This window comes from Oreochromis aureus, linkage group 2 (assembly GCF_013358895.1).
Source record: "Oreochromis aureus strain Israel breed Guangdong linkage group 2, ZZ_aureus, whole genome shotgun sequence".
NCBI lineage: Eukaryota > Metazoa > Chordata > Actinopteri > Cichliformes > Cichlidae > Oreochromis > Oreochromis aureus.
In genome coordinates, this window is record NC_052943.1 from 27,974,186 (window position 1) to 28,046,274 (window position 72,089).

Sequence of the window (72,089 nt, forward strand, 5' to 3'; positions counted from 1 at the left end):
AGCTCATGACGTCACATGCAAAACCTCTATATCTATTATGTCGCTTAGTGCTGCTTTCCCTACGTTTCACCTCTCTCCATGCGATCCACACACAGAGGGATTTAGTAGCGTTAACGTAGCCTTCTCATCAGCAAACCATCATGGCAACGTCGCGCACCTCTGCTTCACCGATGCCTTTTAATCTGCTTGCACAGAGCTGCAGCCTACATCTTAGTTTCCCGACCCCCAACACACTTAATGGAAGCTACCTGGGTTCAAATTTGGACCCCGATCTATTCTTCCAAAGACAGTAGTGTTGCCACCCCACTGTCCAGCTACCCACATCTACACTTGAGGCTATTTGGATGTTAGGGTGCACTAACTAGCAGGTATCTGTATCTGTGTGATGTTCTCAGTTTACATAGTAGAATGCTGCTTGCTAACCAAGTTTGCTAATAACAAATATCCATCCATGCAACCATCCAACCCTTCCCACCACCGGGGTCCACCAGCGGATCTGCAGGTTGCCAGCGCAACAAAAGACCAAATTATGAAATAAAAGAATAAAGCTATGAGATAAAAGTGTATTAAAAGGTGGCGACAGTGACCGCAGTGAATGGGAGGAGGATGAACAGAGCTGTAATAAAGTGCAGAACAGAACAGTGTGGCAGGAGACAAACTCTCAGCGATCCCAGTGATTTTAAAAGGTGAGCTGATCAGCACACTTTAATAATCCACCGGCATCAGAGTGCATCTTATTATTATCTGCAAAAGTGCCATCTTTAAAGAATTACAAGCGTCACATAACTGTAGAAAACACGCTGAATAGAAACAAGCCCACATCTTTCAGCTTCTCAGGGCTGAATCACGTATACACATAAAACAAACATTTACACCCAAAGGTTTAGCGAGTGCACATCCTGCAACAAAAGCAGTGGATAAACATCTTTTGATAAACACCTTCAGATAAAAAGAAACATAATATTTGAAAAGAACAGACAGTCTTCAAAGTATTTTTCCTCAGATTCCTCCATGTGAAAAACCTGCCCATGCACAAAAATAAGGACATCAAGGACAGAAAGAAAGCTCATCATCATCATACCAGTGATATACTGGTGGCAAATGGATGGTGATGGTATCTAAAGAGAAAATGTGGGTCTGTGCAGAGCCAGAGGAGAAAAAAAAATCTAATTCAAAGTTTTATTGCACATTGCAGAAGTTAACTGCAGTTCTTCAAACATCCACCAGAGGCTCCAGCGAGCCACCCTGTAGAGTCGTGTTAACGTCTTCAGCTGCTTTCAGGGCACTTTTTCTACACCATTCCCGGGTGTGTAGAGGAGGGTGGGTAAGCCCAGAGGCTCTTCACTGACGCAGCCTTCATCCACCTTACCATCATCATCCTCATCATCCCCGCTGAGGTCTTGTACCTCGACCTCACCAGCGGGATGGCATTTCCCTTAGGATTTGAGGACTACGCAAGCTTCTTCAGCAAATAGCAGCACATTGAAGGACCTCAGGATAAAAAGGGTAAAATAGAAAATGTCTGATTTTTCTGCTGACCTTCAAATTAATAGTTCACGGGGTGATTAAAGCTCTCTGTCCTTTTAAAGCAAACAGGATAAGGACAGAATAGAAAAATCTGATAACTGATGACAGTATGTGCAGTGAAAATATAAATGAGGTGATTTTGGAGGGTGATGTAAGAGGGATCTCTTCCTCAGAGCCACTGCCAGGATGCACCTTTATTTCAGGTAAAATCGCTGAACATTCCTGCTGTTTGTGGAGTCATTTCCTCATTTTGTTCTTAATTGTTTGAAATGCCACATTTTTTTTTATCCTATTATGGCCACAAATAGATGAAATCTATGAATTTTCCCCTCCTGACTGAAGCAGTAATGAGTCGGTGTATGCTAAAGGATCACATCTTGTACTCTGTATTTCTTCCTATTATCAGTGCATCGCTAAAGCAGGACATGTGGTATGTTGGTGAGTGATGGTGTTAACATCCATCATCTAGTGTGGTTTACATTATACACGTCGTTATTGTGCAGTGTGACATATACATATACAGTATGGCATGATGAGTATCAGTAACACAGGGGGAAAATTATGAGACCGAAGAGGTTGGAAGAAAGAAAAAGGTGCGAACTCACCATGACGCTTTTACCTGACTAACGCCACAGAGGTGTTTTACTGTGAAAGACCTTTTTCACGAAGTTAGACTAAGGTGCTTTGGGTAACCATAGTTACTGGAAGTGACCTTTACAAGGATAATGGGTTTAGTGTTCTTTGTCATTAAGAAAACAAAGCAGAGTATATTCAGATAAATAACCTGTCATTATGCAACACTTTTCTTAGGCACACCTGTTCAACTGCTTGTTAATGCAAATATCTAATCAGCCAAATAGCAGCAACTTAGTTCATTTAGAGATGGTGATGATGAAGTTCAAACTGAGCATCAGAATCGGGGGGAAAAAGGTGTTTGAAGTGACTTTGAAGGTGGCATGGTTGTTGGTCTGTGTGTCTCAGAAACTGCTGATCTGCTGGGATTTTCCCACAAAAATCTGAGAGTTTAAAGAGAAGGATCCAAAACTGAGAAAATATCCTGTTTCCTTCTTGTTGATGCCAGATTGCAACAGTAACCGTTACTACCAAAGTATGCAGAAGAGCATCGCTAAAGCGTGAAGCAGATGGGCTACAGCAGCAGATGACCACACCGGATACCACTCCTCTCAACGAGGCCACAATTCACACAGGCTCTCCTAAAGCATAATAATCATAATAATTTGGACCAAAATCTCTGAGGAATGTTTTCAGCACCTTGTTGAATCTGATGTCGTGTTCCACGTACTTTGGAACTTGGATGTTAGAAGTCGGGAATGATGCCACACCCAAGTTAGTGCTTTCCTGAGAAGGCCAATAAAAACTGCATTTGTTTAGATTCTTAGTAATAAATCATAATGTTAAATTGTTTGCGCTTAAAAACATTGATGGATAGAGCCTGATCCCTGCTCTACGTCTGGAATGTTTAATGAGTCAAAACCCACAACAGTTGCAGTAAAGATTAAAAGTTTATAATTTTACTATTGTTTATGTCCAAAGCCGCAATCTTTGCTAACTCGGGGTATGTTGGTCTGCGCCGACTTTCTGAGTGGGAAATCTGAGGGGGCCTTAGAAAAAAAATTTCCCACTGGGAATTTGGATTTTTTTACTTATTGAGGAATGTCACATGAGGCATGAAGAATTCAACTCTAAACTAAAAAGGGGTCAAACACACTACTAGCTATCTGTACCTAATAAAGTGGGCAGTGACCATATACATTCATGCATTGGGATCTTCAGGTTGTATTTGTGACACCGGTTGCAAGTGTCACAGCTGAATACTCTCTGGATTTCCATATGTTGAGACCCTGATGAGAAAAGAACTGATCCGATCCATCTGGTAAACAAATGAATCTGAGTCACATTTCCAAGAAGAAGAAAAAAGCCCGGCCTTTCCACCCGCACCACGAGCGTGTTCCTTGGCTTCAAAATCGCACTCTGAGTTTGGGTTTGTTTGTTTTTTATCCGAATGCTCGGGGTGAGAAAAGCCTCAGAGTTAGTTTGAAGTGGTGTTACCTGCAGAAAGAGGCTCCTGTTACCTTTCAGACAGCCAGATAATGAGAAAGCATCATTTCATTAAAGGTGACGCACGTCTCACTTCCTGCTCCCCTCGCGCCCATCCTCAGCGCCACAAACACTCGCCCTGGGCTCCTACAACCATTTCCTCTGTTTAAAGCCCTGTCCCCCCCCCCCTCTTACCGCCCACCCACCTCTGACATTTGGATTGAGATTACTTTTATTATTGTGGTAAATTCGATGCATTCTGGGTAAATATTGCAGGTTAAGGTCGCAGAGGGAGCAGCTTGTTTTACAAAGTGAAGCCCGAGGCTGCTGCCGCCGCTTACTGAACACACTATACCTGTAAAAAAGAAGCTTTTCAAACTTTAAAAGGCAGCAGCTCAAACACTGATAAATTACTTATAATGTGTGATGGTGTTTTGTGCGTGTGCTACGTGTGTGTGGTGTGTTTACGCTTGTAAGTGTAAAAAGCCTCTCAAACTTTTAAAAACCCTGACAATAAATTGGCAATGTGATATAATAATTTCCACAGCACTCTGATGGAGTGTGTGGGCAAGGACTCCAGTTTGGCTTCAGAGAAAAGCTGCTTGGAGGTCACTGCACAGAGCTGAAGATATGGAGGACTAAAGCTGCTGGAATTTTAAAAAGTACAAAAAATATATTTAATGCATCTCAATTAATTTATGACAGAAATTGACGCCCCCACCTTTTTGTTGTAATACACCTGTTTTTTAATATTTAAATGTATTACTATATTATGTCAGCGCATCCACATAGAACTCAATGAGGGGGTGTAAAGTTGACCTTATGACTCCCTTTTAATGTAGTAAAATTAACATATAATTTAATAATATTACCTGGAAAAAATTAACTAAATTATTAAGGAGGATGAATATGGGGAAAAAAACAGCAAGCTGTATGCCCCTTTAAAAAAACAATTATTTAAATGATATGTTTTACATGTTTTTAGTTGTTTAACATTTGTATTCAGTGTTTAAAGGGATGGTTTCTTTGGTTAAATATAGCTTTCAGACTTTCTTAGTTTCCTCTAACACTCTGTGGGCTAATTTCCTGCAAAAATCCAAAAGATGTGACGCTTATGCTCAACCTCAACTGCCACTTTCTCAGCATCAGCTGTGAGAAACACCTGACTGCTTTTCTGAGTGGAAATGCTAGTTAGCTAGCTTTCCAAGTGATTTCTGAGCCTAATGTGATCCATGATGCTAACTTAACATTATAGCCATCAGTAAATCACATAACAGCACAGAGTGAAGATAGCCAGGATGCGATTTGTGGGCCTGTAAATTTGAAAGCATTTATTACTGTACTGATGTCCATGTAAAGTTTGTGACGTTCAGAATAACTTCAACTAAACAAGTTCAGTTTATGGCTTTAAATTAAATTTTTTTTAAATAAAATCATTGTAACTTTTTAAAGTTAAATTAATACGTGCAATATTCTCACTACTTTCAGTGTTTTCCAATAACATGGTTTTAGTGAACACGATTGAACATGTCAGATTTAGATCTTCCAGTCAGCACTAATATGTAATATGAAATTATCTCCGATTTTAAGAGGAGAACATGCTGCCAGATTAAAAGATAATAGATAAATATTCTGCTATTGTCGATTACTACATGCGAGACTTTGATGATGGACTTTTTTGCATCTTTTCCTCACAGAGGAAATTACTCTGTTACATTTACTGAGATCAGAAACAGACTTTTGGGGTTTGAGGCAATGTGACTGGGCTCTGTAGAGTTTTACAGCATCACAAACACAGTCAGGTTAGAGCAGCCGCAATCCCGAGTGTGGCTGCTTCTCTCTATCAGCCAATCACAGCAGCTACACCATCACCGTACAGCTAACGTGAGAGACACCCTTCATAACTATGGGATGTTGTAGCCCTGGAGACGTTTAATGGCAGTTTAACAAGTTCAGACAAAAAGCTGGAGAGTTTACTTTTTAAAAGTATTCTGGTGTCAGTGATCAAGTGTGCAGCTGATTATAAGACTTTCTGAGAGTTTCCCCATACTCTGAATCTGGTTCATTTCTTTTTTATTTAGTTTATTGTAGTTTTCACGCAGCAGTGTTTAGTGTTTAGCACAGAGCCTCGCCCAGGTTAAGTTAGCCTGGGGTCATGATCTGTGCTTAGTGTTCTTCTAGTTTATATTTAACCCAGTCTGGTATCAAATCCAAAACTGCCTGTGATTCAAAACAACGCAAAGTCAGGAGTCCAGTATGCACCATGACGTGGTTAAAATGCATTTAAAGAGATGTTGTTTCTGAAGTATTCGCTCCACCTCGAAGCTTTCTCGGTCTACATAAACACACACCTGGAAAGCAGTGAATCCAACCTTATTATGAACATGATTTCCTTGAAAATGGTGTTTTATTGAAGCCAATGTAAATGTGATTAATGCGGTGCAGCGTGGTGAATATGATCCCACATCGTTTATCTTCGAGTGTGACTAATTTCCACCCATTAATTCTGCAGGAATGAGAAAACAATCACTGAGCGAGGAATGCGATCGGAGAGTGGGGGGGTTGTGGGAAATAACACAGGAGCCAAAATGGTTCAATTAGGCTGTCAGTTTATGTCTTGAATCAGAATCAATTTTTCATAATGCGAATAGATTATCAGGGTTAAATGCCTCTGCAGATGCAGTGTAACGTGGAGGGGAAGTTGCAGCGTGAAGCAGAGAGGTGGCAGACAGCGAGAAACAGACGATTACTTCATGTTTGAGCCATGAAAACTGTGTGTTTACAGCCTGGTGAAAAGAAACCATTTAAGGCTCTCTGCTAATTTCACCCTCCATAACTTATCCATTTGGATGCCGTTAAGGTTTAAAATTAGGGCTCCAAAAAAAATCAACATTACGGCAGTCAGATTTCTAACACTGAGGCTTAAAATGAGGCGTCATTAACCAAATAGTGACGTTGTGGAGGCTTCATCAATCTTTTACAAGCTGAGTTATTATAGTATTGTACTTTCACTTAGTTTAAATTAATGACAACCAGAAGTGCTCAGTATAACTCCATTCAATTTTATTTATAAAGCGCCAAATCCCAACAAGGTAAAGCCCCAACAATCAAATGACCCTTCAAGAACAAGCACTTGGTGACAGTGGGAAAGAAAAACTCCCTTTTAAAAGGAAGAAACCTCCAGCAGAACCAGGCTCAGGGAGGGCAGCCATCTGCTACGACCCATTGGAGGTTTAGAGGAGAAAGACAGGACAAAACATACAGAATATAAGCATAAGATAAAGAAGGCTTATTTTCAGTGGTGAATCATGCAAAGGTACTCGAGTAGAGCCCAAGAATAGGAATATGGAGCTTGGAAGTATCAGATTATGTCAATGAATCAAAGAAGTTGTTAAAAAACAGAAAATTGGAGCTTCATTAAGATCAAAATAACAGTTGAGTAAAAATGATGAAACCTCCAAATTAACATCCGTAAAAATGAGAAACGAGGTAAAACGGTCATGAGGACAAGAACTAGATGAATTAGACCATTGGTTTTGGTTTGGTTTAAACTCTGACGATGTTGGATCACCATTCATCTTTGAACTTGGCTTTATTTTGATCTCGGCTGCAAGCTTGTAAAGTTTCCTGCAGGGTTGTCTGTCCACTGACAGCCTTATATAAAAAACAAACAAAGTGCTGCTTCAAAATAAACCCCACCACAAAGCTTTTTATTGAAGTAGCAGGTAAGCACGTCCGCGGCCTTCACTATAATTATTATTCCAGCTAACACTGCCACCACCGCTGCGTCCCCAGAGGAAAGTACTCCAGTGTTTTGTTTTTCCGCCTACACAGTGAGCTCGGAGCTCAGAGGTCGGGAGCGCTGTGCTGGTGGGAATCTCTGCGTTGCTCAAGGACACTTTAGTGAGTGGCAGGATGGTTGGTGTCAGTGCATTATCTCCTCCCATCAGGGTGACAAACCCAGTGAGTCTGCGGCTGCTGTTTCCGAACAAACTGCGGCGACACACAGCCTCGCTCTTTGATGAATCATTGGGAACAAAAAGGCCAAATCTGATCTCCTTTCATCTCTCCGCCTCCCTCTTCTTCTCTCTTTCCATCTTTCCACAAGTGTTTTCCCAACACGAAATAATTGGCACAGCTCAGCATCCCGTGGGAACAAGCTCATTTATATTCTCCCACATAAACACACAATCACACTGGGCGTCCCCACTCAGTACCCAAAAAAGCCTTCCCCTTCTTCGTCTTCTCTGTCTTCTTCTTCTTTTCCCAGAGAAACTTCCTTTCGACCTTGCCGTCAGCAGCTGGCCACCAACCCTCAGAGCACTGGAAAAATATCTGAACATTTTTTCCCATAATTCTCTTCTCCCAAGAGCATTCTGGGATCATTCCCAGCAGGTTGCAGCTCCTGGAGGTCCCATTGCTCATCATGGATCTCTTTTGTTCTTCATGCTAAAAAAGAAACGCCTCCCAGATGGCCTCTTGTAAAGGAAGTGTACTGGCAGCGCAGAGCCACATGTCTGCTTCTACACTGCAAAAATAAAAAGGCAGAAAAGTTTAATCTTCTCTGGAACATTCACTGTAGCTGCACAATAACCCATCGTGAGGCTGGGACTGATTTCACAGTATAAAAGGTGGGATTTTAACAGTTCATGATGGTCATGAAAAATACATTTGTTCCTGTTGTGGATTCCTTTCAGAGTTTGTAAATCCTACCTCAGACCATCATCCAGGGCTCAAAAAAAGAGCGATGAAGTGCCAAAGAATCCAGCTGTCACTCTTTAGCACAGGTGGCTGTAGCAGCTAGCTGTTGAAGTCACTCACTGGGGGAACAAATCAAAGATGTTTGAGGTACGTTTTAGAGGAAGCAGACATGGTCCCATACAGGGCTGTTTTGTTGTGGGTGTAGCTGCTGAAGAGCTCTTCATTCTAACACTCACTGCCTCAGCTCATTCCTCTGGGCCTCCAGATCTCACCAGCCTGTAAGACTTAATCCAGGGTGGATTCCCTCAGTGGAGGCTGCCTGTACGCGACTTTGTTTCACATGGAGAAATCAAGGTCAAGAACCAAGTGGTATGGAGGCTACTTTGAGGTCTTGTTTGGAAACCTTAGTACAATGGGTAACCTACCAGATCTTGGGATCTCAAGGCCATGCAAGCTTCTCCACAAAACAAGGCGACAATCCACAGAGAAGATGAAATGATATTCAGCTACTGTGTGAGGACTGGAGGTGGCTGTTGATTTTATGTCTATCCTCAGCTAAACACTCTATCCCGCTCTCTTGGTGGCCACAGCACCAGGATGCCACAGCATCCTCAGGATGAGAAGGAGACAGATGTTAATGTCGAGTCCAAAATCAATGGATGACATCACCATGGCCACATGTGGGATACAGTAGGCTGTGAAGCCTGAAGCTCAGCATCTTTTGACATTTCACCATCTTTGCTGTTCAAAACTAGATGAGTGTGCGTCGGATGTGACTGTGGAACCGAGAGACATCCACCCAGCATACTCTGCTTTATCAGACTATAATTTCCAAAGTGAACACTCAGGTTATATTCAGTGTGTACTGAGCTCATAGCTCAGTGAACTGTAGGATTTGTTTACAACCAGAGGAGTCGCCCTCCTGGGCTTACAAAAAAGATGAAGTTTCCATATCGGCTTCATTAGAACCTACTTCCATCCTTTATATGCAGTCTATTGGAGGCACCTGCAGGTCTGAGGTGATGAAATGATTTTTGATTCAAGTAATCATAAATCACACAATTCCAACAGGGAACATTTGTGAGCTGCTTTTTCTTCTCTTTTCAATTTTCCAGGTTTTTCTTGTGATGGCAGAAAGAAGCAGCGGTCGGCTGCAGAGACAGATGATCAGCTCCGTTCGTCCTGTCTGAGGCTCCTGAACGCCTCATGGGAATGAATGCCTCATTCATGAACTGCGAGCAGGAAAGCCCAGGTGGTGATATCGAAAAATAAAAACAACTGTGACTAACGAAGGAAACTTTTCACCTGTGTCGACGGGCCTCCTGAGCGCCGAGCGCCATCCATCCAGAGCGGGACGTTACCGGGACAAATAAGACGGAGAGGCATGCTTCAGCTGCTGCGTGACAAGCATGGCTCAGGACGGACGAGTGGACGCTCTGCACATCCAGATTCTCATTTTTACCCCTGACAAACACAACCTGCTCTCCTCTGTTTCTGCAGCGGCGGCGGATGTAATTCATTGGAAAACATTACAAAAAGTTGCTGAGGAAAGTTGTCAGAGTGTGAAGCGCCGCAGGAATTACTCTTCTACCTTTTTGCGCACAGGGTTTTTTGAGCTGCCAGTCGAGACAGAGCTGCAGGTGTTTGGTTTGTATCCAGCACAAACAACAACACCTCTCCATACATCCAAGTGCGTCTCTGGGGAAACGGAGCTGGGTGCCGGAGCCCTTCGGCCCCATGAAGAAACAAACGCTGAATCAACATTCGCAGGACACACAAAACCAGATTTGAGACTCTCTGAAGTCCCCGTGTGCCTCCCCCTGCAGGTGTTTACATCCTGGATCACAGGCTGTGGTTGTGGGTATAAGGAAGCTGCATTGAGCTGTTTTCTTACCTGCAGACGTCTGTCTTTACATCAGTGTGTGCACCAACTGTTTCTCTATGAGTCAATCATGGAAACAAGTTGCTTTGCTCGTCTTTTTTTAAGATCTTATTTTCCTGCTTTCACACTATAGAAAACAACAACAGCAGCTGCCACCGTAGGATTTAACAAACAGCAAGTTTTTACCGTTACTCTGAGAGTTTCTGTGGAAACAAATGTTTTTCCTTTCACATCTACACATCCAACAGATCAGCAGCAGCTCGTCTACAGTCAGGCTGCCGGTGCTCCAGCAGTGGATGTGCTTTAATAAACATGAAGTTTAAAATAATCAGCTCGGTGTTCGTAAATATCTCCATCAGCTTTAGATATTCCACCATTTCATCACACTCAAACATACATTCACAGCCAAAAGCTTCTCCTTGTTCACCTGCTCTTGACCTCAGAGTTTTGGTTGGATTGAGATGGGCGAGTTTGCTGGCCATGGATCCAAATGTTACTTTGGTCATCCTCAAGCTACAAAATGTTTCATGGTGCGCCATCATAATGGGAAATGTACAGACTATCACCAAACTGCTCCTGGATTGTTGGAAAGAGTTGGTCTTTAACATTTCAGTTCTTAAAAAGCAAACGACAAATAGAAGTCCACAAACTGATCAAGTTGGATAGCGGGGAATGATCGCCATCCATCAGGATTTAGAAGCTGCAAATACCAACTGGTTTATTTGCTAGTAAAAGTATTTGAAACTTATTCTGATGATTGTTCTTCACTATATCACAGAAACATTTAAAATTATCTGCACAAATTACAAAAACTTTTAGCCACAATATAAACAAGCTAAACTCATACAGATTAGCGTTCGGGTTTGGGTGAAAATACAGCACAAATTACTTTAAGTCTGTTAAAGCCTTGCTACCTTTGTTGCCATGGTGAGACCTACCCATATTCTCTGGACGAGAACATCTGCTGCAGACACGGAATAAACTTCTTGTTGTGCTAAAAAATACATTATACTTAATATTATATAATACATTACTTGTAAATTCATCCCCTGACACAAAAACACTTGACAGTTTGTGTCCATGAACATGAAAACATGGACTGTTTATCGTGACTATTTCACTGCTGTGAGACTGGGCTGTGTCTTTAGTGCTCTCATGTACATTACCTTGTCATGAGTTTCGCCACAGCTTCGTACATGACCGTGTACTGTCTACTTGCTTTGACTTTTTGCAGTGAGAATCTCCTTTTCATTAAAATATACAGCACTGCAGTACTGAACTATTTGTAACTTTTTTATTTCTCATTGTGTGTATGTTACTCCATGTGAGCCTCTGGACACTCAGATCCACACAGAACCATTAGTGTTAAGTCTTTAGATTGAGCACATTTATTGTCTCAAATAAACATTTTTCTAGCTCCTATCCTGCTCTCGAAGGATAAGAGTCCATGATCACTTTTTATGTCTGTAATAGACGTAAATGAGTCTGATTCTATGGGAAATACTGTAGTTATATATGCTAAAAGTGAATCTATTCAATTCAATTCAATTCAATTTTATTTATATAGCGCCAAATCACAACAAAAGTTGCCTCAAGGCGCTATATATATATATATATATATATATATATATATATATATATATATATATATATATATATATATATATATATGTATATAATCTAGTTTAGTTTCTTTATTCCCTGCCATATATTTGATGATGTTCATGTTAAATATGACACAAGTTGCTAATATTGAGGCCAGCGTATGTTTAATGATTCTTTTGAGCCAAAAGCTCAGAATGCAGACTCATCAAAACCCTCAGTTTACCACAGTTTTTCCACTCTTGGATCTGTATGATGTCACAGAGAGAGGTCCAATATGGTCATGTTAGGCACAGAAGCGCCACCCACCTGCTTCTGTTTGAGAGGGAGAGCCAATCAGAAAAAAAGAAAGACAGCTTGCTTCATGCAGATGAAATGGGGGAGTGGACCAAAGCCGAGAACGAGCCAAAGAAGGATTATTGTGATGTGCAATTCATGCAAAGCTACTCTAGCAAAGTCCAGGAATATAAAAATACTTGGATCTAGAGCAGGGCGATATGACCAAAAATATTCATCACGATACACATTTTAAAATTTGCGATAACGATATAACTGACGATATAATTGACACTAGACAAAATACTTTACAACTCCACAACTTTATTAGTGCAAAAAACCCCATCAATGTATTTTCACTTAAACAAGCAGCTGTTTTTTATGTGCATTAAAGTTATATAAAAATTCAACAGTGCAAATTCCTTGCTGACAGTTTAACCAAAAGGCATTTCCAGTGGAAATTGGCCGACATATCCTCAGCATAACCAAGAGGTTATACACACACAATACGGTAATATTATGTTGAAGCACAGTACGTATCACTCCGCGAGGCTCCTGCCTACGATAGCCGTATTGCTCCGACAATCCATCAAGCGGTGCAGGTTCGTAGCTTAGCAAAGTCGTACTAAAACATTTGACAGATTTTCGAGCACCGTGTACATAAAATCGTTTCGAGGTCAGTAAACACAACCAGAATTCATACATAAGGCACACGGGATTATAAGGGGCACTGTCGATTTTCAGAAAAATCAAAGGATTGATTTTAAGTGTGCCGTATTTTCCAAACAACACGGTAATAACGACGGCCCGCTAGCATGCTCTACCAAAAATAGTGCTTTGTTGTGTATCTGAGGAACGAAAGCTAAACCAGTTCCACACCACTGAAGTTGCAGCATTTTTACAAACCAATTCTGGTTCATCCGTTTCATTTAATGATCCACTTTCGTCCTTCTCATTCTGCGTCGCTGCCATGTGCGTATGTAAACATAGGCACTGCGCATGCGCGTTTTACCCATATTCTATCGCGATATTTCATTTTCCTATCGTTGCCCAAAATTACACCAGTATTACCGTGAACGGTATGATATGGCCCAGCCCTACTTGGATCCCCTTTAACTAATCTCTGTCTCCACTTACCACAGCAACACCACTAACAACTCTCATTTCTATTTACAATAATGTACAGTATCACTTTTATTCCGAACTATATTTTTTTGACAAAGTTTTTACGCCGATTCTTTCTGTTGATTTCTCCAGGTTGAACTGCATTAGCTGTCCACCACCCAATCAGACTGTAGTTTATTTACTTATAGTCTTTTAGAATCCAGTAATGCTCCTGTACAATTCACCAAGTCCCAGGTGTGAGCCTTGAAACTTCACCACAGAAGCCTGCAGCTTAGAAACTCTTTTATTGATGGTCTGTTGTGTTTGAAGATGCAGTTGAGAACAATAAGTTTTATTTTTGCAGATGGCGCAAAAAGAAAGAAAGAAAACCTTCTCTCACACACACACACACACACACACACACACACACACACACACACACAGGTAAAGCAGAAAAGTGCTTGCTGCCATTGTTTCACCTTCAGCTTGTCACGGTCTCATCACGCCTCATTGTGTGGAAGACAAAACCATCGAGCCCATTGATCGGTAAATCAGATTTCTGTACCGCACGCCACAAACACAGATCCATTGTTTGTTGGAACAATATGGCAGTGAATGATGAGCTGTGTTACTGATAGCAACAGCACTGATAAACAACAGTCTGCATAACAATGGCCTCGCAGTCACAGCAGATTTAATAAAAAATAAAAGCTCCTCAGTCACATAACAAAAATGCTGGAAAGTTTCTGAGCAGAAATTAGCAGTCAGAGTGCAACATCATAATTAACTAAATACTCCGAGGCCATAAAAATTCCATTCTCAACCTCTGCAAAAATAATTGCGGTATTATTTTCAGCCTTAATTAAGTGGCTCAGGCTTCTTACAAGTGTAAAAATTTAATCCCTTTTCGAAATCCTATATAATTTAATGTGAGTGAAATCAAATAAATAAGAAGCTGCAGCTCTTCTGTGAGAGGGTTTGATATGGGTGATTAGGTGAGCGCGGCGTGAAGAAGCCCATTAGGATTGTATGGTGTCATCACAGCAGCTCCGGGCGGTGGCCCTAATCCACTCCTCAACCCACACCACCACCGCTGCCGCCGCAATGCCGTTGCTGCTGCCACCGCTCGCCATTTTCTCTCCAACTGCAGCAGCAGCAGCAGCGCTGCAGAGACAAGCGCCCATTGATTGATTCTTATCCCGTTAAGGAGACGGGAGGCAGATAAATGGGGAGGTAATGAGAGGCAATTATGAGCCATGAAGAGCTTTATTATAGAGTGAAAGTGTCCTCATGTCAGGGACACGACAGTGAGAGCAGAAAAGCTGAGCGAGTTTTTGGGATAATGAGCGATCGTGGTGTGACTGTACAGGTCAGGCCTCATAAATATATTTACTGTTAAGAAACGCCGCTGCAGAGTGGGTGCACAGTGTTTCCAGCGTTAATGAACATTAGCACTGATGAAAGTTTCAGCTGGGGGGCAATGAGGCGAGTTTTTCTGTTGTTGGTAGCAGGCGGCGTCACAAGTATGCTTCGTTAACTTCTTACGTTCCTCGAATTCAGATAGTGACAGCTCCACAGCTGTGAAGCCAAAGATGGCAACCTTTAAGTGTGAGAGCGATAATCCCATGATCCTTATGGGAATTTTTCATTTTAGCCTCAGTCGTTGTTCGAAAACTCAAACCAGTGGCGGTCCTAGACTGTTTGGCGCCCTGGGCGAACACGCCCTCTGCCCCCCCCCCCACACACACACACACACACAACACGCACACATATGAAGAGAGAGAGTATGCATAGTATGGAAACGGCTACTAAACACATAATTCGTCATACAATGAGAACAGGACAAATCAACAATTGACACTGACTAATTAATATTATATTATTGCATATATTGTTTGGAGTTTAGTCTGTTACTGTTACTATTTTTACCATTTCTTCTCGGAGCAACTGTAACCCACATAATTTCCTTAGGGATGAATAAAGTATTCTGATTCTTAATGTTTTAGGATACATGACCTGCCATTATCCAATGACACATCTGCTTACCTGTATCTTTTGCTCGTTTCTCCTTCTAGGAGCCATAATTAAATGTATTGAATTTTAATGATCACTGGGTTTTCATTTGTTTGGTTGCTATGGTGATGTGTAACGGGAGTCACGTGGGTGCTAGCGGTGACATTAAGAGGGCGTTGTCAGTCTGTCTTTCACTTGTTTGATTTTGACAGAGAGGAGGGCTGGTAGCCGTAGTTTTTGTTGACCTGATTAGAGCCTGTGATGTTTTAAGAGTTTGAATCGCGAGCCGATCACATTGCTCTGTAAACTTTTCAAGCACTTTAATAAACAAGCAAGCAATTCCACCTCTCGCATTATTGCGTAAAGTTGACAGCGCCTCAGGCAAATAGACAGGCTCAGTCCCCGGCCTCTAGCGACTGTGGAAGTCGCTACACTCCTCCTCTTCTTTTCTCTTTTTTTTTTAAACTTTAAAAACGGGTTGTGTGTGACACTTTAAATCAACAAAATATAAAATATACATTTTAAATTGTTATTGATCCCTTTACCCCGAGTCCTAAAGTGTATATTTATTTTTTTACTCTTAATATTTATTGTTCGTTTACTTGCACTGCTGTAACTGGAGCCTCGTCGTCTCGTCTCTCTATATACTGGACTGTATGTAGCGGAGATGACAAAGTTTACTTTGACTTCAGCAGCGAGGAGGCGCACCGAGGGCTCTCGCGCTCACTTTTCGTGTAAAGAAAAACATCGGTGCAAATTATAAGTCTGCATCATGATGTCTGGTGTTTTCGTGTTTGTTGGTTTGTTTTTATTTTGTTTTATTTTGCGAGTTGGTTATTAGATGCTGCTCCAGCCAGCCAGAGGATCCCCCGCCGCCCCGCCCTCTCCTACCTGCGCTGCAAGTAGCAGGCGCACCTCGCAAACGGAGGGCGCCCTTACTTCCAGCAAATGGGCGATAGAAAACCGATCGGTGCCTATGCCATCCCCAATATGCGCTGGCATGATGTCGGGGCAGCAATTTTTTTTTTTTTGCCGATGCCCGTGATGCCGCCCCCCACCACGATGCCGCCCCGGGCAACCGCCCGTGTCGCCCGTATCTAAAACCGCTACTGACTCAAACTGTCAGTTTGTGAAAGTGAAAATACCCACGAGGTGTCTGTCACTGTCGGTGTTGTAACCCGCCAGGTTTACGGCTATGTCTTTTAAATTTAGGACAGAGAGTGGACGAGAAGCAGACTTGAAGCCACACTCCTGCGGTTTTTGGCCCGTTGTTTACCTGTTTAACCAGGTGAGCTATCGCAGCTCCTCACATCAGATTTAAACACAGCTGCAGTTCCTTAAATGTCCACCGGAGGCCAGCTCTGCAAGTGAGTCAGGGATATTGGTTTGTAATATCGCTGCTTATTTGAAACTTTTTTGTTTGTAGTGAAGTTTGTCTTAGCTCCTCTTAGTTTTTATGTCTCACGTTTTCCAGAGTAGCTTTGCATGATTCAGAGTTTAAAATAATCTTTCTTTTTCTGATACTGGACCCTGATGCCACCTTTCAGTTCATCCTGAGAGACTGAAACAAGCTGTTTAACCCCTCCCCTTTAAGCCAACTTTCTTGTGATTGGCTGTGTCTGTGAGTACCGTAAAATAATATCCTCTTTCTATGATTTCATGCAGAGTGTGTGGATGTTTAGAGCAGCCTCAGCTGTGCATACACTGACCTCAGGAACAGCAGATATGTGACAGGAAATAAGGAAAAGTTTCGCTTCGCTTCAATTATAAAAAAAATTAGCCCAAAGAGCAAAAAAACCCAGAACAAAACCCTAAAAATACAAAAGCAAAGATGCTTTAATTTGCATCCTAAAAGTATAAGAATTTATATTTAAGTTTGACTTTTTTTTTTTTTTTCACAAAGAAGCTCATCTCAATTACTGGAAGGCCACAGTAAACATGAAGACTTGGAGCTCTGGTTTAAATGAGCTGGCAGCTTCAGCAGACCCCTGGTATTCACAACCTGAGGAGCACAGGAAATAAAAGCTGCTTAGTTCTGATCCTTAGATGACCCGAGGGGCCTGGATGCTTTGAAATGCACAAGAAAGCAGGGATTTGTTTCAGTCAGGACTTCTATAGTCAAAAGAAGATTGATAATTCCATCTGCAGTCACTTATATGTAGCTGCATACCTCCCAGCACCTTTTATAGTGACACGAAGAAGCCATTAGGTGGAAAGAGAGACAAATACGACATTGGGTCATAAAGAACCCTAAAAAGAGGAGATGGAGTGGAGGTGGGTTGTAAAGTGGCTTGCAGAGATGTAACTTTAGGAGACCAGAGGAGCTTAAATAGTGGAACCTGTATAAGAATGAAGCAGTTTAAACACAAAGTACAGTAACTACAGTAACTACAGTAACTATCAGCTCATGCTGGCTAGCTCTGTGAGAAGCTGCATCCATTGAGTGTACAGGTGCATCATAACACAGGAGGACAGAAATGCATAGACGTGGAGACAAACTCAGAAGACCTGAAAGTGAAAGTTTATTAAATGTTTAAAAAAGTCCAAAATGGGAAAATGGAAAACTACAGAACCAAAAAAGTGGAAAAACACACTGAGGCAAGAGGAAGACCCAAAGGTCTGATGGGAGAACAGAACTATATAAACCCACAGGAGGAAAATCAGGAAAGTGGAAACAGTTGGAGAGACACAGCTGAACTAAATCACAGATGATGAGACTCGGCATGCAAAACTAAAAGCAAAGCAAGGAACAACTAACTATCAAAATAATACAAAATAAGAGAGGAATCACTGCATTACTTTTAAGAAAAGCAACAAAAGTTTAATATATTACTTTGTTGAGTATGATGCGCCTTTGAAGCCTCAAGTGGATGTTAGAGGAACTGCAATTGTTGGTATTTTTGACATGGCTTTATTTTCTGGCCTGTGAGGTAGTTAAGAAGTGATTTTGTTCAATCAAATCTTTTAGTTTAAACTGTTTTATAACTGAAGAAGAACATGTTTGGTTGGGTTTTTATCTTAAAATCAGCTTTACACAGAATAAAATATCTAGAACACATTTTTTATGAGGGCGCTTCAACTTTATTTCTCAGCTTGTGCACGTTGGAGTTCTCCGCCTTTGCAGGGCAGCACTGATCTATGTATTCATTCAGGCCGGGTATTTCCACAGCACTCCCCACTGACGCTGTGTTTGTAAGCCTCGTCTCTGGAGCGGCTCACTCTTTGGACCGCCTGCAGCTGTGCACACAGACAGCAGTCGGTGCAGCTGCTGGGATGTACATACTGCTTTTACTGTTATCTGATTCCCTCGGGAGACAAGGCAGAAAAAAATAAAATCTTGAAAAGATTCCTTAGCGTGCGCGCGTCACGGCGCCGCCGAAATCTCTAAAGCACTTTTGATCAGACGGTTAAAAGTTTGATCAGACATCTGATGAGCCGGGGAAAGAGAGCAACAGAACATTTTGATCAAATGAAATAAAGGTGGGTGATAAATAAAGGAACTGCTTCTCTGTGCAGAATGAAAGAGGAATCTGAAGTTTAGGCTGGTTTTTTTTTTTATTTTTTTATGCAATAACTCCAGGTATTACCCTGGAATGTGAATAAATGAATAAATCAGGTTCCTCTTTGAGGTAGAACACATCTCAGACTAGACAGGAGGAGTGGAAATGGCAGCTTTAATTGGCACATCCCACTGTTTTTGTTCTGGATTGGCAGTCAAGCCTGATGGAGTAGAAACTGTCTGACATGATGATCAGTTGATGTGAAGGCAGCAGCAGTCAGACTGGGAGCTCGGTCCATTACTGCTGCAGCCTGCTCCGCTCAGTTTGGAGACAAACTGCTGCTGTCAGGTGAACAAAAAAACCTGCCCACATCAATCCCGTTCTCAGAAAGCTTCACCCAGTTCATGGTTTTGACTGCTGGTTTATAAAACTCCTAATGGGCTGACGGTGTTGTGTACATCTGAGGAGAAGTGTGTTTGGTCAGAGGCGACTCGTCTTCCTCACTTCAGTGCAGACGTTTGACTGGACGCTCACTTACCTTTAACTTTCCTTTGAGTTAGAAAACGTTGTTTTTTTCCACACTGGATTCTGCGTATCCACGCCTCATCTAACACATCATTTCACATAAAATTCTCTCACCTGCTTTCTTCGAGTCAAAACAGCAAACATAGGACTGCCTGTAATAACAGCAGTGTGGTGAGTTTACTGTCAGATGGAAAGCCCAGCGTCTGTGGATGGAGAGGAATGCAGAACTGGAAAAAAAAAATGAACTGGTTAACATGACAAACTCATAAAAAACAGACCAGAGCCTCCTCAGATTGCTTCCTGGATGAATCGGCAGCCTCTATGACGACACGCGGGGCCTCGGTTCGGTTCAGTTTTTTCATTTCTCTAGTTGAACGATAATGCTAACTTCAGGCTTCAGGTAGCTCTGAAAACTCAAGTGCCATCATCATCTTGGGCTAAAGTCCCTCTCTCATCGTTTTTGGTGTGACACTTTATTCTCATTGGCTAACGACTTCTCATATCCAGCAGAATCCTCACTGAATACTTAAAATGACCAAAATTTACAAAACTGACAAAATATTTTAACCAATATGACCTGAAATGAGCGACTGAGCCCATACACAGGTTTTTTTCAAGACTTCAGCTACAGGTAACTACGGTTATTACCCCCTGGTGGCTAATAAAAAAAATGCAGGTTTAATGCACTTTGTCTTGGTCTTATCTTCCAGGTCTGAAAAGTGAAGCCAATACCAAAAAGCTGAAAGTTTGCTCTCTGCAGCTCAGGGTGAAACATCTCAGTCCAGAGGTGCACAAGAAGACGATCTTGAAGGGAAGATCAGCCAAAATGAAAACACTTAAAAAATGCTTAGATCTTCTTAGTTTCCTGCTTATGCATTAAAACCACAACAAACTGTTATTTTTTTGTCTTTTTTGCATCATTACGGTTAAGACATTTTTGCAGGACATGCAAATAGGCTGAGACTGAAGGACACTCACACAGTAATATCTGTAACAAAACAATTCCTAATCTGTTTTATGAGCTATAAAAGGCATTAAGATAATAAAAGAGCATTTAAAAATGTAAAATATGACTCTTAACATAAGAAAAGAGCAAAAACAGTTACTTGCAGTTTAAAAATAATAAAGCAGAAAAATGCAGAATGAAAAGAAATAAAAGTAGTAGCAAACACTTCAGCTCCGCCCTGAAGGAGCTCCTTTTTTAACCTCTTTCTTTACCCAATACATAAATAAATATCTTGTTGTAGTCATGAAGACTTTAAACAAGCAACTGAGATCATAAACTCATCAGGACAGAGAACAGAAGGGTCGTTTTTTCCCCCAGACTCACAACCAGAGGAGTCGCCCCCTGCTGGACATAAGAAACACTGGGCGTCCCTCTTAGTTTTCGTTCATTAACTCTGTTCTATACATTTTGTGACTCTTTCACAAACTGAAACTGTGTTGTGTGAGAAAAACATAAATGACTTCAGGCAGCGTTCAGAGGAGCCGCTCTGAAGACGCAACGCCTTTTAACAAACTGATGAAACTACCGTCCACTCGGCGCGGTCTCATTTACTCCTTCTTCTTCCTGACATGTTTAAACTTTGTGTGTGTGTGTGTGTGTGTGTGTGTGTGTGCATAAACTCAGATATAAGGCACTTTGAAAATTTGTTCAAAATTGAACTTTACAAATAAACTTGAAATTGAACTCGAACACCTCATATCTGCAAAAGGACCCGCTCCTTTGTTGTTTTGCTGAGCCGAGGAACACAGCAGCTATTTTCTCTCATATGTATTTTGGAAGTGATACAGGGGCAAAATGATTGGGTGTCAAAAAAGTGATTCAACAGTGGAACAACAACAACCGAGCTTTTCACCGAGGAGAAAAGGAAAAAACTGAGACATGCAGGTGTGTGTGTGTTTGCTCTGTTTTGTTTTCCTGCTCTGATGCTTTATACGTTTTCATCCACCGCTGATCCAGACTCAAGGTGATAAACATGGAAATAAAGACCTGCCTTTGTATGTTTTCATTTCCTGTTTAGAAGCAGCGCAGGTCCTTCTCTGCGAGCGCTCGCACAGCTGAACACCAAGGGCACGTCGCACAATACTCCAGCAGCTGAAAGTCTATCTGACATCCTGCTAATGGCTAGAAAACATCCGTTATTCACTCAAATTTTAATAAACCTGTAATGGGAGGAGTTTGAAATGAGAAGAACCTTGAGAAGGTCTCACCTTGTTCTGCATTTTCATTTCAAACCGCTGCCTTCAAACTTCAAACTGAAAATTAAAAGTGCAATTAAAAGCAGCAGTTGAAAAGTTTGCAGATGCCGTTAAAGAGAAGCAACCTTTAGGATCTGCAGCCAGGCTGCTACTACTCAGTGTGTGTGAATGTGTGTGTGTGTGTGTGAGTGAACACACCTGTCTTACCTGTCGCATCCTTGACTGACGGCTCGACTGAGAGTCTCGCAAACTTTCACTCAAAGCGAAGCGAGTGATTTGATGCTTCCGACAGACAGAAACGGCTCAGGGATTCGACATCCTTCACTTTACTGCGCGTTACGCCGCAGTCCCAAAAGTATGTGGACACCTGAGCAGCACACCTGTGAAAGTGCTTTTAAATAAAAAGCAGAATCCCTGTGGAATAAAATAAGAGCCTGAAAAGCTGCCACAAAAATTCATATGGTAGGAATATTATTGTGACATCTGTGGAACAACTGAAGGAAAAAGTAAAAACAATAATGCTGTCAGTCAAATTAAACACAGCGTTGTTTACTTTGTGCTGTTTTTTCTTTTTGGTTACTTTGTCAGGATGAGCACGAAGACTGGACAGTGAAACACACACTGGTCATGTCCAAATTCATGGGCTGCATCCTCCTGAGGCCGCATTTGTAGACCGATTACGTCACAGCGACGTGACGAAGGCTGTCCAAATTCGTAGACTCCTCCGAATGCAGCCGACAAATGCGTCCTCCTTTTCCCCGATTTTGAAGGATGGGTCGGGTGTGTCCTTCGTGCCCCACCATATCCCAGAATTCATAGCACGGCCCAGCCAAACTCCAGTTTCCAACAATGGCAGCCGCTACTAAGTTTTAAAATTACTCTTACTAATCTTTCTGAGTCACAAAATAAACTTTTAACATATTTTCAGGTGAGAATGTAGCTGTGTAAACATAAAATATCTGCTCGGTTTATCAAGACATCACATATTTGCAAAAGTGCTTCGACCAGCTCGATAGTTACCCGGGAGCTCGAGGGTCACTGAAGCCGCCGAGAACGGTACAACTCCCGGCACATCATTTTCAGATTCGCTACTCAGGTTAAACGTAATATATAAGTCACTTAGACAACCTAAAAATGCTATTGTTTGGCTTTTTTCAGTGTTTTGTTTGTTCGTGAGTAAATCGGTTTGGCTGAGATTAAAGTTATTAGATTAGATTAGATAAAATAAAACTTTATTAATCCCCCGGTTGGTTTTCACACAGCTGAATAAACGTCAAACAGAAAACTGATTAAACAGAAGTGTGAGATGGTCGAGAATTTATGCCAGTGTCCTGTTATATTTTAGATAGCAAGGAGCAGACGGCCGAGTTTATTAAACTCCACCGAGACAGCGGTGACGCCAATCAGAAGGCTAGACCGTCCAATTCCACAGCCGTTTACTTCCGGCCTACCCGACCTCAGGAGGATGCAGCCCATGAATTTGGACACGACCACTGCTTCCAGGTCTGAGTGGCTTAAATCTGCGTTCTTTCTAATGGCCACCAGGGGGTGACTCCTCTGACAAATTTATGTTATCATATTTTAGATTATGGTATAACGTTAAGAGTCAGAAAGAATGATTTTCCACAGACACCTCTGTTCCTGTCATAGATTTAAAACAACACGAGTCGACTGAAAGTGCTAACACAAAATCTTAGAAAACACAAAATAAAGACACAAAACTCACATAAACATCATGATCACAATGAAAAGCAAAAGCAATAAAGTTATAAGGAAAATTTTATTAACAATTAAATGGAATAAATAATGACCAAACCAAATAAATAAATAAATAAACAATGTACAAATGGAAACAGCTGACTGAAAGAAAACGAGAAGGCAGCACAGTGTAGTGATCACGTTTAACAAACATACGCAGCAAAATTAGGCCCAAAATCTTTTAGTTTTTGCTATTTGCTGAATTTTAAAAACTTCTAACCTGGAAAAAAAACATGAAAAATCATCTCTCTTTTCTTAAAATGAATTTTTAATTTGATGACGTCAAACTGTGTCTGTTCTTTGCAAACAGATAAAGAGTCACTTGTAAATTATGAAACTTTTGATAAAAACCTCTCTATGGACGTGATCACAGTCGCGCATCACAGGCTAACATTAGCGTCACTGAGGCGTAAGCTTTGCTAGCTGACCGGTGCCAGAAAGAGATTCCTGAAGTTTGCGTGTTTTATGTGCAAAAGATTCATTGCAGGGTTTCATTTAAAGTGAAGAAATGGTTTGTTTTGCAAGCATCTGTAACTAATCCAGTAGCTTTTGGTAACTTAAAATATCTTTATTGAACTGTGATGTCGTGTTTGTTGCAATTTGCAAAAACTGACTGGAACTTCTACCTCATGACAGAAATCTTCCTTCTGGCTCATGTTTGACAGATCATAGACCCGTAGCTAAACAGGGTTCCGTTTACTGCACTTTACAGTATAAATGACATTTTTCAGAGAAGTGAAGTTAAGACAACAAACAGCGGAAAGCCCGGCTCTTTGTGTGTTGCTGCTTTTTAAGGTCCTGTTAAAAACTACCAACATTTCTTATGATAAAAAACACTGTAAGAGCGCACATACACGGTGTAGACGTGTGGCTGAGGTCATAAATGTCACGTAAAAGCACACCTTGAACCTGGGATGTAAAATAACAACCACATGAGCTTGCAGAGAAACGCAGTCACGACTCACAAAGTCTGTGAGCTGTGACTACTACAGTGCACTGAGGAGGAGAGACGTTTTCTTAAGGTGGATTAATGAATTCAACACCCACTGGAGTCACTAATTGGAGCTAATTAGAGTCACTGAACTGGACCTCTCCACTGTGTTTGTGCTCCAGTTTTCTGAGGAAAAATGGTATTTTATTAGTCACTGAGCACTAATTAGCAGGTATCTGTGTGATGCACCCCAGCAGTCTGTGGATGCAGTTGGATGGACGTGTGTAACCTGCACATTCAGACACATTCGATCACAAAACGATTCAAATCGCTGTGAATAAAATGCAGCTGTGCCTCCTCCTGATGCAGACACGAACGGTCCGTGGATGAACCTCAGCCTGATTCCTTCCCCACATCTTTCTAGTCGGGCTTTTCACGTGGCGGTGTAATGCAGTCGCCGCCCCGCAGTAACACACTGTATTAAATAAAAAAATAACACCCAGATGGAGAGATGGGCAGGCGGAGAGACAGCCGGTTCATTTCCAGCGTCCAGCTGAGCAGCAGCCGCTCTGTCTTCCAGCTCCTCTCACATTATTTTATGGCACTCGGCTCAGCGGGGAGCAGAAAGCCTCTGAGCCAAACTGTACCTACTGCTGGATGAATTTCCAGCTCTGAAAATATTACATTTCCTTTGTGCAGAGATGGAAATCAGTATTCTAACCCAAAGCAAAAATATGATTAATTGCTCCCTGCCTGAGTCCAGGCATGAGGGTAATAAGCCCGACTGAAGGAGTTTCGCTTTTCAATTCAGCACTGCTTGCGTATGTGCAAATACATTTTTTAATGCATGCAGTACATTAGAAATATCCACAGAAAATTGAATTTAGATAGTTACATGTGTAAGTACCAAACTCATTTCAGATGAGGCTAAATGAGATCAGAAAGAAAAGGGGAAAGAGTGTGCAGCTCTTTGATACAGCAAACAAATAGCAGCGCTGAAAGATCCCATTTTTCTTTGACTTTTTTACACGCAGGCTCAAATGCCGAAGTCAGGGAATCTTTTCATTAGCTTTGGCCTGAGACGCACGCCGAAATAAATGCACCTTTTTCTCTTTTTTCACTGTAATGTGTGTTAAATATTTCAGAGATTTCCAGATCCTTTCACAGAGCGCGAGAGAGGAGGGTGGCGGTGGAGGAATGAGGAGCGGCGCGTCAAACAAGAAAAGAAAATGCTGAGGCGAGAGGTTGATGTGCTCCACTGAATATTTTTCTCATTGTGTTATCAGAAAGCAGATAATGTGTCGGTGTGTTTGGCTGTCAGCGAAGCCACGGAGCTGCGTGTTCGGGCCTCCCGAAGGCAGATTACACTGAAGGAAACAGCGCTCTGACACCGGCAGCCGCTTTGGGTCAAAGGAAGGAAACATCTGATGACGCCGTTTGTGAGCTGGGACTTTGGAAGGTGAGTGAACTTGGCTGTTTTAAGCAGCAATGTCTGAGCCGGTCTCTGGGAGCAGCTTATTATTAAGCGGAGGAATTATCTTTGCGCTCAGGCAGGTTAAACTCTAAACCCGAATACTCAAAGTAGATAAACAGTAAACTTAAAATTCTTAAAAAAGTTCTCGGTAATCAAAAAATTTGAGCTCCTTTGACATTTTATTCCTGTCTGAGTTATTTAAACTTTAATTATTATGCAACTTAAGTAAAAACAATTTTTATTTTATTTATTTAACCTTTACTTAACCAGAAAAATCCCAATGAGATTAGAAAAACTTCTTTTTCAAGGGAGACCCTCAAGTGACTGAAATACCTTTTTAAACATATGTTTGTGTTTCTGACACCCAGTGTTGGGCAAGTTACTTTGAAAAAGTAATTCAATTATAGTTACTAGTTACTTCTTCAAAAAAGTAACTGAGTTAGTAACTGAGTTACAAGATTCTAAAAGTAATTAATTACTTGGAAAAGTAACTATTGCGTTACTTAAAAAAAAAAAAAAAGAACGTTTAACCCTCTGGGGTCCAGGGTATAATTGGCCATTTTTTTACTACTCTTGATTTTCCCTCCACATTTTACCTTTAAAAACTATTTGCTTTGTCTTGTTTGGTATCATTCTTTTTAGCACAACCTCACGTGCCTGAATTTACAGTCATGTTCTCATTTTGTCATACTGTATAACCAGAATTGATCTAAAATCAGACAAAAAACATAAAATCAGAGTAGAAAAAGTTATATTTTTACTGCAACAACCACAAACATGTTTAATGAATCATATTTCATAACTTCAAATGCAAATATTAATTGTCAATTTTAAAATCCTATGCACAAGTTTTGCAAACAACAAATTTATTGGCATTCATTTACTTTTTACCTTGATTTTTTAAACAACCATTTCAAACTATTTACAGAACAATCAGCTGTTCTTCAATAAGATGCCACACAAATTATTTGTGCCACTCCAAAAAAATATTTTGTGTCCACTATAAAGGAGAACATCACAGCCTGATACCTGCAGGTCTGACAGCAGCAGGTGTATCACTGCTGTTTCTACCTGGAGACAGCAGTCACCTCATTGTTCTGACACACAACACAAAACTATCCACAACACTACACACTAACTACACAAGACAACACATTAACTACACACTCCAAACACGCTAAACGTCACAAATCTCACATCTCAAAACTCGCTCTCTCTCTTTTTCTGCTCTCTCTCTCTCTCTCTCTCGCCGTCACTCCTAAAACTTCCCCTGTTTTGTTTTGTTTTTTGCTCATAAGCAGAGAGTGCTTGCTAGCGCTAACGTGGCGAAACTATTGAGGAAAAAACGCCGCGTATATCTTGTTTATCATGACTCTGGTTTTACGTGGCCTATCGACACAATTTAAAAACTGGTATATATCACCGTGTTGCTTTGTCTTTAAGTGGTCACGTGATTGACTTACCACGACTACTTTATTCTTCCTCAGTCAAACAGCAGCACTCGATTGTTTTGCCCCCTGAGCTCCAGGTGTTGTGCTAGACAGTGATCGTGATTACCATCCGCGGGAGCGCGCAGCTGCTTAAAGCTGTAGCGTCCAGATTACTTACGTAGTCAGCTACTTCCGTGCAACTGATATAAGATACGGTAAGCTGAACACAGTTTCAACCGTCTGTTTGTTGAAAAATAGTAACGGACCACGTTTCCTTGTTAGTAACTGTAACGGCGTTGTAACGATAGGAATAGTAATTAGTTAGATTACTCGTTACTGAAAAAAGTAACGCCGTTAGTAACGCCGTTACTTGTAACGCCGTTATTCCCATCACTGCTGACACCTATAATGATTCTTTCATATCGCCTTTAACATTTAATATCTTTTATAAATTCTTTATTTTAACATGCCTTGAACATTAATAGCACAGTGGGTTACTGGAAGATGCCAAGACAATACTGCTGAACCAAAGAAAAAATTTAAGGCCTTGATTTAGCAGAACTCAGTGTTACTGCGACTATTGGCTACTTTAGTTTTATCAAGTTTTACATTTCATGTTTTTGAGTTTTCCAAAGTCCTGATGTTTGATTTTTGTTTAACTAAGAATGATTAAGAAAGTGAAGAATAAAGCTGATGTTTAACCCTTTAAGACCTACCATAGAGCCAAGTCCGCCAGAGCTTATCTTTATATTTTTGCATGCTGTAGTGCCAAGTTGCTTAACATCAATACAACCATTATATCCAAAATTTTAATAATATGTATGCATTAAGTCCATAGTAACTACATAAATTGCAAAAAAGTGCAAAAAACTACAAAAAAATTGAAAATCATTTTAGTTTGTTTTACACTCAAAACTGTAAATGCAAAAAAGTCGCACAAAATAGTTTCCCATCACAGGAAATTTATTTTGAGTGTCTTCATAGTTTTATTTTTGAGATACACCAATTTTTATATACCGCCGGAAAACCGAAAATAAATATTATAATGCAAACTTGCAAAAAAAACCCCAAAAAACCAGCATGTGCATCAAAATAAACTATTTCCAGCAGTGCAATTTGAGTTCTAAGCCAGAAACTATACAGAAAAGCATGAAGTCAAACATGACTTTTAAAAACACCAGTATAGGCTTATAAGGCCCTGAAAGTAAAAAACTACATTTTCCGCAAAAATGACGTCACTTCCGGTTTCGGGCAGGTAATGGCGGACATACGATAGTTCGCGCTAATGTCTGTTCCAACGTAGGAAGTGTTATGAACAGCTGATCGGATTGGCAAAGCGTGTTTCTGGAATATTATGTTTTTGTCGCTGCAAATGCTTTTTACGAAATTTTTGCAAGGCCATATGTGGAAGGAAACCATGACTTAGGACAAGCTGATGGCATAAAATTGAAGTACAACTTCTCCAGTTTCATATGCAAAAAAATTTATTGCGCTAGCTTATGTGGTTGCAGTTCTACAGGGATTTAAAAATAGTTACGCAAAATGGAGCGTGCCTGCTCCAACCGGTCTTAAAGGGTTAAAGTTTCCAGTTTACTAAAACTCGGTACTTAAAGTTCATCAACATAAAAAAATTAAGGCAACCCGTTGCCTTAATTTTTTTATGTTTTACTAATGTCTTCAGGTTTACAGAGCAGGAAAAATAAAAAGTATATTGTTCTATTGCAATGAAGTCTTTTAGAGTCACCTTATGTATAAAGAACTTTTCCCGCCATGTTCATCATCACTTCGAATCAACACGCTCTCGCCAAAACATCGATTTGAACTTACATTGTTTTTTTTTCATTTTTCTATGAATATGTTTACATACAAAAGATTGTTTTTTTAGTGCACAATCCCACCAAAGACACCAAACAAGAAAAATTCTGACTTTAATTTGATTACATGTAATTTTGTTAAAATGTGACATTTAAGTATTTCGTAAGTGAAACTTACTTGATTGGTATACATTGAGTTTATACCAAACACATTTTCTTTGATCATTTATTATTTTAATTAAAAAAACCTTTGATCCTATATATTTTCATATATTTTACTGAAAAATTACTGCTTCATGTTCACTGGAGAATTATTTTTTCAGTGTGTTATCTACCTCAAAGCTTCTGTACCAGGAAGTGGAAAATTACTATTGATTAAATTAAAACATATAATGTGAAAAACACATACATACATAAATACATTCCACACAATTTTCAACTAAGAAACATTTTATGATTAAACCTTTGTTGTCGAGCTTCTCGTCATTTTGCATTTAAATCTTTGTTTTGATGCAACTACGTTGTTGTTCCTGGAGGAATTTCTGAAATGATGTTTTAAATCTATGAGTTTCTGCCTAGACTCTAAACGGAAGTAGTTATTTTGATTTTTTTTGTATGAAGATGACAACGGATCTACTATTTTCTGTGATTTATTAGTGTTAATCACCACTGGATTGCCAACAGATTGCATTATATTTACCAACTTGTCCCCAGCCAATCACAGACCGATAGCTGCCTCCTGTCTTATTGCTGTTTCATCACTGTCTTGATGCTGCAGTCGGTCCCCGACTTTGAAGCAACCATTTAAAAGGCAATGACACTGCAAGTTTTTTGTACACGTTTGCAATAATTTTGGATGTGCTGTGGTCTCCAGCTACTGTTTCCCTTCATGTGAGCACATGAGGGGAAATATTTTATGTGAGCACAAAACATTAGTCATTAGGTTTTGTCATGCCAAAGCATTCAGTGTTTATTGATAATTTTCTTAGGCTGTGGCTGTTTAACATGTTAGATCAACAGAGCTGTGACACCACGAGTGCAGTGAGTTGATGGCTGTTGTGTAAACATAAAGGTAACTTCAGACTGTCTCTGTTCTCAGACTGCCTCCTAGCAAATAATTGTTGTAATATAAGAGTAAAATAAGAGTGAAGTGTTTACTCAGAGTGATCCAATGTTTAAAATATGAAAACTAATGTGTGGCAAACTCGTTCCAACCATTTGTAAGATTTTATTTTTGTGCTTTGGGTTTGGTTTTATTTTTCATCCTGCAGACTGCCTACATATTTATAAATGGAAAACTTTTTTTTTCTCTGCATTTGAAAGAGAAGCTGGAAGCTCCTGGATATCAGCCATCAGGCCGGCTCTCGGTGCAGCGCTGGATTATTCACACATTCGACCTCCAACCCAGAACAACAACAAACAGCTCAGCACTCGGCGCTCACTCCGCCCGGCGCTCGGCAGATTGGACGATTACGGGTCATGACACTGAAGGTTCGGCAGCAACGTTCATCTCCCATCTCCTCTGAGGTCAGAAATAGACTCCTCCGTCTCAGTTATTCCTCCCATATCCAGAATATTTGACATTTCCCTCTCACACGTTCTCTCTCTTTCTTTAGAATTACTTTTTATCACATAGTAAAGAGCATGGAGTGACCTGAGTGCCTGAAAGCAGAGAAAAATAACACCTACGGGGTAAAACTGAAGGTTTCTTTATATTTACTGTGAAAGATTATGTGTCTTTTCATTCTGAATGTGAATGACTGAGAAACGTGGCCTGTATGTGTTGTATAAAAATGTTTCAGTGTATTAGTCTGAGCTCACGTAGCGAATCACTGTCTTCTAAAGAGGTCGCATAAAAGTAAGTTCCTCTATTACTTAATGACCAAAATGTCCAGTTTACAGGAGTTTAAAGGTTAAATGAGGAGTGGATAATGAAGAAAGGGGTGAAGAGGGGAAGTGGGTGCGTGTGCCGGTCGCCTGATTAGGTGGGTGGCGAAAAAGAGGAGACCATCTCACCTCATGTTTTTGCCACAGTTGAATTTGAAAAGTGTCTAAAAAGAAGGAAGAAAGGATGAGAAAGATATTATCTAGGTCCCCGTAATGCCGCCAAAATACCTCCACCTCATTGTCAGTCCTTCAGTCCCAGCTGGTCAAATATGCTGGTTCCACATAAGAGGGACCTGAAAGCTGAAGGCTCTGCCTCACATTCTATTTTGAAATACTCTATGAACAACAAGTAAGCCTGCAGTCTGATAGTGAAGTGCTCTAATGGGGCGATATGGTACATATGGTACATTAAGATAAGATGGGGCCTGATTACTGATCAAATACAATAATCTTGGTTTTTCTGAATTTAGAAGTAAATTACAAGTCAATCAGGCTTTACCACCTTTAAGGCATGCCTGGAGTTTAACTCCATCATCTCCCTTCATGGGTAAATAAAGCTGGGTGTCATCTGCATAGCAATGAAATGTATGCAATATTTTCTAATAATGTTAGCTAAGAGAAGCATGTATTAGTCCCAACACAGAGCCCTGTGGAACTCCATGACTGACTTTTGTGTGTGAGGAAGACTCCTCGTTCATATCGTAGTCAAAAAAGACCCCAAGGATCCTCACAGTGGTGCAGCGTCAGATCACTCAACTCGCCTCCCTACAAAAATCAGACCTACAGCTGGCAAACAGTTTCTGTTTAAACTGATTTGAAGATTTAAATGTGGCTTTGCTCAAAGAGGAAAAGCAGAGTTCGTTTACAGAGGAAGACACTGACTCTGCGGTTACTGAACCAACACGCCGCAGAAGCTGCAGCGTTTTAACACATGTGCAAATGTTTGCCGAACAGTTTAAACACTTTAAAACGTGCAGACAGAAAGACTAACCCCTGCTCCTGTAAAGAGCTGACGATGGTTTTTCCACACAGAAAAAGAGTGGGGGGATTTATGTGTGTAAAGTGGAGGTTAAGCAGGATTTTTGCAGCGTCTGTGAGCTCAAACTCTGCTCGCTGTGCACAAACACAAACTTCAACACGGCGAAGAAGAGACAGGATCAAAGCGACCGAGCGTTTCGACGGCGTCAACCGGGAAGTGCTCCAAGAACATCGACATCAAATGAAGAGCAGGAAAACATCTGAGGAGGGATGGGGGAGCACCTCAAAGTACATCCATCACCCAACACCTCCCCTCAACACACACACAGACACACACATACATGCGTTCTGTCTTGACTCTCACAGTGTTTGTGTGCAGTTCAGGTGTTCATCGTTTGAAAAACACCCAACTTCACAGTCAATAATTCAGTTTCTGAGCAGTAAAAAGGATTTTTTAAAAACTTATGTAATACAAGAAAATGACATGATGTTATGGTATCCCTGTGGTTTTCAATCATTTTTATGCAAGAAGAAGTAAAAACAACCATAAATGCATGAACTGGACATGTTGGATGTTTGATGACAGTTACAATGAAGTTATAAAAACATTGCTTTCAAACTGAGTTTGAACAAGAAAGTGTGCAATATTTCAAATATTTTCATCGTCACTTGGGGCTTAAAGTTTCTGCTTTAAGGTTGTCAAAGCTGTAAAGCTTCCTCAATGGTTCAACCTAAAAATCAAGTAAATACGAGTAAAAAATTACACAAAAAATCAAAATCTACAATACAGCTTACCCACCCAACTCTTGTAAAAAGTCATTTTAGAAGAAGTAAGTTCATCTCAGTAGAAAACAGGTAAGAGTAAATATATAATTTGGTTTCATTCACCAGATCAATTATACACTGTGTCCTGCATATGAGACAAACATATTACAACATAAGCACTTTGTATTCTTTGAAAATCGCCTCGTCACACAGTGTATTTTCACAGGATTTGAAAGTGAATCTCAGTAATACACAGCAGCCTTATGAAGACAGTTTAATCTCCTACATATGCCAAACCTACCACTCGCAACCCTCGCCATCTGAGAGATTTAAAACCAGCTGGGAAAACGAACTTGGCTTTCAAATACAAAAAGATGTGAGAAGAAAGTCTTAAACATACACAAACGTGTTCAAGCTAAGAAAGTGTACAGACTCCAAAGTAAAAATACACAGCATACTGTATATCCTGATGTTTCAGCTGCCTGTCATCGACACCACTCCTCAGAAAATAAACTTTTTTATCTTCTTTAACCTCACAAGAGCTGGAAAATATATGAATTATCATCAGAGTTTTGAGGCTTTAAGAAGAAACATTTTTCTGTTTGATTATAAAAGAACCAAAAAAACTACACTTCTTAACTCCAAAACAGGACTTCCTGATCCAACCAGTACTTTAACACTTGGAAAGGATAATAGCAAAGGTTCAGTATGACAAACTTGCATTAATGTCTAAAACTTTCATTATGATCATCGTTATTATTTATTTTTCTGGCACTGCTCTGAGTTGCTTATCGTTCAATAAATTCAGCTTTGGTGCTAAGTGTGTTTCACGTGAGGTTAAATGGTGACATATTGTTTTGGGAAATTGGAGTTTTGGAAGTCTTAGTCATGGCGAGTGTGCTCGGAGTGAAGCTTCTACTGGAGCTGCAGAGGAGTCTTCAGGGTTTCAGAGGTAAGTGGGGAGGTGAGAGGAGGAAACACAGCCCGAGTGTTCGATCAAAGTAAAACAGGAAGTTTAAAAAAAAAACCTGGACACAGAACTACTGAAGAAACCCAATGATTCAAAACTCAGAGAACAAATAAAACCATGACAAAATGTCTTGCTTTCATGTGCTAATTTTACTGTTCTCATTGTTCATCTGGTTATTGTGCCATCGAACAAGACTAGATGGACACTGACACTGTGGTTAAAGCAGTTAAATAATGGCAGCTATTTTCACCATCATTGTTTAACCAGATCACAAACACTGACTTTCTTTTAGATTTGATCTCCAATTTAAGCAAAAGGTTTGGTGGCTCGGTTTAGCCTGTCGTGGAGCTTCAGTGTCTGCATTAGGAGAATGGAGGGGTTGCAGTTATTTATCTTATTATTATTTACTTTTACTTGGTGATTTATTTTACGCACTTAAAACTACTTTGTTAGGTTCAGGAAAAGCTTGTGTTTTGGATTTTGAATGGTACTCCAAGACTTTAACACCTCGACAGTCATGTGCATGTGGTCATTTGGGAATGAAGGCTCCGTCTCTCTATGGGACCTATCCAGTGTGTGAGGCATGACAAAGACGGTGGCCTGAATATCGGTCTGCCAGCGGTGCGTCCGTGTGACCTGCTGAGGGAAGTCGTCGTCCTTGTTGTTTGAACCCGGTTTGAATGGACTCTCTGATTGGATTCCTCCATCGGGTGAAGCAGAGGTGACCTCCTAACCTGGATAACCTGGCCCAGCATCTGCAGCTGATTCAGCTCAGCTTCCACGAGGACAGAGACACATCATCTCATCCCACTGGGCCTGTACTGATGTGATTTTACTTATTAAGCTCCTCATACTAAAGGAGCCATGTTAAATAAAAAAAAGCTCAATAAATGAAGAGTAAGTATAATAGAATAAATATTTCTCTACGTTTCTGAGCTGTTTTGTTTTGTGATATTTGATTTATTTTATTGACCTAAGTTTTTCATGTTTTGACTGCTGCGGTGTGTTACCTTTTTGGGATAAATAAAATATCATCTTTTCTTCTCATTCTTCTGGTTATTGTGCTTCTCTTTGATGTTTCCTTTCTATAGGACACAATTTAATGTTATATTCTCTCTGTACGATTTGTGTATTCCGTCCTTCGGCTCAGTAAGTGGTTGGTAATCTATACGCAGATTTATCAGTTGTGGACATTTTATTTCAGTCATTTTAGTTCACATGTGATGCTGGAAATGATGAATACTCTCCGTAATCATACCCACCCACTTTGTGTTTCATTGTGTCTCCGTCCTCTCTCTCTCTGTGCCTTATCAGCTCTCCACCAGGTTATTAGTTCCCTTGCCATTGCCATGGCAACAAAGCGCTGCGCCTGCCTCACCACTATCCATTATGTTTGAGGAGAGAGAGAGGGTGAGCGAGGGTGAGACACATAGAAACGCAGAGAGAGAGAGTGATGTAGTGGAGTGGAGGATCAAAGCTGCTCGGTCACTGCAGCGACGGACGAGGATGAAACCAGCCGAGTCTCTTTCTACTCCAAACCATAGTGGACCCCCTCTGTGTGTGTGTGTGTGTGTGGGAGTGTGTGGGAGTGTGTGTGTGTGTGAGTGAGAGTCCATAAAAATGCGACTCAAACGTGTTGTTGTGTCTAAATCTTGTAGCAGTTGTGACTCATTAAGGCCTAAATTTACACATCAGCTGATTCAGATACAGACATGCTCTATAGTCAAAAGTATGTGGACACTGCTGTCCTGGCTGTCAGTGCTACAGCAGCAGTTCGTTTGGACTGTGATCTTCTCTGTTTTTACGTTACAGTCCTCGTTCCTGCTCCAAACCAAAAATTAGAAACACGATGGAGGGAAAAGCAGTTTACCATTACATGCTACAAAAGAAGGAAAAATTCACTTCACGTTCCCATTGGCAGGATCTGACACAGGTAACAAGTTACCAGCCAGTGAGCACACAGTGGATAAAAGCCTCCTTTTTGGCTCTGATAATGACCAGACTTCAGGAAATTAGCTTCACATTTTATTTAGTGTGACCTGAAACCATGAAGTCTTCAGGAAACTGTTTAACTGAGGTCACAAAGCCAAACTTCCCTCCATCTATTTATCCCGTTCATGGATGCGGTTGGACTGGAGCCTATCCCAGCAGCCACAGAACGAGAGGTCGGCCCAGTTCCTGGGCTAACACAGTGAGACAGGAAAAAAAAAAATCACATTTATGGCCAGTTTAGGATAACCAGTTACCCTAACCTCATCAAACCACCATGACCATTAAAAGAATGCAGATTATGGCACTTCCCAGCTGGATTGACTTATCAGACTTAGCTTTTAAATCTTTTACATTGTTGATGCTTTGGCCAGTCTGCGCACTTCAATCACTCATTCGAGCATTTATTTTGATGCTTTAGTTGATCAATTTCAACTTCAGTAGCCACTAGAACACGAAAACCGCACACGCAGAATAAAAAGACAGTTTTGTTTCATTCTCTGTACAGTGTTAAATCACACTGGACGTGTTTCAGAAGGATGCTTTGGGTCTTTTACTTTGAAATGTGATTATGTTGTCCCTGTTCCCTACTTCCTGTCATCCTCATCCTTCCCCTCTGTCTGTGGTCAGTTTCAAAATACACTAAAGCTATTCATTACCCTTAAAACATAAAGTTGACCAGATGCCATTGTTAGACTGCCTTTCTATCAGATGGCATTTCCAGTGTAAGCAAACCGTGTATTCTGCCTTGGTTTAGCCAGGTGTGGAGCTCCAGTGTTTGCATGAGAAGGGTGGAGGAGTTGCAGTTATTCATTTACTTTTAATATTTACTTTGACGTTTACTTGCTGGTTTGTTTTAGGCACTGGAAACTACATTGTTAGGTTCAGGAAAGCTTGTGGTTTGGATTAAAATGTCCCTTTATAATTTTAAACCTGCACATTGGGCAGACCAAATACAACACCGAGCGTCCAAACATCTCCATGAGGTCACTTTGGGATGAAGAATCCATCTTACTGTGGTTTATACCCAGCATGTAAGGCACAAATACAAAAAGACATCCGAGGGCGACCACGGCTTTGACAAAACAGCACGTTTTTGTGCGTGAGAGCGAGCTGACGTGTTTTCTGCAGCCGCTGAGACTTTTTATCATGTCCTGCGTGTGTCAGAGCTGATTTATCGCCACAAACATGAAAAAACAAGGGAAATAATAAGCACATTCTACGGAAAGCAATTTAATTAGGAAACTGAAAGGAGGACAAAACTATTACACTTCCACGTTTTTTGCTGCCCCGTCATATGGACCACTTTTAATGGAAGACTTAATGTTCAGTCATTATTCATTTCAATTAAATTAAGGACACGTAGTGTTTTATGTCAGAACTCTGGAGTGCCCATTTCAGATTGGTGATGTGTCTTGGCTGCACACTCCACTTCATATGTGCCATTAAAATGCTCAATAATCCACTTTTGTCTGCGTAAAAGTACAAAGAGCGAAACCACAAATCCAATTCACCCTCTCTTTGATGCAGATGCTGCTGCTGATGGTCTCGGCCTGCATGTGCCTGGCCTTTCCTATTATTTGCTCTTACTGCATATAGATTTTATGATGATGTGTGTGGGCTACTCACATCCTGTGAACTGCAGGATGTATTTTAATGCATCAACCAAAAGCTGCCTCCTCCTCCTCACCAGGCTGTGTAACATCCTGTGGAGCTCTGTGACACTTCATTTTCTGGACCACAATTTCCACAAAGTTATTATTTGAAAAGGATAAAATCAAGTTCCCATCGACAGAAACGAATCACAGAGCCAGGAAATGAAGCAGTGTTGTAGATATAACTAGAAAATCCACTCATGGTCATCGGATTTGACCCGGGCGATTGTCAAGTTCATGAATTGAGCTTGTTGTCAAAATGCTGTTACTCAGCTGAGTGTTCAAAGAGGGTTTCCAGGGCTGTGGTGGAGAGCTGCACCCGCTAATGTGCTAAAGCTGGATTCCTGCATTCGGTTTCTTTTGTAGATGATAGAATCGCTCATTTTCTGCTCATGTAAAAACTGCTGGAACCCATTTCAGAGGAGTGAATCAGATATTATGTGAAACTGCATGCAGTGCGTCGCATAAAAGTTACAAAGACACAGAGCTACGGGAACAACAAAGCTGATAAAAAAAGATTTTTGGTCTGAAGTGCATTGCAGATATACAGCTAATGATTATAAATCCCTATTTTTATCCCCTCCCAGCTGTTTTGGTCACACTTGTCTGAGAGCACAAAAATATAAAAACTTTAAATTGATTAGATTGGCTAATCTAAGGGGAAGTAATGTATCTACTCAGTTGAGTATTAACTAACTGTAGTTTTAATTGTATCACTGATTTTTGCAAGATTTTTATAAAAAAAAACTTGTTTTGATTAGCCTTTTTAAATAGCTAGCTACATCACATTGTTGCTTTAAATATATCTAGCTCAGTAAGACGTGGTGTTTTTAAAGTAATAGCTAATATAAAGATACAGCTAGGTTAGCAGGAGGAGATTTGCAAATAAAGTAGCCCTACATTAGTTAGTTAGTAAACTTACAGCCCAGTTAAACTTTAAAGCCACTGATATGTGTTTTTGTCCTTGTCTCATCATGGCCATGCAAACGTTACCCTTTATTCTTAGTCTTTAAGATAAGCTAGGCTGGCTTAAGAGACTACTACTAACATGGTGTGGTGTCGGTCTTCCTATCCAAGTCACCAAAGTAACCCTGAAAGTAAACTGCACAGAAATTGTTGTAGTTAATCTATGATTGCCATAACTGGATATATGGAATGACTTAGCTGCTGCATAACATCAAGTTTTCCTGAAAGATGTGTTTTATTATTTGTCCTGTAACTGAATGTTGTGGAGACAGGATCCAAATCCAGACTAAAAATGTATTTTCAAAGCAAGAACATAAATAACATTATTTAAAAAACTAATAAACCAGTGGATCATCTAAGATGGGACAGCCTCATGGGCCGGTGACCTGCAGGTTTAAATGTGTCCTTGATACAACACAGCTGATTTAAATGGCTAAATTACCTCCTCAACATGTCCTCAAGGCCTGGTAATGAACTAATCATTTGTTTTAGGTGTGCTGACCCAGGGTGATATCTAAAACCTGCAGTACACCGGCCCTTGAGGCCTGGAGTTCCCCACACATGGTCTAAGACAACAAACACTAAAACTGGCTAACAGGTAAATAACAGAGAGGAAGGGCGGAAGGAGGAAAACAAACCATCTAACAGTGAAAACACAGTTGGATGATTATGTAACAAGACACAAGTGGTAACAAAGCACAGGCGGAGACAATCAGCAACAGCTGAAAGTGTCTAAGGAAAAACTAAAACAGGAAGTATAACCAAAATAAGACACATGAGAAAACAAATTTTCAAAATAAAACAGAAAATGACAAAAACACATTGGGCGTTTATCAATATACGTACTTGTGCGTACTTGCGTTCTCGTGTACTCGTGATACGTCATCAGTCGGAGACCAAGTACTGTTCCAATTCGGAGTACGCATCAAGCCGAGAATGCAAAAAAGTCCCAGATGTGTTCTCGATCCGCCCGTTTTATCGAGCATGCATCGGTGTGGACTTGGGACAGCTATATATCCCAGAATGCATTTCGCCCAAAACACAACAGCGGACTCCCAGCACATCGTTTTCAACCCCCCCCCCGCGCTCGCGGACTTCTCACTACTCAGGTTAAAGAAACCCCAGCAGCTGTCTATAGTATTGAGTGTCCACTAGAATAGAAATAAAAGCCTTCTAACATCTCACCTGCTTGTTTTTATTAAGGTATGTACACGTATGTACGTGTACACAATTTTTATTAATAGAGGTTTCACTACTGAGGTTAAAAAAGTCACTTAGATCACTTCTAAATGTTAATGTTTGGTTTATTTCAGTGTTTTATTTGTTCCTGAGTAAACCGGTTTGGCTGTGATTACAGTTAAGCTTCATAACATGTTACTCACAGTTAAATTAAGAGGGGACAGCAGTAAAAACTCCGGACCTGTGACATCATCACGTACGCAGGTGTTCCAATTGTACATATCGCGAGTCCGTGCTTTCGCGTTCTCGGGTGGTACGTACTCCCGTGCATTCTCGGCGAGTACGTACTCACCGAGAACGCGAGTACGTACTCGCGTACTTGGGCATTGATAAACGGCCACTAACTAACATGGAGACATGGAGGCTAACATCAGGGTCACCAGCTGACCACCTCAGGCTATATGACCCGTCAGATAAACTGATGTCTTTGTCTTCAAAGACATCAGTATCCACACGGTGTCTGTGACTCTTGGAGTGGACCTTGAAAATTTGCTTGTTTTTAATCAAAGCTTAAATATATTTTCCAGCATTAAAAATTCCATGTTTATATTTCCTGTAGTCATAGAGTTATGTCAGGTCAAAATTTTGGAAACACAACACCAATTGAAAGCATCAAATTTTAATCCACAATGTTTAACATGCTGCAAGGCTTCATTAAATGTACCAAAGTTACTGTGCCAAAAAAATACAGCAGCTGATTCTGAAGGGGGTCAGGCTGGAAGTTTTTCCAGATTTGGCTGATTTCATATGGATTAACCCACTAAACACGATTACAGAAGGCAGGGGAACAGAGAAGGCATGGGGAGAAAATAGCAGTGGAAGCAGCTGAAAACCGTGGGGAGCGTGACAGTCTCACTGTTGTGGCTCTGCAAAGGACAACCTTTAATCCAGTTTGTTGCCTAAAGGAAGCAGAGCCTACAAAATAAAAACCCCTGAATCTTGCTGATAAAACACATAAAACTAGCTGTGCTCTGGTACCAATTAAAGGTGAATTAGCAGAATTTTTAAACTGAAGAAGAATATTAATGAAGAAATCTCTTATGCATATAATGCAGCATTATCCACCCAAGTGTCTGGTAAAGCACTGGGAGCGAGGTGGGCCCCCGTCTGCCCTGCACCTCTGCGTGGCGTGAGATGATGACGCTGTAAATTGATGCGCTCTCTGAAGAGTTTTCAGCAAATTTCAGCGAGAGAACGAAACAGATCAGTAAGCAACATTAAAAAAATATATCAAGCATGTGAAACGTGTCAGTTAGGGAGGGAGTGGAGGGAGAAACCTGGAAAGCTACTCAGAGTGAAGCTGTGGCACTTAGGCCCAATTAGAATGCATATTTTAAGTGGAGTTAAACCCGCTGAAATATTCATGATGTGCCCCACTGCTGCTGCAAGAGGAGAAGAAAAAGGAGGAGGAGGTGGTGGCGGCGGTGACGAGGCGGCAGGACCGGCCTCTTGGGGGCGCCATGCTCACATGGAGTGGCTTAAAGAGGACATCACGGCCGTCCACGCAGAAGGAGCAGAGAGGAGGAGAGGATGGGGAGAAGAGACGGCAGGTATGATGGACAGACGGACGGACAGAGAGGGAGAGGAGGGACGGGGAGCTGATGCTCTCATCCTCGCTGATTTATTGTACAGAGCAGCAAAAGCGGCTTCGGCTCCTCCATCAACACACAGAGGCTCTGCTCGGTGTAGCGGCAGCACAGACACAGTCATCATGTCTGAAGCAGGTTTTGTTCAGGGCGACACAACAGGGGATGCTTGAGTGTCAGCTCCCATCAGCGACCCGAGCTGACGGAGCCAGACTACACTGAGCCACAGAGATGGGAATTATTACGCTCAAGCAGAAATCTGATTTTTAGTTATTTTAGCACAGTTACAGTAATTTCAGCCCAAACCTTGTGTTCATCCAATGTCCAGCCTGTTGTAATTTTGGCTTTACAGCAGATATAGCCTGCGGTGAAGGCTTGTATAAGGAATGCAGTTATATTTAGTCTTTATGCTAAAGACAATTACTCTATAATAGGTTGTGAATCACAAGGAAGTACCTTAGGAACAAACTGAGGCTGCACTAAAAGAAGACATTAAACTAAAGTGAACCAACAGTTTTGTCCAGATATATTCATTAAAAGGAGGCACCATAAATGTGACATCTCTTCTCCTGCTCTGCTCAGACTTTTCATGTGTGGCAGCTGATACAGACATATAAACCTATTGTGCTTTAGATCTCCTCCAGTGACCGATCTTCATATTACATACTGCCAAAGTTTCAAATAATGAGGTAAGCAGTAAACCCACAGGAAGCTAGACTGCCGTTAGCTCACTTGCATATCAACAACTACAACCTACATATACAAAGGCTATTTTAATTTTTCAACTATTTTACTGTAGCTTAGAGAAAACCTTGACAAATCATCAACAACCTGGAGCATCAGGAGGTCAGACCAGCTTTTCATGCTTGGACTAAATGCACATTAGGCTGTGTTTAAATTTTAGGTGATAATCACAGAGCCTTTGCTTTGTAAAAATAACTATCGGTGCTTTTATTAACCCTTGTATTATGTTGAAAAAAAATCACATTGATTATGTTGCGGGTCAAAATGACCCATACTGTGTAAATCCACTCAGAATTGTCAAAAAACTGCAATAAAACAATAGCAACTTTATTTTCCATTAGAAAAACATTTAGAACACAAACATACAACACAGTTTGAATTACCATAACTCTTTTTAAGAACAATTTAGTAAAAGTTTCCCCTTCTTTACAAACACATTTCTTTTTAACTTGCCCGATTTTCTCAGTTTTTCAGTGTTTTCAATGTTGTCCACATGATGGACAGAATGTAACTGTGTGCTTTCTGCAGATGTACTTTTTGCATTTCTCACAAATAGTGCTTGTTTTAATGTCTTCTCGTGAGGAACAGACCTGGCATCTTTTCCGTTTCTTTACACCTGGATCCACTGGATCCACTGCAGATTGGTTGGATGGTGCACACTTGACCTTTTCAATGACAGCTGCTGCTGCTGGGGATCAAGCTGGTCTGACTCGCATCTGGATCTTGGGAGTGACAAGACTTTTTCCCAGTTCTTCCAGGAAAAGGCGACGTCGGTACAATTTACCCGCATTCCAATGTTGGTTGATTTCAGTCCACAGGACATAGGCATTGTAAGCAGACACATCCAAAATGTTGTAGAAAATTACCAAGGGCCAATGAGCTGTCTTCCACTGGCAGCTTTATGTCGCTGTGACTTTGTCAAGATTGTCTACTCCTCCTTTAGTGGAGTTGTAGTCTAGGATCATTTGTGGTTTTTTGTCATCTCTTGTGCTCAGAGATGCATCTGTGTGCATTGCGCTCATGACAAGAACATTCTTGTTTTTCTTTGGGCAATATGAAACAACTGTTGCTTTCTCAGTGAAAACAAATAATGAGGAATGCAGAGATCTTCCCTGCATCTTCAGAATTTCACTGCGAAGTTCTGGCTTATTTCTTCTGATTGTTCCCAACATAGTCAGCTTTCTCTTCTGAAGTTCCTCTCCAAGCCAGTAGGAAGTAAAGAAATTGTCACAGGTGATGTTATGCCCTTGCAGCCCTTCACTCATCTGCAGCACCACACGCATCCCCTGATTCTTCTCAGATGCTCCTCCAGGTAGCTTTCCAGTGTACACTTGTATATTCCATGCATAGCTAGATTTTGCATCACAGGCTGCCCATATTTTGATGCCATACTTGGCTGGCTTGTTGGGCATATACTGTCAGAAAGGACAGCGACCCCTGAATGGGACAAGGCGCTTATCAACAGTAACGTGGGGACCAGGGTTGTACAACAAAGGTAGAATTTCCACCCATTTATCCCATACATCTCTGATTGCAGCAAGTTTGTCTCCTTCACGTCGACCAGCTCTGGTTTCACGGTTGTCAGATCTGATCACATGAGATATCTTGAGAAATGTCTCCAAAGACATTGTTGCTCGAAAGATTGGCCTTCCATTCTCTTCATTCCATAGACTTGCAGTTGCTTCTCCCTTGGACCTGTATACTCCAGCTAATATCAGAATTCCAATATAAGCATGCAAGTCAGTCTGATCCAGTGGCTTCCACTTCTCTGCAGAGTTGAAATGCTGATTGAATATCATCAACTCGTGTGACGGCTAATCTTGTAGGACCAGGAGTCATTTTGATGACATTAGAAGATGACAGCCTGCCTTGACTTCGGTGTGGTGATAATGACCATTTTATATTACCATCTTTAGATGTCCATGTCTCCTCTGTGGATGATGATTGCTGCATTCCTTGGTTTTCATTTGATGTAGAGATGGCGGCACACTCGCCCTCAGAATCCTCCTCCTCGTCTGAAAATTGATAGTCTGGATCATCAATAACATTGTCCTTGGCCTCTGAAAGAGCCTCAGTCTCTGAAACGTCTTCTTCTTCATCACTATCCCAGTTCAAAAGCAGTGATAAAGCTTCTTCAGTCGTCAACCTCCTGGAGCTCATTTTTGGTGTGTTGAAATTAGAGATGGCACGATACCACTTTTTTATGTCCGATACCGATACCGATATCATAAATTTGGATATCTGCCGATACCGATATTAATCCGATATATTGTGTTTTTTAATCAATAAAACTGTTTTTTTAATATCTTGCTGCATTTTGTATAACTTCATACTCAAGTTTAAATAAACAACAACACTAAAGCTATTCTGTTATACCTGTATGTAAAAAATACACTGCGCCCAAAATATTTCATAGTTCAGCAACACTGATCAGTCTAATAAACTTAATCCTCCCTATTCTGGTATTTTAAAGAGTAAGCAACCTAACTAATAGGGTTGCAAACTCCCAGCAAAAAAAAAAATAGGGAACCACCCCCCACCCTCCACCTCATGATGCTTAATCGACGTAATCAACTTTAATTTGATGCAGGGTGAAAAAAAATGCACAGAAATAAATTCTTTTTCAAGAATAATTAAATAGATTCAACATCTTTCTTCAACAGAATTGCAGAATTCACAGATGGTACCTTCCCAAAGGAAAAAGTACTATAGCTTACTAGGGTATATTAGACTTAACAGTTACTATATATAGTAATGGACTTCTGTACATTTTACATCAGATTAAAACTTTGGGTGTAAGATTCAGATAATTATTTATTAAAAGCTAGACATTTTAAATGAGAATAATAAAGAAAAGTATGTCTTTGTGCCCCCTTTTCCCTGTTCATGCCCTATCGGGCCCCCTGGCTAAACTTTGCTAGATCCGCCCCTGCACAGTTACCAGCCGTCAGCTACGTAGAAAAGGATCCTGGTCTAGAAAGTAATATTAAATAAATTCTAACAACAGCTTATCAAGCGTAAAGGTGCTGCTGTTGTTCCGCCGCTGGTTTCCTCTTTCTGGTGCAAAGTGGGCCAAAAACAAAGAAGAGAGACGGACTCGCGACAGAAAAGCCAATCAGCTGATCATTAAGCAGTTTCACGATTGAAGTAGCCGCAGGAAGGTGAGGGGGAGAGAGAGAGGCAGTCGCTCCATATATCGGTTGTTAAGCTTAACATGGGAACGCTTTACAAACATTCAGAGATGAACTTACACACTTGCTTTACTTCTCTCTGGGATAACTTCCTCGGAGATGAAATGCCGGATTGCTCGAGGCTACAAATACACACAGCCGCTCTATCACGTGAGGCATACTGCTCCGACGTGCTACGGTTATGAGCTGAGTTACACCATGTCGCAAGTTTTGTGAGGTGTCTTTCTGATATTTAATGGATCGGATTACATTTTTTATTTCTCGCCGATATCCGATCCAGTAATTTAGGTCAGTATCGGACCGATACCGATACGTAATATCGGATCGGTCCATCTCTAGTTGAAATGACACGAGAACAGTGACAAGAATAGGGGAGAGAAAGTTTCTTGCATACACACCTGGGTCTGAATGTATATTCAGAGTCAATCAAAACAAAGTACATCAAAGAGAAATGTTTATTTTGGATCTGAACAACTTTTTACTTACATAAAAGTGTCTGGGTCAAAATGACCCGCAACATCATCTTTGTATACAAACACTGCAGAGACATTCCAGGACACATCAAAGTGTCCATATTTTACACACCAGTTCATGACCCCAGATAAGGAAAAGTCATAAGGTTTCATGAAGAAAAAGAAAGGATGACCAGTACTTTGGTCAACACAAAAACTGGAATGGGTCAAATTGACCCTTAACATAATAAGAAGGTTAAGAATCTTAGGAATCTTTTTTTCTGAAAGGAAAGTACTGAGCTGCTGTTGTCATCAGATCACTGCTGGCTTTCATGGTGTTAATAACATGTGACACAGTGAGTGCTGGACCAGTGCACCAGTTGGAAATTCTGGACACTGTCCTGGTCTCGGCACAATCGAGCATTAATAAAGAGAGATCACCAGTGCCTCCACTTCTTGCATCACACTAGGAAAGCTCACTCCCTCCAACACATCCTCACCACTTTCTACATTAGGCATTATAGAGAGCTTAGTGCCCACATCCATGCGGTAAGACCCTTCAGAGATGTGTGAGGACAGTGAAGAGTATCACTGTGACTCCACTGCTGCATGCAGAACTTTGCACTAGAACGCTGTCTGACCACAGCAAACAAAACCTCCTGGGAAGAGCTTCTGCAGCTTCTGGAACAGCTTCACCCCTGGCCGTCATGTTGCTGAGTGCTCAATAAGACCCCCCCGCCCCCAACCCCATGCACACCGACACCAGCACTAACATAAATATAAACACACTCACAGTGGACTGCAGACAGCACAACTTCAGTCAAACTTCAGACTGCTGTAAACACTCAACTTATTACACTTTTTTCTACTCTTCAATCTGGATGACATCATGGAGAGGGGATATCCATATGTCCATCTGAGGCACAGAAGCTCCTCCTACCTGGGGCAAGGGGGCGGAGCCAAAACAGCTGGATTGTGAACTGAGAGGCTGTGCAGAGGGCCTGGATAAGATAAGGATTATTTTCAATCATAAATCATACAAAGCTGTTCTATTTAAGCTGAGAATCAGCATGTGTGATGAATGCTGGAAGATGCTGATTCTCGCATGCTTTCTCTTCAAGAGCAGCATCGCTTTAGCTGTGTATATTGAGCATTGTGCTCATGTATGCTCTTTGAACATATGGACACATCTAAAGACTTGAAATGGACTGTAGACAGATTTTACATGGGTTACATTTAGAGATGGCACGATACCACTTTTTTATGTCCGATACCGATATCATAAATTTGGATATCTGCCAATACTGATATGAATCCGATATAGTGTGTTTTTTAATCAATAAAACTTTTTTTTAAATATCTTGCTGCTTTTTGTACAAGTTCATACTCAAGTAAAAAAACCCCCCAAAAAAACACTAAAGCTATTCTGTTATACCTGTATGTAAAAAATACACTGCACCCAAAATATTTCATAGTTCAGCAACACTGATCAATCTAATAAACTTGAACCTACTCCATCCTCCCTATTCTGGTATTTTAAAGAGTAAGCAACCTAACTAATAGGGTTCTAAAACTCCCAGCAAAAAAAAAAAAAAAAAAAAAAAAAATAGGGAACCACCCCCCACCCTGTGATGCTTAATTGACATAATCAACTTTAATTTGATGCAGTGTGAAAAAAATGCACAGAAATAAATTATTTTTCAAGAATAATTAAATAGATTCAACATCTTTCGTCAACAGAATTGCAGACTGCACAGATGGTACCTTCCCAAAGGAAAAAGTACTATAGCTTACTAGGGTATATTAGACTTAACAGTTACTATATACAGTAATGGACTTCTATACATTTTACATCAGATTAAAACTTTGGGTGTAAGATTCAGATAATTATTTATTAAAAGCTAGACATTTTAAATGAGAATAAGAAAGAAAAGTATGTCTTTGTGCCCCCTTTTCCCTGTTCATGCCCTATCGGCCCCCCTGGCTAAACTTTGCTAGATCCGCCCCTGCACAGTTACCAGCCGTCAGCTACGTAGAAAAGGATCCTGGTCTAGAAAGTAATATTAAATAAATTCTAACAACAGCTTATCAAGCTTAAACGTGCTGCTGTTGTTCAGCCGCTGGTTTCCTCTTTCTGGTGCGAAGTGGGCAATAAACAAATAAGAGACGGACTCGCGACAGAAAAGCCGATCAGCTGATCATTAAGCAGTTTCAGGATTGAAGTAGCAACAAGAGAGGGAGGGAGAGAGAAGAGGCAGTCGCTCCATATATCGGTTGTTAAACTTAACGCTGGAATGCTTTATAAAGATTCAGAGATGAACTTACACACTTGCTTTACTTCTCTCTGGGATAACTTCCTCGGAGATGAAATGCTGGATTGCTAGGAGGCTACAAATACACACAGCCGCTCTATCACGTGACGCATACTGCTCTGACGTGCTACGGTTATGAGCCGAGTTACGCCATGTCGCAAGTTTTTTGAGGTGCTTTTTTGATATTTAATAGACTTGTAGTCAAGACCGCCTAATCCGAGACCAAGACAAGACCAAGACCAGAGGGTATCAAGACCAAGACAAAGACCAAGACCAGAGGGTATCGAGACCAAGACAAGACCAAGACCAAGTTGAGACGAGACCAAGACCGAGAAAAAGTCGAGACGAGACCAAGACCAAAACCAAGACCGAGACAAAAAAAGTCTTTAAACTGCAGCCAGATGCTGCTTCGTTTACAGGTGTCAGGCATATTTATGTGTTTTTGCTTTCGCACAGCCCTCCTCACCGCTGTCTACTGTCTCACTCACTTGCTGAGAGGACAGACGCACGGCTCCACTTGACTGTCGCGTCTCTCACCCTCTCTGTTTTTCACATAATGATATTATCCTATATCCTCGCATGTGATTGGCAACAATATGGAGGGATTGGAGCATAACTGAGCCACTGTGTGAGAGCTGAGCAGCTTAAAGGAAATTAAGTGAGGGTAGAAATGACTGAAAGATTATTAGGCTCTGTTTTGAGTTTTGTTCAAAAAGAATGACTTCATATAGGAAAAAAATAAATATCACATATGCAGGACACCTTAAACTAGTTTTTAATTAAGCAGCAAGGCAGAACAAAGTCGGGCCTGTATCAAGACACAGGGACTAAACCCCAATTCAACCAGACCCAGAACTGATCTGGAATTAAAACAGGACTACAACAGTTCAAAATCAGGACTACTTAGGACTTAACCAAGACGGAACCAGAATCAGAACTAGATGATAGTAGCACTGAAAATCATCATAGACCTGCACTACACTTATTTTTTTTAATTCTACCAAAGTACGCTATTTAGATTCTGAAAAGTTTATATAATTATTTAGCCTTGTTGTGCAAACAAGCCTGCATAACTTAATAAATATAGAATTTGAAAAGTAACAAATGGTATCTAAAAAGAAACAGGTACTAGATACATGTTCTGATGAGTTTTGGCAAACAACCATTTGACTAACATGTGTGTCTCACCTGCTCTTGTTCCATCTCTGTTCTGTCCTCATTCTCCATCTCCCTCTCTGTTCTCTCTCTCTCCTCTCTGTTCCTCTCTCTCCCTCTTTGTGCTGACAATCAAGCCAAACACCAACATCATCAAATATACAGTTGAAACCAGATATTTACATACTCTTCAGATAAAAACACAAACACTTTTTAATTGTAACATCAAATCAGACTAAATGTTTATTTTTTAGATTGATAAATATAAAAACATATTTGTTAACTTTAAGAGTAAAGAGAAAAACTATATGTATTTCTTAATTGCAAATGGCACCAAATTGTATTCAAAATTGAGCCACACTTATGTAGCTCCACAATTCTGTTCCTGGTGTTTTGGTTGACATCTCTTGATTTTCACATGTCACAGAAACAGGCTCTGTGTTTTGCCTTATATGCTTCCACAGCTGTGCCACCAATTTACTCACATGGACTCTACTAACCTATCAGAAGCTTCTTAAGCTCAGAATGGAATGTCTGGAGTTTTTCTTATTAATTAACAATAAACTTAGTGTATATGTTCTCCTAAATTTGATGAAAGGGATAAAATAGACAGCTCTGTCTCTCTTTATTCTGTCATTAAACTAATTCAAAAGATTAGTTTATTTATCTAAAACAAAAGTTTACTCTAAATTAATGTTTAACAGTAAAAAATAGTTTTTATGTTTTCTACCTAAAGTGTATGTAAATATCTTGTTTCATCTGTGAATATACTGCTGTGTATTGAAATTCCTCTTGTTTTGCATAGATATACTGAACAACATACAAAGCATAATATATAAAATAACATCTACCTGAGTTTTTCTTTGAAAGAAGCTTCTTATGTCCATTGTTGTGTTCATCAGTACACAATTGAAACCGATTTAGAGAGTTTGTTTAGCCGTGGAGGGTAACAACTGAAAATATGAAATGTAAGCTAAGACTCTCTAAAAATCAGCATTGTTGTTCGGCTTTTTATTTATCCATTTGTTGATTCACTCGAAGAGCAAGTAACATAACCAACTGATCAGTTTGATATCAATCTTTGTGATACACCGTCATATTTACATTATTAGTTCAGTACGAATGATTTGCTTTGGTACCTGGTCAAACTTAAGCTGTCCTCTGTCTGCAGCAAACTCGCAGGCAGCAGCTTCTCCCTCCTCGCTCACATGCATGCTGTGCTCAGTCGCCTAGTGCCTGAGCTCGGATCATACCAAAATTAGGGGAATTTACGACGGTGCCCCATGCTTCTGAAAAAAAAATGACCCGGCTTAAGCCCAGTAAGCCACCCCCGCTCCGCTAATGGTTGACTCCAAATCTCCCGAACACTATGTCGATTTGAGAATGGAAGACCGAAACAGCGAGACCAAGACCGAGACAAGACAAAAGTCCGTCGAGACCAAGACAAGACCAAGACAAAAGTCCATCGAGACCAAGACCGAGACCAAGACAAAAGTCCGTCGAGACCAAGACGAGACCAAGACCACGTAAAAGTGGTCTCGAGACCGGTCTCGAGACCAAGACCAGTCTCGAGACATCCAACTCTAATATTTAATGGATCGGATTACATTTTTTATTTCCCTCCGATATCCGATCCAGTAATTTACGTCAGTATCGGACCGATACCGATACGTAATATCGGATCGGTCCATCAAGTTTGTTATTATGGGCGTGGCCTCTTTGACTGACAGGTGGATAACTAACAGACCATAAAGTAGTTATCTGTGGAGTTGAGAAACTAGTGTGTGATGTCCGTCTTTTATATACAGTCTATAAATAAGGTTCTGGAGGACTTGATTTAAATCCTAGAGAACTTCAGTTCTCACCCTTGCTTGTGATCATGTGTATTTTGCTGAACATGTTCCTTTCACCTGAGCTGAGCGCACTCTCTGATCAGTCTTGGTCACGGTCTGCTGTTTAGGCCTGCACTGAGCACGCTCTCTGAAGCCTCTTTGTGTTTCTGCTTGAGGGTTTTGATGGCGTGGAGGCTGCTGGGGGCGTTGACCTTGCAGTGGCAGGTGTCTTCTGTGGTCTGAGCAAACACTCAGCTCAGACAAGGGCAAAATCATGAAAAAAAAAGTAAAAAAAAAAAAAAACTCCTCATGCGTTCTGAGAACTTTTCAAGGTTCCCTGTTAAGTGTTTATTTCACTCTCATATTAAGACTGCTAACCAGTGCGTCCTTGGCCGCCTTCTGTGCAGGAAGCAGCAGCCTGTATAGAAACCTCCGGACTGTCAGAGCAGTTAGACATGACTTTGGTCTGAAACCTCTGAAGGCAAAAAAGGGTATTTCTTTACTAGTTTCACGCCATTTAGGGTTTTATTAAAACTTTTTCTTCAGCACAATTTAACTAGAGACATCCAAACTTAAGAGTCTAGCAGCTTCTTTTTACCTGAAGTTCAACATCAGAGACTCACAGACTTTACCACCTCATTCTCGTTTCCTCTTGTTCCCAGGTCTGACCCAAATCAATGATCTCAGTAAAACGCAAACAGCTTATATGATTAACACATACTTGCTTCTTCCATGTAAACACAGTGCATCCTAATGCTGAGGTTTTAGTCACAGAGTCAGAGTATGAGGACTGAAAGGTCCAGTGGGCCGTTTGGCTGACCTCACTCTGCTGTTTCATTAAAAATAATAAAGATAATCTACGACAGCCGTACTGTTGATCTCATGCTGAGGTTATAATTAAGGAGCAATGATGAGAAAGACACCAGCAGTACATATGCAGTTAGCTGCTCTCTCTGAGGGGTTGCTGGAGGTTGTCAAGTGAACTTGGTGACAAAGAGGGCGCTGCACCAAAAACCTCCTCGTGATTGGTTTGGTTTGTCTGCAAACGCTCACCAACGACGTGCTGAGTTTTACTGAAACTGGAAAAACTGTGACAAAAGTGGAAACTGAGAACGTTCACCTTCAAAGTGACAGTGTTGCCATGGTTACCTTAAAAAAATACACATTTCTGAAGCCGCAGCTTTTATTTTGTGGGCGTAAGGTCTGTGTCTGCAGCTTGTATCACGCTCTTCACAGCTTCCACAGCGCTGAGCGAGGAGTTGGTGGGTGTTCGCAGGCTGGTCAGCGTCTTCCACACAATTTAGAAGCAACGTCGACGATCTGCTGCCGATCAAAGCAATCACAGCAAAGTTTCTGTTGATTTCTGTTGGAGAACCCTCACTCTTTCCTAATGACCGATGGTTATCAGGCGGTCGGCAGGTTGGTTTCAGTGCCTGTGTGACTGCAGCTACTAATAACCAGATGCTGTTGTGACATATGTGGGTATAACAAACTGTATGAGCTAATTTTACCTATAAGAAAGCTGAGAGGGTACACAGAGGGTACTTCACTTTTAGAAGTAGTTTGTGGTTAAGCGTTTTTTTTATTTCCTACTGAGTGAAGTGAGCTTGAAGTCTCTGCAGCCACAATAAGAGCGGGTTGAATTCAGTGCTTCAGCGCTTCCTTTATTGCCTCCTTTAGCAGAGGATACACTGGAGCATCCTTTATGAAACCGCCCCACAATGCAAAGCAATGCACCATCAGATGGTTAATGAAAACAGGCAATAAACTGACTGACAATTGATTACTGCTAGATTACTGCTGTGTTTCCATCTTAAAGCATAATGTGCTCACTGCATTAGTTCTAGCAGCTGTTTCTATTTGTGGAAAAGTGTCCTTAAACAGGGGAAATAGTAAAGATGAGTGAAGTTAGTCATCTGTTATCCTTCTTTTCTCTTCCAACGATGCAAATGGTATTTTAGTCGGTGCAAAACTCAAACTGGAACACGAGGTAAATGTGAACTTTTAACTCGTGTGCTTTTGCCAACACGTTGAATTCTCTCGAAATAATGTTTCAAGAAATTCTCTCAGTAACAAACTTTAATGCAAACAATGGCAGAATAACTATATGGTTACAGTCACCACATCATATGGTCTCACAAGATGATACAGTGAGACCACAGCAACCCCGAGCTCACGTCTGAAACTCCTCAACATAACAAAGAGTCCAGAATTCCACTTTTTCTCTCACACTGAACACAGATAAACCAGCGCGAGGCTCTCGTCTTCTAAGAAAAAGAACGATGCCCCCTACTGGAGCTCTGAGACGTAACCAGTGGGTCAACACACGATCAACCCAGCGTTTCTGCTCTTTACATTCTGACTGCGTGTCCCTACATGTACAGCACCAACTTCAGCAGCAAAATAACAATGAAGTGACGTTCTGGGATTTAGGGAACCGAAAACATAACTCTGAAATTTCTCATCTACCACATAAATAATACCTCAGCTTGGGCAAAGAATATGTTTAGGTAGCTGTACACTTGTGGCTTGTGTCTAAAAGAAAAATCATAACACTTCAAAATTCCCACACTTTGGTTTTTGAGGCAGTCTAAGTCTGGACAAGTGGTTTACACTCTGATCCCTGTTTGGGAATACTTTCATCTGTGACAGTTTAACTGAAGAGGAATTAAAAAGCCTCATGAAGAAACTTATTATTAAACTCATTATGTCGTTTGTACATAATTTAAAGTGGGAAAATAGTGAGTTGACATAAAAGTACGCAGTTCTGTCACCGTGCTTTAGTTGTCAAGTTTATTTATATAGCACATTTCCAACAGTCCATGCTGCACAAAGTGCTTAACTATGTAAAATACCACTAAAATAAATAAAATGCACCACAATGATGTGTCTGGAGCACAAGTAAATAGCTGTACTGCAGTATTTGAATGAGCTGATTCTCTGATTTTCACAGGAGTACATGAATTTATTAATTAACTGATAGTTGATTAAAGCTGTGTTCCCCATTTTCAGGCCTTCATCTTCATCAATGCTTCATCTTAAACATGTTAAACCATCAATATCTTTTCTCAAAAACAGGAACTGCTCCATGGGTGTGGTGAGGAAACACATGGTTGTTTTTTTTATATTATTTATTTGACAGTAATTGTTTGGAATGATTTTATAAATAGATACCTCATTTTCACTTCATTAATCTGAATATTTTCAGTGTTTCTGTTTAAAATATTTGAAATATTTCATGTTGTGTTTCAGCAGATATTTCTTCAATTTTAGTTTGAAGTGTGATGTGACTTCACTGTAATATGTTAAAATTATATAGATTATTCACATTAGCAATAATCAGTGTTGGGCAAGTTACTTTGAAAAAGTAATTAATTATAGTTACTAATTACGTCTTCAAAAAAGTAACTGAGTTACAAGATTCTAAAAGTAATTAATTACTTGAAAAGTAACTATTGCTTTACTTTAAAAAAAAATGTTTAACCCTCTCGGGTCCAGGTTATAATTGGCCATTTTTGACTACTTTTGATGTTTCCTCTACATTTCACCTTTAAAAACTATTTACTTTGCCTTGTTTGGTATCATCCTTTTCAGCACAACCTCACGTGTTATAGTCATGTTTTCATTTTGACATACTGTATTAACACAATTGATCTAAAATCAGACAAAAAACATAAAATCCGAGTAGAAAAAATTACATTTTTTACTGCAACAACCACAAACATGTTTAATGAATCATATTTCATAATTTTAAATGCAAATATAAATTGTCAGTTTTAAAATCCTATGCACAAGTTTTGCAAACAACAAAGTTATTTGCAGCCATTTACCTTTTACCTTGATTTTTTAAATAACCATTTCAAACTATTTACATAACAATCAGCTGTTCTGCATTCAATAAGATGCCACACAAATTATTTGTGCCACTCCAAAAATTTCTGTCCATTATAAAGGAGAACATCACAGCCTGATACCTGCAGGTCTGACAGCAGCAGGTGTATCACTGCTGTTTCTACCTGGAGACAGCAGTCGCCTCATTGTTCTGACACACAACACAAAACTATCCACAACACTACACACTAACTACACAAGACAACACATTAACTACACACCCCAAACACGCTAAATCTCAAAACTCTCTCTCTCTCTCTTTTTCAGCTGTCTTTCTCTTTCTCTCGCCGTCACTCCTAAAACTTCCCCCTCTTCCGAAACAACCAAATGTCATGTTGCCATATCATTTTTGATTGGTTGACATGGTGCATTTTTCCACCAAAATGAATGGGCTGTTTTTTGTTTTTTTGTTTTATTTTTTTTTGCTCATAAGCAGAGAGTGCTTGCTAGCGCTGTCCTTAGACAGAAAACATGATGAAACTATTGAGGAAAAAACGCAGCATATATATTGTTTATCATGACTCTGGTTTTACGTGGCCTATCAACACAATTTCAAAACTGGTATATATCACCTTGTTGCTTTGTCTTTAAGTGGTCATGTGATTGGCTTACCACGACTACTTTATTCTTCCTCAGTCAAACAGCAGCACTCATGCAATCGTTTTGCCCCCTTAGCTCCAGGTGTTGTGCCAAAAAGTGTTCGTCTGCCAGAAAGTGATTGCCGTCCACGGGAGCGCGCGCAGCTGCTTAAAGCTGTAGCACCCACATTACTTACATAGACAGCTACTTCCATGCAACTGATATAAGATGCAGTAAGCTGAAGACAGCTTCAACCGTCTGTTTGTTGAAAAATAGTAACGCAACCGCACCGCATTTTGTTGTTAGTAACGGCGTTGTAATGATAGAAATAGTAATTAGTTAGATAATTTTGGTTAAATTTTGGTTATATTAAAATGAAGAAATATTTTGTAAAAAGTAAGAAGTTAAAGTAGGGTGGCTGTAGCTCAGGAAATAGAGCCGCTCATCTACTGATCAGAAGGTTAGTGGTTCGATCCCTGGCTCCTCTAGTCTGCATGCCAAATATCCTTGGGCAAGATACTAACCCCAAATTGCTCTCCAATGCATCCATCAGAGTATGAGTGAGGAAGCACTGAAAGATTAGAAGACTGTCATTGGGTGAATGTTGTATAGAGCACTTTGAGTACTCTGGGAGTGTAGAAAAGCGCTATGTAAGAATCAGTCCATTTAAAATTGTATAAATATATTATTGTTGGTATAATTTGTGTCTTTTAAAACTTTCTTGGATAAAAATGATTAATTAGGTGTATATTAGTCATCATTAGTCAGGTGATTTGTTACTGATAAAGATAAACGAAGACATTAAAAAATTATTCTTGTATTAACATGGCGGTGTCACGAATGATTCGATCACTCTTAGACTTCAGGGCTAAACATGCGATTTTACCAGATGGAAAAAGTCTGACTGAAGACCGCTCAGAGAGTTTTATGACCAACTTCCCGCAAATTTTGCCTGCGACACTGAAAAGTTGTTTTGGTGCGTTAGCTGCTTTTATTTTTTTCGGTTGTTTAATGGGGCTATGATCTGTGGAAAGCTGTTTTGTTGCTGTGCCTGTGATTTCAGGGTAGATCAGCTGCTCAATCAGGGAGAGTGAGAACAGGTTTGCATCATTATGTCCTCTCAGCGGTGAGGAGAGCGGCCCCGAGGAGAGCTTATTGTGACCCAGATATACGCAAATGTCTTACAGAGTTTTATGATAAGTTGTGGTGTCCTTGCTGTCCTAAGGCCACCCTTCACTTACCTGAGCAGGTGTTAGGCTCGTGTAAGATAAAGCAGAGAACGTAAACACCACTGATTAAAGTGTTTTTTCTTTGTGGAACACATTTATTTTTGTTTTGTCTGCTCATGAACACTTCCATGCAAGATTTGCAGCCAGAGCTGTGCTAGGGGTATCTTCTCTCCATGACATCATACTGAAACAACAGTAAAAAAAAAACTATGTGAAACTTTCAGCTCAGGTAAAAGCACCTGAGAGCTTTTGCTTCTGGCACACTGAGGGAGATGTGAGCCAGAGGAGAAGCAAGGTACATACTCAAGGAAAAGAACAAATGAGACCACACACTTGAGTCCGTGCTTGTTGCCACTTGAGAAGCTTCAATGATCTAGCGGTGAGTGCACAACTGAGCCGATCTTTAAAAGGCGGAAGGAAGACGAGCTGATGGGAAGCAGGTGTGCCAATGGGCGCAGGAGCAGGGACACGCCTCCCACAGGTCCTCACAGGAACAGTAACACCTGTCAACATTGGGAGGAAGAGGGCCAAGGAAAAAGACGGAGGACACGTATGACAGAAAGTAGGGAAAAGAAAAATACTTGTCCTTTAATAAACCACTTTCATCCTTTCTGCTGCTTCTCAAACATTATCCTCCTTTAGCATCTGGTAACATCAGATGTGTTCAGATGGTCCACTGTCATGTCTCTCCTCACGTCACTGCTCTTTCCCGTGCTTGGAACTTAACGAAGCTCACTGAGCGCTTCGAGGTTCATGATCTTGTAAAATTTGTGGCTCAATTGGAGTAATTTTAGGAAGTGGTGACACTTGTCCTGTCTCATCTCTCACAAATTTAATATTTCCTCACAGGAGCTCTGCCTTGACCTCAGGAGACTGTTACTGAGGCTGTAAAGTGATCTCTAGTTGTGTTTGTAAAGCTTGTTTAACAGCAACATTCAGCTGAGCTTCTCTGGAGAAGATTTTGTGCTCTTTGCATGAAAATCATAGCTAAAATAAATATTTATGATCAAACTTTACCAATACTCACAGCACCTGAGTTTTCTTTGCCACGTTTCAGGATACAAAAAACTTATTCAACAACAAGAAAAAACCCCAAAACAGGTTTTGCAAGTCTTACTGAAAGCTGAAAGAAATGTGTTAAAGCTCCTCTGACCGGGACATCAGGACAGACGTGCTGTAAACTCCTCGCAGGCTGTGAGCGCGCTCGGCTGCCAAGAACAGAAAGACTCTCTGCAGGTGAAACAGCTGACAGTTTAGAGCTGAGCGAACACAACAGAAACAGGCCACTCAGAACAAATGCAAACATGTTGTGTTCGGAGGACGACCCGGACCTTTACACTCAGGCGGCGGGAGCCGAGAGAGACTTCAGCGTTCACACTGGCGTTAGGTTATCAGAGCTTTAAGACGAGCTGGCAGGCGGGGACGCCTCGTGGAAACAGATTTGTACGGAACACGCCGGACCGGTGAACGCAGCCAGGGCGCTGCATTTTTCAGGAGTGTGCAGAAATGAATGGACCTGCAGGATTTTACCCACAGTGTGACGTGAACAAAGCCACACCACAGACATATTTATTTGTTTATTTATTCATTCTTGTTTGATATGATAGACTCGTCTGCTTGTAAAAGCACCTTTACTAGGAGCAACTTGAAATAATGCTTTTCGGTGTGCAGTCAGTCTTTTGTGTCACTGTGGAGGAATCTTGGCCCATTCTTCTTAACAACGGTCCTTCAGTTCATTGAAATTCACTGACCTTCATTCATGCAGAGCTTTCTGAAGGTCCCACCACAGCATCTCAGTCGGGTTTAGGTCTGGACTTTGACTGGACCATTGCAGCACACACTTCCTGGCTTTAGTCTCGCCAACAAAGATTAACAAGCGGTGAACTTTGACCTCTAACGTGCTAACTCAGGCCTGCAGAGTCTGAGATGGAGCTGCACAGTCTGAGCTTGCGGTGAATTTGCTGAGATGCACACTCTTGGATGGACTGGTGACTGTCTTTTCCACTAATAACAATCTTTCTCCCTGTAGAAGAAATGACATTATAACTGTTCCCAAACTGATGAGCAGCAACAGTTACTTTTCTGCCTTACTTCCTGTTGCCCGTCCCCGTTGCTTCCTCCCACCTCGCTCTGTCTCAGCTCTTGTAGGTTTTAGTTGTTCGGATGTGTTTTCCTCGCTCTGTCTTTGCTGTGTTTCTGACTCTTGCTGATCTAATGGATGTCTGCTGTGATACTGCTGCTGCCTGTTTTCTTAATGTCTCTCTCTCTGCAGCTCTTCATGCGTTACATTCACGTTTTTCACTCGTCCGCCTGAAGCACTTCTGATACAGACATGCTTCACCTGACACACCTGTGCGGATACTCTACGTAATGGTTGCTTTTCTGTCCTGCTTTCCGCAGATAGTCGCGACCTACACATTATTAATATTTCAAGTCTATTTTCATCTTTTTCTCTGCCTGTAGCTACAGAGACTGTGTTTGATTCTGAGTGCTGCTTTTAGCTCACAGCTATGATTGAACACAGACACTGGCTGAGGCCGAGAGCTGAATGTGGAATTCCTTACTTACTTTTCTGAATGTCCTCTCTTCTTAGTTCTATTTTGGCTGCCTGTATGTCGTAGATTCCTCCATAAAGACAACTGCACCGTCAGTTGCCTGGAAGAAAGTCTGGTTTATTTTAAATCATAAAACATAAAATCAGTAAATACCCCACCTCTGAATTCTGAAGCCATCACATGCCCTCTTACATGTGTGAGTAGAATAAAACAACAATTAGAATAGAATGTGCTTAGATAAAAGGGGGCGGCTGCAGATCAGAAGAACAGGAAATGATTCTGCATTTTGAAGCTTCAGTGTTAAAATTCCTGATGCAACCCTGTTAATGTCATGGATCCAGAAGTGACCATATTTGGATGATGCCCACAAAAATCCTGATAAAACACATCAGAAGTGAACAGCTAAAAGGAAACATGTTTATTATATGATTCATGCCATTAAAACACTCATTACCTCACATCTTTCTCTCCCTTAAAAGATGAAGTCAGTGTCGAGTGATGATGAGCTGGTCCTGATGCTCATAAACAAGAAAAGGAAGAAATGAAGATTCTGGGTTTATCTGATCTTCAGGCAGCAGCAGGGAGAATTTCATTGTTCGATCCAGGAGCCGGACCCGGAGTAGCATCTCGCTGTGTGTTGGAGGTAAACAGGATCATCATTTACTATTTCTATATCATTATATACTCAGTACTGATGCGTGTTTTGATCCATGAGCACACTTGTTACCAAATACAGTGGTCTAATTGGTCACATCTTTTTATTCTGATCCAAAAAATCTGCAAAATCAGTTTGAAAGGATAAATGCCACAAATTCATCCAGCAAAATAATCAGAAGAGAAAAAAAAATACATATATATATATATATTTATAAAAACTGTACAGTTTTGTAATAAATCAAAGTTTGATACTAAGCAGCATGTTTGTCTCAGAGATAAAAAGTGAAAAAAAGTTAAAGCTCGATGAAAGCTCGTTGCATTTCCACCCCTTGTTTCTCAGCTCTGGAGCTCGCTCCTCAGTTAGACTGTGGTGAAAATGTGAGAATGGGTCCTTATCTTACAATAAAAGACCTCAAGCCGACCATTGGCCACCCTCTCATCTACAAACTAAGGTGTGATGTCACTGTATCTACATCCACCTGCCTTCAAAATTTATTGTAGCTCTTTATAAGACATTTATATCTGATTGTGGTCGAACAAACAGACAAGCAGGAAAAGCTGGAAATTGGCAGGTGATTCAAGAGTACACCAGAAAGTGAAGGAGGCAGGAAGGAAGAGCAGACTGCTAATGTGACAGCTTCACAGGGCCAATGAGAAAAAGTAAACAGAGGCAACATGGAGTGTAACAAAGTTTAAGCGAAGGCATACAGGAAGTTACGAGGAGGGGTAAGACAGTCAGTCGGGCAGACAGGCAGGCAGCCATGGCGGCTCCACATGTTAGCTAGAAGAGACCATTTAATCATGTTTCTGCAGCAGTTGGTGGAGAGCAAGCAGCAGATGCCTCGCCATCCGATGGCGATTAATCCTCCCACCGGCCATCAGCCGCCGGCCCCGAGCCTCTGCCATCATCACGCCGGCAACGTAAGGAACACACGGCCGAGGTGAAGGTGGGACGGAGGAGCGAGGAGCGGTCGCTGCACCGGAGGGTGTCTCCCTCTGTTTCCCCCGCCGCTCGTCTGTTTTCCACTCGTAGACCTCTCTCTGCAGACGACAGGACGACCAGCTGGGGCCCGCTGTCTCCACGGTGTGTGTGTGTGTGTGTGCGTGTTTGGAGCCATGTTCGATATAATGTTGGGAATCATTATTAAACCTGTGAGCTCAGGGAAACATTTGCACAGAACTTTTTTCCAGGTTGTTCTGTTGTAGCTCCAATTGAAAAATAGCCCCTAAACGCACCACATCCAGGCACCCAGATTGCAGATTTGAACATAGGACAGCAAAGGCCACACTGACTGCATGTGTGAGTGGGATTGTGTTTGTATATAATGTGGCTGTGCACAGTGCCCTGCCTGCAGTTTTCTCAAGAGCCGCTCATCCCAGAACGACGACTGAGACTCACGTCTCACAGGAAACTAAGACAAAAAATAGGTAGGAAAATCTATTATTTTAGTCCTTCTTAGTCACAGAATTTTTTAAAAGCCAAACATTTGCTTGCAGCCTGTTTTTCATCTTCCCAACTTCCCTTCAAGTTCCTCTCTGAGTGTTTTATATCAGCATGGAAGTGCAGTGCCTATAATGTCCACTAGAGGCTCCCTCCAGCAGTGAGTCAGTACCTATAGACTCCCAGCAGAAATAAACACCTTTACATCCTGATACCTAAACCAGTTGGACATATAGATCATTTCTCCCTTTATAATAACTGGTTGGGGTGTGCTGTGCTGTGGGGGTGCTGGGCATTACACCACCTCATAAAACCAGCACAAGCAGCAGATTAAGGAGCTTGATCTCCCTGAAAACTCCTGGAATCATCCTGGTGGTTTTCATCCCCGTGATTAAACACACGGTCACAGACGTCACAGCCATGAATCAGACGCATTATAACCATGCACCCAGATGAAGGTAGGGCTTTGGCCTATTATGTCTTTAACTGTAATTGCCATTAAGTAGTAATTTCACACTCCTACAGGTGCTGTAAAAGGGCACCTGTAGGGGTCACTGTTTAGGTTTAGGTTGGAAAAGGCATTATCGTTCTCACCGCGACCATCAAACCAACGTGCCAGCACGGACGTTTGCTCCTTCTACACACAGAGTGTGGTCAGCAGCAGCCACTCAGTGGGAAACACTGACAAACAGCAACACACCTGCCAAGTTTGAAGAGGATCAGAAACAGCTGTCGAGTTAGGTGATGAACAGATGGATGGGCATGCAGAGATTTGTCAAACTATTAGTAAGATCTGCTGATGTGAAACTTTAAAGAAGTTTTCTGGAAAAAGCTTTGAAATTATAAACCTGGCAGCTTCGTTCATGAGGAAATGATGGAGCAGTAATGATAATTTGATAGTCCAATTCAGTTGCTTCTGTGAGTTTTACTCATTTACCCCCAAATATTTAACTTTATTAAAAAAAAAGCAACACAAGGGTTTCAGTTTTTCACGCTGGAGACCCCATTTGTCTCCACTTTAATAATATGATTTGTAAAATATTTATACAAAGGGAGCCTTCCGATCCAGAGCGTCTTCCACAGACACTTGCTTGAAGAAGAGTTTTTGAAAATTTGTCTTTTTAATAAATATTTTAAGACTCAAACTGAAGCCAAATTGCATGCAGATATTCCAGGAATCCTCTCAAATCATCCTCTAATGCTGAAGTGATGAAATGATGGCTTTCTCCATCTGACGGTGTTTCTGCGACTTCCTCCTCCTCCTCCTCCTGTGATCTCTGTGTAAAAGCATATTTGTGTCGTGGCCAGCAGTCGGCATCCTGTGGCTCAGCTGGATGCTAACAGTGTCCTGGCAGCAGCGGGGCTCCTGGCTGGAGAGGCTGCTCCTCACACGCTGTCAGTCATTTGATGCATGCTCCGGTCGGCTGCCATGTAATGTGAAGCAGAACAAGGCGGAGTGCGAATACCCGACGTGCGCTAAGACAAATTCACACAGCTGATCATGTTGCATGTGATTCTGGTGGCAGCAGCATCTGGAGTGGTGCAGAGGTGGTAATCTGAGGGCATACATATGTATGGACGGATATTCATAAGGTCTCGGCGCCGGGGAGAAGCAGCTGCTGTCTGACTGTTGCTGTTAATTCACTTCCTCGATGCCAGACAGCACAGATTCTGCTCGCACCATCCAGGAGGTCAGAGTGGAGCATGCTGGGACATTTTTATTGAGTTTTAGGCTGTGTTCATACCTAACCTGCATGGTGGGGTTAAATGAACACCGCTGTGTTTGTCCATTCAGCCCGGTTCATTCAGGTGATAAATGGGTTCGAGTGGGTGAAGAAAAACAGAACCCTGTATGTCTCTGAAAAATATGGCGGCCATTATTTCTGGTTCAGACTTCATAGAAAAACAAACGTCTGCAAATATCCGTCCAAGGCTGCTGCTGATTGTCTTATCAGGGAAATATTTTCATTTAAAAAAAACAAACTTCCATCACTAATTACCAAATTCTTCCTTTCAGAAGAGAACGGCCCTGGAGAAAGAATGTAGCTGAATAGATTCTCTTTTAACCCTTTCAGACTGAAAGAACAACATATGTCTTGATAAAGGTTTTATAACAGAAACAGTACTAATACATTCAAATTGAAGGGTTTTTGGTAAATGATTAACACTTAAAATACGGGTAAGCGGCACAGGAAACACATGGAAATGAAGGCAAAGAAAAGACGAAGAAAACAAAGATGGGCAAGTGAAAACACAGGTGACGCCGGGGAAGAGCAGGTATCAAAACAAGGAAACACAAGAAATAAAATCAAACACACAATACAAGAAGCCAAGAACATGGTACCACCGATGGGTGGACATATGTTAGGTAATGCTAACGTATGCCGACTAAAAAGGTGGATCCTTGGAAGGAGACAGAGATTACAAGCTCTGTGGTACTTAGTATTACACAGAAGCTTGTTTCCACCATGTATTATTAACATTTATTCATATCCATGAGTTGAAGCTTTGAGTAATTATCTCAAAACTTTTTAAATTGATTTTCTTAACCCTATAATGCCCTTTGTATCATATTTGATACCTGAGTTTCTGAGACCTCTGTCTCATCAACATGATCAATACTTGCCATAATTTCAAAATGTTGTGGACAAAACTCTTTTTTTGTCTGTAACAAAAAAAGTTGTTAACGAAAAGTTGCCAAAAATGCCCAATGTATCAAATGCAGTACAAAAAATATATAATAAATATGTAATAAAAATATATCCTAAAATCCCATCCTAAAAATTTTTGTGGATTTTGTTATAAGGGTTATTAAACATCTCAGTTAAAAAAAAAAATCAGAATTTTCTGGCTATTTTTTGATGGTTTGGGTCTTACAGATTTAATTTTGAGTTAATAAGGGGAAATTTCAGTTGATAACCTAAAATATTAACTGATGGATGATCTCTGCAACCCAAGGGATCAATCATTCATTAGTCCACTTTCAGTATTATCAGTAGTGTCTTCTTCTGGTATGTTTCTAGTACGTTATTTTTCTGCATTAAACTGCTACTTTGTGTCAGTGTATAGAAGAAGCACTTGGTGACAGTGGGAAGGAAAAACTCTCTTTTAACAGGAAGAAACCTCCGGCGGCGCCAGGCTCAGGCAGAGGCTGTTGGGGGATGAGGGGGCGGTGAAACGGTGAAAACAGGAAGTGAGCAGACCTTTGGGCATTTAATTTTAACTCCATCCTCCTCCTTACTTTTAATTCTGGCATTGATTCTGGATTCTAATTCTGGCGTGGACGCTGTAATGAGACCATTCATGCTACGAGTGAGCTGTACCTGAGGCATCTGTCAGATCATCCCTCCTTGTTATTTGTTGTTGGTCAGCTTATTGGAAATGCTCATTGTCCCTGTCATCCCTTTTACCTCCATTTTGGTCCCCAGAAACTCATGTAAAAAAACACCTGTGTGTTCACATGCTGGATGGTCTACTTTCTTTGAAACCATCTCATGTTTGCTGAGCAGGTAGTGCTCAAAAGAGCTTGTTTGGTCAGGGAAATGTGTTGTAAGTACAGAAATATCCAGAGGACGCTTACAATGAAACTGTGAGGGGAAAAAAACAGTTTAAATGCACAAACAGCAACGTGTGGCTCTTGAAGAGCTTTCTTTGTCACAAATGCCTGCTTTATAAAAGAACAGTGGCACGCACTGTTACTCGTTCGAACACACACACACACACTAAAAAGGTGTAATTCAGCAGCAGACTCTGAAAACGAATTCACCTCTGGGCTCTTCATGTGTGTTTTTTAAAGATTCAATTACCCAGCGATCCCATTGGCTGTTGATCCTTAAAGCGCCATTCATTCAGTTTAGGATGAGAGTGCTCAGGATCAATACTGAATAGGAGCTCCCCATTCAGCTGCAGAATGAACACTCGTCTCCCTGTGTATGTGAGAGAGAGTGTGTGTGTGTCTAAATAATGCTCAGTATGCTACAGTCTTCAGATCTACTCCCAAAAAGAGCATCAAACATCAGAATTCTGTTTTTGACCTCAGTGAGTGGGCATTTCTGCCACCTCTGCCTATCGACTGCAGGTACTTTGATTTCTTTGACTGTTTTTCCTTGAACGACCAATTCAGAGGTTGTTAAAGGTCAAACTGTAACTGAACTTTGGTTTCATCGAGATCTAGAGGTGTCCTCATAACAGAGAGGTATGTTATTGTCTCACTGTTGCTGGATAATCCAGTCCAGCCCAAGCTGAATGGGGCAGGAGTCTAAGCGTTATCCAGCTATTGTTTCTGCAGCAGCAGATGGTATTTGGCAGGTGGGGGGAAACCTATGATTGGGGGACAGCTCCCGTATTTTCTTCTTGTGCAGATGCTGCAATCAGCTGACTCCAATATTGACTGCCCTTTGCAATTTTAGCCAAATGTTACATAAGCTGTTACAGCCAGTTTCCAACCCCAAGACACTACAAAGCTGGTATGAAATGTGGAATTTGTTGAGTGAATCAGCATTAACTGCTACCCTTGATGTTACCTAATACTGACCATGAACACTACAGCTGCTCTGCACGAGTGCAGCATAGTAAACTTCATCACAGAAAGGAACACATTTTTGCTTGTTCCTCTTCTAAAGTGCTGGCTAGTTTCTGAAGACTGCACCATGAACGCATCACAGGGGCAAAGAGGAAAAGAGGATGTGTTGCAGGTGTGGGAGGTTATTCCTTTGTTATTACTGAGCACGTATCTCCATGCCATCAGCTGTAAGGAACGCCAGACTGCAACACATTAAAAATGAACTAATTTGACAGTAATACGCATTAATCCGCCTGTGATTAACTGAAGGTGCCAGAACACAATTCCGGATCATTCTTTCACACTTTAGAAACCAGTCGACAAGCACAAAACATCCATGTTTTTGGCAGATGCTTGACACACCTCAACCTGCTCATTTCGAGATGGAGCAGCAGCAGCTTGACTTAGCCTCCTCACGGCGTCCCTTAGCCAGAGAATCCGTATGTTAGAATAGAATAGAATAGAATAGAATAGCTTTTTATTGTCACTGTTACAAGAACAGTGAAAGGCAGTTTGGCATCTCTCCATGTGTGTGAAGTACACAATAGCGTAAGTATTTACACAATGACAAATTTACATTTACACAAGAAAGATATGTACAAGTTATACATACACCTGCAAACATACATGCACATACATATATGTATATATACATATTTGCATCCGTACATGCATACACACACATATTTCCACATACACGCTTACATCTATATACATACACATACATGCCATCTAACTAGCAGGTGCATTGAGAGGTGCAGTGTGATCAGTGATATTGCACATTGAGTGTGTGGCGGGGGATGATATTGCACATTGAGTGAGGGTGGGGGTGGGGGTGCTGTTGGAACTATACTAAATAATGTTATAATAAATACAGTTTAAAGAGGTAGGGGTGTTGTTTGCATTGAAGTATAAACAGAAATACGATTTATAAATAAGGTGTAATGTCCATGAGTGTTGGCAGTGCAGTTATCCTCCAATCAGGGTGGAGGTAGGGCATGTTTGACAGCCTGTGGGTAAAAACTTCTGTTGAGTCTGTTTGTCTTCGACCTGATGGACCTGTAGCGTTTATCAGAGGAAGGGGAAAAAGTGAGTGTCCAGGGTGCGAGGGGTCTTTAATGATGATGCTGGCTTTCTGCTGAAGTCTGCCAGTATAGATGTCTCTGAGGGGAGTTAGTGAAGTGCCGATTGCCCGCTCTGCTGCCCTCACCACCGCTGCAGTTTCCTCTTGTCCTCCGCAGTGCAGCAGTTGAACCAGAGTGTGCAGCAGTAAGTCAGAAGGCTCTCAATGGTGGAGCGGTAGAAGTTTACTAGCAGTTTTTGGGGTAATTGAGCCTGACGTAGTTTCCTGAGGAAGTACAGCCTTTGTTGTGCTTTCCCTACCTGGTGGGAGATGTTTGTGGACCAGGTAAGGTCGGCCGAGATGTGGACTCCGAGAAACTTGAAGCTTTCTACCCTTTCTACCTCCTCCCCATCAATGTAGAGGGTAGAGTGCTCAGATCGCTTTGTTCTTCTGAAGTCGATTACCATCTCCTTGGTCTTGGCTGTGTTCAGATGCAGGTTGTTGTCGTCACACCATTGCTTCAGATGCTGAACCTCCTCTCTGTAGGCTGAATCATTGTTGTTGTCGATCAGTCCTATGACAGTGGTGTCATCAGCAAATTTTATAATGGTGTTACTGGTGTGGATAGGTGAACAGTCATGGGTGAAAAGTGAGTATAGGAGGGACTGAGGACACACCCCTGTGGGACACCCACATTCAGAATGAGGGTGGAGGAGGTGTGCTCTCCCATTCTTACGTTCTGGGGTCTGTTGCTCAGGAAGTCCAGTATCCAGCTGCACAGTGAGCTGCTGAGTCCTAAGTTGCTTAGTTTATTAACCAGTTTGTGGGGTTGAACTGTATTGAAGGCAGAGCTGAAGTCCACAAACAGCATTCTCACATAGGTGTTACTACAGTCCAGGTGTGTGAGGGCTGTGTGAAGAGCTGTTATTATGGCGTCCTCTGTCGACCTGTTTGCCCTGTATGCAAACTGGTGTGGATCGAGGTTTGCAGGGATGGCAGCTTTAATGTGTGACATGATGAGCTGTTCGAAACATTTGGCAATTATGGGTGTTAAAGCAACTGGACGATAGTCATTCAAGCAGCTCACTGTGTTCTTCTTGGGCACTGGAACGATGGTGGCTGACTTAAGGCAGGATGGTACTACAGACTGTAGCAGTGAGAGGTTGAAGATGGTAGTGAAAACCTCTGCTAGTTGGTCTGCACATGCTTTAAGCACTCTACCGGCTACACCGTCAGGACCAGCTGCTTTCCTCGCGTTGACTCTGCGCAGTGTGGCTCTAACCTGGTGCTGCTCCAGCTGGATGGGGCGTCGTCCTCTCTGTAATGGCAGGATGGGTGATGGTGTCCCTGTTTTCTTGGTCAAAGTGGGCGAAGAAATGGTTTAGGGTGTCAGGTAAGGTGATGTCTGGGGAGTTGGTTTGTGTGCAACTGTCTTTGTAGCCAGTGAGTGTCTTGATCCCCTGCCACATGTTTGTTGTTTATGTTAGCCGTGATCTTATTCTTTCAGTCACTACCCAGAGCTCGTGGCCACAGGTGAGGGTAGGATCGACCCGGAAGTGGGCATAAAGCCCTGAAATAATGATACTATTGTCTGTAAACTCTTGTGGTTTAATATATGATATCCTCTCGTTATGACATCATATGGCGCCAAGAAGAGTGAAACTGGGTGTTCAGAGCAGTCTGCACGTTGACCTCTCAGCTCACAGGGTTTTCTTGTATGTCTTTTATCCTGTCTTTCTTCTCTCTCCCCAACTGGTCTCGGCAGATGGCCCCGCCCCTCCCTGAACCTGATTCTGCTGAAGGTTTCTTCCTGTTAAAAGGGAGTTTTTCCTTCCCACTGTCGCCAAAGTGCTTGCTCATAGGGGGTCATATGATTGTTGGGTTTTTCTCTGTATGTATTATTGTAGGGTCTACCTTACAATATAAAGCACCTTGAGGCGACTGTTATTGTGGTTTGGAGCTGTATAAATAAAACTGAACTGAATTGAATTGTACATACACTGACCTCATTATTGGAAACTGTGACCATGTTTAACATGATTATCCACCATTAGAGATTACGGATTTATGAAATCAGAAAGCGTACTGAAAACGATCGTGTTCGAAGAGCAGAAACTGTAAGCTGGATGGATGGATGTGTTGACCAGGATGTTTCTGAATGGGAAGAATTAAGACTTTGTATCCTTATAGACTGAGTGAGTGAATGAGTCAAGTTATGGTGTGTTACCACTGTTATGATATGAGCACATTAAGTCACTCTTTTGAGATAGCTAGTTCCAATGTTGGCGTGTCCACTTACTTTCAACCATGCTCTTTATTAAACAGATAAAAATTTCCAGCCTCTTAAAAGTGGAGGAAAGGGAGATGAAGTATTTATATTCCAGCATTAAGACACTTTTTGGCCTGTTCACCTATGCTGTGTAAGCTGCTTTGCAACCCACCTGCAGCCCTTCTCCTGCCCTGAAAGTTCTATCTGAATATCATTGTCATAACTGCTGTGATTAATGTTCTCTGCTGCTTTCTTGCCCAAAATATTTTTAAACTTACAGACTAAAATTCTCAGGCTGTACGTGTCTGAAGGGTTTGTGTATTTGTGTTTGTTTAGTGGTGAGTGCTGGGCTGATGTGATGGAGCTGAGCAGGCAGTCTGCTGCTGCTGCATCCTCCTCCTCCAGCACATTCAGCAGCTAACCAGGTTAAGTCTGAATCAGATTATCAATTTATGGGCTAAGTTGAAATCTACAGATTGCGGGCAGAAGCGGGAGTGACGGGCTAAGGAGCGCGCTGTCAGGTCAGATTGATGGAGCTGCTCATTCACAGCGACACTGGGCCCATTTATAAAGCAGTAATTGCTGCTGTGATATCGACACTCTTCCTGCTTCAACCTTAACCCCTGCTGTCCTCCTCCTCTTCTTCTGGCTCCATGCATTCACACGCTCATCCACATCACATATTGGGTTCATCTCATCCAAAAGCTGCATTTTATAAGTAAAATGATTTTCTTTCTCCGTTTGAAGGATCCCACAGCTGCTTGTTTGTCCGCACAGCTAAAAATGTCCAGATTAATGGCTCAGTTTGTCCATTATTGAGCCCTTAAAGTTAAATAAATAAAAAAATATTTCAGCCGGGGGTTTGAGGGCGATTCTTCTGGTGCCCAATCATTACACCAGAACAGAGACAGAAACAGATGCCACCAAACATTTAGCCTTTAATTGTAAATTTAAACTTTGCATGAAACTACGAAAGTGTATACAGTACAGCTCCCGAAAAACAAATGGGATTTACTGTCTTATGAGACGTTTACTTTTGGCTAACAGCAAAGAAACTGAAACACATCAAAACGTCCTTGAAAGCTATTTGATTTTAAAGATTTTTTTTTATAAAGAAAACAATTCAGTGATACTCGTCACTACATCCAATCTGCGCATATAATTTTTACATTGGCAGATTTTTTTTTAATTTTTTTTTATTTTTAAAGAAATACAGGCTAAGACCTCTTAAAAATTCCCCCCAGTATGAATGATTCACAGTGTAAAACAGGGGTCTCCAACTCCAGGCCTTGAGGGCCAGTGTCCTGCAGGTTTTAGATCTCACCCTGGGTCTACACACCTGAATCAAATGATTAGTTCATCACCAGGCCTCTGGAGAACTTCAGGACATGTTGAGGAGGTCATTTAGCCATTTGAATCAGCTGTGTTGGATCAAGGACACATCTAAAAACTGCAGGACACCGGCCCTCGAGGCCTGGAGTTGGGGACCCCTGGTGTAAAACAACCCTGCTTTATCTCACACTAGGTCTTGGTGCATCTTCATCACCCTCAGTCTCCCCTCCCCCTTTAAGACATCTTTCTTTTGATTGGCTGCCCATCATAAAGAGCTGGTGGGTGGGGCTTCTCTTGTCTTCTGGGTTCATGTCTTCTTCTTTTTTTTGTTGTTTATGTTGCTTCTCATTCTTAAACCTCCTGATTTAATTTCTCTTTGGTTTCTTAACTTTAATTTTTTTCATTAAATTTTTCTTTACCAGTCATATTTAGTTTGATATGTGTTTCATGCTTTTTGTTTGGATTATTGTCTTATTTTTGTATATTTTGTGATTTGCTTTTTCATGTTTTTGTGGTCTTGGCTACTTTTGTGTTTTTTAGTCCTTGTTCAGGTTGCAGCTTCTCTGCTTCCCTTACTTGTGCTCCCTGTGATGTGCTCAGTTTGTTGCCTCTGTGTTTTGTCAGTTACTTTCTGCTTTTTTTGTGGTCAGTTTTCTCCTGCGTTGATCTATATTCAGAACATGTTACGGTGCTCATTTTTTCTCCTGCCTTTTTTTCACCTGTGACCTTTTGTTACTTGGCTCTGGACTTTTGTTATAAGGACTTTCAGCCCAATTTCAGCCTCTTTGTTTTGTGGAGCTCTGCAGTTGGGTCCTCTCACACCTCATCTTTGTCATTATCTTTAGATCCAAGAGTAGAAAAACTGTGATAAGCTGAGTGTTTGGAGGTTTCGGCTCACAGAGATTGCTGTTCACTCACCTTATTATTACAAATTTTAATATGAACATCCACCATCTGAGCATCTGCTGCTCACAATAAAAGGTACAAAAAAAAAAGAGAAGGTCCACTTTAACATCATACTCATTCGATTACAGGTGGCACCATCTCCGTCTTCTCTCAGTACACTGATGACTGATAATCACCTTTATATTTTCTCATAATCTTTTCATTATTATGAGATAAGGTCTCCATTTTTTTCTTATATTTGTGACTGAATATGTTTCAGTTGTAGTTAATATGAAGTGTGATGCGGTCACATTCTGCTTCATGTCTACAATTTCCTTTCATATCTTCATTAATTAACGATGGCACAATGTCACCTGCACATCAAGGACAAGTAGAAGTATTTACCCTTACCTTTCTTATATTTATTTAGTAACATTTTATAATTATTATTTACCATTAGTAAAAAGCTTTTTGAATTTCCTTCGTGTTTGAGAGACACTTCATAACTGAACGCATCACTGTGGTGCAGAAAAAGGTGAAGCGACTTGAGGCTGTGCAGTTCATTGATCCCTAATCAATAATAAATATAAAGATCCACTTGTGCTTTGTTTCCTTAAAGTGACAAATTGGTTCCATTAGGTACCACTGGATAATAAAGTGACACAGAAGCACGACTGTTTTGATTCACGGTGCACAAAAAGCCGTGTGGCTGCTGCTGCTGCTGATGAAATAAAGCAAAGGCATCAAGCCTCACCCGTATTTGACCCCCTCAATAAGTTTTGCATAGTCCCATAGAAAATGTCTCTTTTTACAGCTCAATAAAAGCCTGAATGGTTAAAATGGCCAATTTTTTGTGGTGTGTTTGAAGGAGCTGATGAGATGAGAGTGCGAGGCGGAGGGAGGAGGGGGAAGGAGTGGGGCGAGGAGGGAGGTGAGAGATTACCTAGCATGGGTTGGCAGCGCTCTGCTGATCCTCGGAGCGACACACAGACTCACACATTTAGTATTCTGACTCCACGCCGGCTCAGATCAGATGTGTTATCACACGCTGGAGTGCTGGAGATGGGATGCTAATTTAAACCTGCAGCAGGAGGAGAAAGAGGAGGAGG

At 41.1% G+C, this 72,089-nt stretch overlaps 4 long non-coding RNA genes across 4 annotated transcripts in view; 3 read left to right on the top strand and 1 right to left on the bottom strand.

Annotated features, from left to right (window-relative positions):
* Positions 1-1,328: 1,328 nt before the first annotated feature.
* On the top strand, positions 1,329-3,067 carry LOC120441131. Its single transcript, XR_005613808.1, has 2 exons — positions 1,329-1,506; positions 2,609-3,067. It is a non-coding gene; the product is annotated as an uncharacterized LOC120441131 (long non-coding RNA).
* Positions 3,068-25,086: 22,019 nt separating this feature from the next.
* Positions 25,087-31,092, top strand: LOC120433051. The gene is made up of 3 exons (XR_005608278.1): positions 25,087-25,538; positions 30,121-30,324; positions 30,414-31,092. It is a non-coding gene; the product is annotated as an uncharacterized LOC120433051 (long non-coding RNA).
* Positions 31,093-56,660: 25,568 nt separating this feature from the next.
* On the top strand, positions 56,661-60,557 carry LOC120441127. Its single transcript, XR_005613799.1, has 3 exons — positions 56,661-56,779; positions 59,252-59,415; positions 60,243-60,557. It is a non-coding gene; the product is annotated as an uncharacterized LOC120441127 (long non-coding RNA).
* Positions 60,558-71,989: 11,432 nt separating this feature from the next.
* Positions 71,990-72,089, bottom strand: part of LOC120441136 — a 6,012-nt gene continuing 5,912 nt past the window's right edge. Inside the window, exon 3 of the long non-coding RNA XR_005613812.1 lies at positions 71,990-72,061. This is a non-coding gene — a long non-coding RNA (uncharacterized LOC120441136). The remainder of the gene's footprint in view (positions 72,062-72,089) is intronic.